This window comes from Rattus norvegicus, chromosome X (genome assembly GCF_021556685.1).
Source record: "Rattus norvegicus strain SHRSP/BbbUtx chromosome X, alternate assembly SHRSP_T2T, whole genome shotgun sequence".
In the NCBI taxonomy this organism is placed as follows: domain Eukaryota; kingdom Metazoa; phylum Chordata; class Mammalia; order Rodentia; family Muridae; genus Rattus; species Rattus norvegicus.
The window spans coordinates 100,241,922-100,314,010 of record NC_141554.1 but is presented as its reverse complement, the minus strand read 5'-3'; positions in this window follow the sequence as shown (position 1 = coordinate 100,314,010).

Here is a 72,089-nt window from a genome sequence, read left to right as displayed (position 1 = left end):
ATTGGTCTATCTGTCTGTCTCTGTACCAATACCATGCAGTTTTTTATCACTATTGCTCTGTAATACTGCTTGAGTTCAGGGATAGTGATTCCCCCTGAAGTCCTTTTATTGTTGAGGATAGCTTTAGCTATCCTGGGTTTTTTGTTATTCCAGATGAATTTGCAAATTGTTCTGTCTAACTCTTTGAAGAATTGGATTGGTATTTTGATGGGGATTGCATTGAATCTGTAGATTGCTTTTGGTAAAATGGCCATTTTTACTATATTAATCCTGCCAATCCATGAGCATGGGAGATCTTTCCATCTTCTGAGGTCTTGTTCAATTTCTTTCTTCAGTGTCTTGAAGTTCTTATTGTACAAATCTTTTACTTGCTTGGTTAAAGTCACACCGAGGTACTTTATATTATTTGGGTCTATTATGAAGGGTGTCGTTTCCCTAATTTCTTTCTCGGCTTGTTTCTCTTTTGTATAGAGGAAGGCAACTGATTTATTTGAGTTAATTTTATACCCAGCCACTTTGCTGAAGTTGTTTATCAGCTTTAGTAGTTATCTGGTGGAACTTTTGGGATCACTTAAGTATACTATCATGTCGCCTGCAAATAGTGATATTTTGACCTCTTCTTTTCCGATCTGTATCCCCTTGATCTCCTTTTGTTGTCTGATTGCTCTGGCTAGAACTTCAAGAACTATATTGAATAAGTAGGGAGAGAGTGGGCAGCCTTGTCCAGTCCCTGATTTTAGTGGGATTGCTTCAAGTTTCTCTCCATTTAGTTTAATGTTAGCAACTGGTTTGCTGTATATGGCTTTTACTATGTTTAGGTATGGGCCTTGAATTCCTATTCTTTCCAGGACTTTTATCATGAAGGGGTGTTGAATTTTGTCAAATGCTTTCTCAGCATCTAATGAAATGATCATGTGGTTCTGTTCTTTCAGTTTGTTTATATGATGGATCACGTTGATGGTTTTCCGTATATTAAAACATCCCTGCATGCCTGGGATGAAGCCTACTTGATCATGGTGGATGATTGTTTTGATGTGCTCTTGAATTCGGTTTGCCAGAATTTTATTGAGTATTTTTGCGTCGATATTCATAAGGGAAATCGGTCTGAAGTTCTCTTTCTTTGTTGGGTCTTTGTGTGGTTTAGGTATAAGAGTAATTGTGGCTTCGTAGAAGGAATTCGGTAGGGCTCCATCTGTTTCAATTTTGTGGAATATTTTGGATAATATTGGTATGAGGTCTTCTATGAAGGTTTGATAGAATTCTGCACTAAACCCATCTGGACCTGGGCTCTTTTTGGTTGGGAGACCTTTAATGACTGCTTCTATTTCCTTAGGAGTTATGGGGTTGTTTAACTGGTTTATCTGTTCCTGATTTAACTTCGATACCTGGTATCTGTCTAGGAAATTGTCCATTTCCTGAAGATTTTCAAGTTTTGTTGAATATAGGTTTTTATAGTAAGATCTGATGATTTTTTGAATTTCCTCTGAATCTGTAGTTATGTCTCCCTTTTCATTTCTGATTTCGTTAATTTGGACGCACTCTCTGTGTCCTCTCGTTAGTCTGGCTAAGGGTTTATCTATCTTGTTGATTTTCTCAAAGAACCAACGTTTGGTTCTGTTGATTCTTTCTATGGTCCTTTTTGTTTCTACTTGGTTGATTTCAGCTCTGAGTTTGATTATTTCCTGCCTTCCACTCCTCCTGGGTGTATTTGCTTCTTTTTGTTCTAGAGCTTTTAGGTGTGCTGTCAAGCTGCTGACATATGCTCTTTCCTGTTTCTTTCTGCAGGCACTCAGCGCTATGAGTTTTCCTCTTAGCACAGCTTTCATTGTGTCCCGTAAGTTTGGGTATGTTGTACCTTCATTTTAATTAAATTCTAAGAAGTTTTTAATTTCTTTCTTTATTTCTTCCTTGACCAGGTTATTATTGAGTAGAGCATTGTTCAATTTCCAGGTATATGTGGGCATTCTTCCCTTATTGTTATTGAAGACCAGTTTTAGGCCGTGGTGGTCCATAGCACGCATGGGATTATTTCTATCTTTCTGTACCTGTTGAGGCCGGTTTTTTGACCAATTATATGGTCAATTTTGGAGAAAGTACCATGAGGAGCTGAGAAGAAGTTATATCCTTTTGCTTTAGGATAGAATGTTCTATAAATATCCGTTAAGTCCATTTGGCTCATGACTTCTCTTAGTCTGTCTACATCTCTGTTTAATTTCTGTTTCCATGATCTGTCCATTGATGAGAGTGGGGTGTTGAAATCTCCCACTATTATTATTTGAGGTGCAATGTGTGTTTTGAGCTTTAGTAAGGTTTCTTTTACATATGTAGGTGCCCTTGTATTTGGGGCATAGATATTTAGGATTGAGAGTTCATCTTGATGGATTATTCCTTTGATGAATATGAAGTGTCCTTCCTTATCTTTTTTGATGACTTTTAGTTGAAAATTGATTTTATTTGATATTAGAATGGCTACTCCAGCTTGCTTCTTCTGACCATTTGCTCGGAAAATTGTTTTCCAGCCTTTCACTCTGAGGTAATGTCTGTCTTTGACTCTGAGGTGTGTTTCCTGTAGGCAGCAGAATGCAGGGTCCTCGTTGCGTATCCAGTTTATTAATCTATGTCTTTTTATTGGGGAGTTGAGGCCATTGATATTGAGAGATATTAAGGAATAGTGATTATTGCTTCCCGTTATATTCATATTTGGAAGTGAGGTTATGTTTGTGTGCTTTCATTTTCTTTGTTTTGTTGCCAAGATGATTAGTTTCTTGCTTCTTCTAGGGTATAGCTTGCCTCCTTATGTTGGGCTTTACCCTTTATTATCCTTTGTAGTGCTGGACTTGTAGAAAGATATTGTGTAAATTTGGTTTTGTCATGGAATATCTTGGTTTCTCAATCTATGTTAATTGAGAGTTTGGCAGGATACAGTAACCTGGGCTGACAATTGTGTTCTCTTAGGGTCTGTATGACATCTGTCCAGGATCTTCTGGCCTTCATAGTTTCTGGCGAAAAGTCTGGTGTGATTCTGATAGGTCTCCCTTTATATGTTACTTCACCTTTTTCCCTTACTGCTTTTAATAATCTTTCTTTATTTTGTGCGTTTGGTGTTTTGACAATTATGTGACGGGAGGTGTTTCTTTTCTGGTCCAATCTATTTGGAGTTCTGTAGGCTTCTTGTATGCCTATGGGTATCTCTTTTTTCAGGTTAGGGAAGTTTTCTTCTATGATTTTGTTGAAGATATTTACTGGTCCTTTGAGCTGGGAGTCTTCACTCTCTTCTATACCTATTATCCTTAGGTTTGATCTTCTCATTGAGTCCTGGATTTCCTGTATGTTTTGGACCAGTAGCTTTTTCTGCTTTAAATTATCTTTGACAGTTGAGTCAATGATTTCTATGGAATCTTCTGCTCCCGAGATTCTCTCTTCCATCTCTTGTATTCTGTTGGTGAAGCTTGTATCTACAGCTCCTTGTCTTTTCTTTTGATTTTCTATGTCCAGGGTTGTTTCTATGTGTTCTTTCTTGATTGCTTCTATTTCCATTTTTAATTCCTTCAACTGTTTGATTGTGTTTTCCTGGAATTCTTTCAGGGATTTTTGCGATTCCTCTGTGTAGGCTTCTACTTGTTCTCTAAGGGAGTTCTTTATGTCTTTCTTGAAGTCCTCCAGCATCATGATCAAATATGATTTTGAAACTAGGTCTTGCTTTTCTGGTGTGTTTGGATATTCCGTGTTTGCTTTGGTGGGAGAATTGGGCTCCGATGATGCCATGTAGTCTTGGTTTCTGTTGCTTGGCTTCCTGCGCTTGCCTCTCGCCATCAGATTATCTCTAGTGTTACTTTGTTCTGCTATTTCTGACAGTGGCTAGACTGTCCTATAACCTGTGTGTCAGGAGTGCTGTAGACTTGTTTTCCTGTTTTCTTTCAGCCAGTTATGGGGGCAGAGTGTTCTGCTTTCGGGCGTGTAGTTTTTCCTCTCTACAGGTCTTCAGGTGTTCCTGTGGGCCTGTGTCTTGAGTTCACCAGGCAGGTTTCTTGCAGGGGAAAAGTTGGTCCTACATGCAGTTCCAAGGCTCAAGTTTGCTCAGGTGTTTGCATCAGGTGTGTCAGGCGCAGGGGTCCTGCCGCTCCCGGGCCCTCCCCTACGGGAACCCAGAGGCCTTATACAGTTGCCTCTTGGGCCAGGGATGTTGGCAGGGGTGGGCAGTGTTGGTGGGCTCCTCCGCTCTGCAGCCTCAGGAGTGCCCACCTGATCAGGCGGTGAGGTCTCTCTCCCACGGGGTTTGAGAGCAGAGAGCTGCTGCGGGCCGGGATCCGCCGGTGTGGGACTTCCGGTATACACAGGAAGTGCCCGGTCTTAGAGGAATTTTGCCTTTGTGTGTCCTGAGTTCACCAGGCAGGTTTCTTGTAGGGGAAAAGTTGGTCCTACCTGCAGTTGCAAGGCTCAAGTTTGCTCGTGGGGTACTGCCTAAGTCCTCTCCGCTGTGTCAGCAACCGGGAAGATCTGCGCCGCTCTTTCCGGGAGCCTCCGTGCACCAGGGTTCCAGATGGCGTTTGGTGTTTTCCTCTGGCGTCTGGATGTGCACAGAGTGCAGTCTCTTCTGGTTTCCCAGGCGTGTCCGCCTCTCTGAAGGTTCAGCTCTCCCTCCCACGGGATTTGGGTGCAGAGAACTGTTTATCTGGTCTGTTTCCTTCAGGTTCCGGCGGTGTCTCAGGCGCAGGGGTCCTGCCGCTCCCGGGCCCTCCCCTACGGGAACCCAGAGGCCTTATACAGTTGCCTCTTGGGCCAGGGATGTGGGCAGGGGTGGGCAGTGTTGGTGGTCTCCTCCGCTCTGCAGTCTCAGGAGTGCCCACCTGATCAGGCGGTGAGGTCTCTCTCCCACGGGGTTTGGGAGCAGAGAGCCTTGAACATTTCTTTAGGTGTTTTTCAGCCATTTGGCATTACTCAGCTGTGCATTCTTTGTTTAGCTCTGAACCCCATTTTTTAATAGGGTTATTTGTCTCCCTGCAGTCTAACTTCTTGCGTTTTTTGTATATTTTGGATATAAGCCCTCTATCTGTTGTAGGATTGGTAAAGATCTTTTCCCAATCTGTTGGTTGTTGTTTTGTCCTAACAACAGTGTCCTTTGCCTTACAGAAGCTTTGCAATTTTATGAGATCTCATTTGTCGATTCTTGATCTTAGAGCATAGGCCATTGGTGTTTTGTTCAGGAAATTTTCTCCAGTGCCCATGTGTTCGAGATGCTTCCCCACCTTTTCTTCTATTAGTTTGAGTGTATCTGGTTTGATGACGAGGCCCTTGATCAACTTGGAATTAAGCTTTGTACAGGGTGATAAGCATGGATCGATGTGCATTCTTCTACATGTTGACCTCCAGTTGAACCAGCACCATTTGCTGAAAATGATATCTTTTTTCCATTGGTTGGTTTTGTCTCCTTTGTCAAAAATCAAGTGACCATAGTTGTGTGGGTTTATTTCTGGGTGTTCAATTCTATTCCACTGGTCTATCTGTCTGTCTCTGTATCAATAACATGCAATTTTTATCACTATTTCTCTGTAATACTGCTTGAGTTCCGGGATAGTGATTCCCCCAGAAGTCCCTTTATTGTTGAGGATAATTTTAGCTATCCTGGGTTTTTTGTTATTCCAGATGAATTTGCAAATTGTTCTAACTCTCTGAAGAATTGGATTGGTATTTTGATGGGGATTGCATTGATATTTATGTATCATAATTTTTAAAAAATTATTATTTCAGAAAAAGATGAAATTTGGTAGAGATGCATACTAATACTTTGTGGACTATAGAGATCCAATTTGTTTTTAACCAGCAGGGCAATATGTGTATGTATGGGCAAGTAGATGTAGGTGAGAAGACCATTCTCTGGTGTCATTTCTCTCCTTCCACTTTTATGTGGCTAGTAATTTTCTCTGTTGAGCTACATTGTTGGGAAAGAGATAAAATTTTATAAATTCAAATGTTAGTAAAAGAAATTCAGCATATTAGAGCTATGTTCTGATTGTTATTTTACAAATCTCTTTCTATCTCATCATGTAATTATTGGTAAGAATTTTCACTATCTATATCAGCCATGGCTACACACTGCATAAACATTACAAATTATAGCTCTTTTGAGAGACTAGAATACCACATATTTAAAGTATCATATGTAACTTTCATATCAATATATTGCAGTGAGAATAAAAGTGAGACCAAGTAAAGCCAGCGTATTGGGAAAGCAAATTTCAAAGGCAATGACATAGTAAGCCCTGGTATATTTAAGTACACCAAATGGCATGCCAAAGTTAAGGCTAAATATATTACTCATTATGATAAATGTGAATGGATTAAATTCTCAAGACACAAGACTAATATTCTAAGACTAGGTTAAAGAAAGGTTAAAACTAAAGTAAAGAACAAAGCTATCCCAGGCAAATGCAAATGGGAAAAAAGAAAAGGTCACCATTTCAACACCAGGCAAAGTAGAATGAAATTTAAAAAAGCATACAAGTACATTGAGAAATCTGTCTTTTATTGATAAAGCAACATTTAGGAATTAGATAACGCAAAACTGTTCGAACATAAGGAAAGTTAGCAAACTCAGAGCCATAAGGAGAGTTTTAATACAACCCTAAGTGTAGATGAATAAGGGAATAGAACAAGGCGGGAGATCAATCTATTAGTGTTATCAGTTGGACAATTCATTAATAGTACAGCAAAAACAGTTATGTCTTTTCAAATATTGATAGATACTTAACAAAAATTAACAAAATATTTTTAATTCACTAAATGATTTTACTCCATTCATTACACAAGCGGCATCAGCCTCATTTTTAGCAAGAAAGCAGCTATTATTGCAAGGTTGTAACTAGGAAAGAAACCTTAAGCAACAAGACACTCCTGAAATAACTGTGAGATCCAAGAGAACATAAAGCTTAGCTTGAATCTGTATTTAGAAAAGCCTGCAAACACAGAAAGTATTATCAAAACATGGGGTCTGCCAGGTATTGTAGCCCTTCTGAGGGAGAGGTTGGTGAATCTCTGAATTTGAGGCCAGCTTGCATCTATATAAGCTCCAGGCTAGCCAGGGCTACATAATGACAGCCTGCCTCAAAAATATTTTTGTAATTATGAAACCTGAACTGCACCTAAAGAAAACTTGCTAGTTTGGAGAGTATTATCATAAAAATTATCTAATGCTAATTTTAAAAATTAATGTCAAAGGTCTAAAGGTCAAATTACAAAATTGAATATAGTAATATATTTAAAGACTTTTATACTGGAAATTTGAGTAACCTAGTATAATAATTTGTAATAACAGGTCAAAGAAAACATATGCTTCACTTGATGCTTTAGTATTTTCTTTGAACCAGTTTTCATTCAAATTTTTGTAGAAACAGCACAGGACACCTAACATCAGCATACAGTTTTTCAGTGTAGAGGCAAGTCACACCAGTTTGGCTGTCCTCATATTGGGGGGGTGGGAGAAGGAGAGAGAGAGAGAGAGAGAGAGAGAGAGAGAGAGAGAGAGAGAGAGAGAGAGAGAGAGAGAGAGAGATTTACTACTTGGCTTTCCCAAAAGTCTAAGCACTTTTGGATATCAAGCTGGAGTTCGAGCTGGAACAAGAGCTGAACTCTAAAACTGAGCAAGCCCCATTGGCCTTGATTTAAGCCTAGCCCTTAGGTTGGTACAAACACTGACTTCCTTGATGGCTTTTGTACACACATTTGTTTCCTGCTGTCACATTGCTTGTCTGCCTTCTTATCCAGGCTCTTCGTGTGCTTCTTGGCAAAAACGCTACTCGGGAACTTTGGTTGAACCCTTTAAGACATATCTTTGTGAGCCAGGGTTTCTTGTTGGCCCTTTCCAGGCCATTTTCAGGCCTCCCTATGTGGTGTGTCACTGTTGGTCTTGTCTGCATGGTAATGACAGCTTAGTTCTGTACATTTTTGAGAGAGAAACATTCAACAGATGTCACTATAAGAAACCTTTAAAATTGAGTTTTAAAGATAATCTCTAAAGGATCCTAATCTGACTCTTGATAACTTCTTCGTATTAAAGGATAAATTTAAGTCAACATTAGCATCATACATTATGAGGAAACACTAGAAAAATTCTCACTAAGATTCAGAAAAATAGAGTCGTCTACCCTATTTTTATAAGATATAAGTATATAAATCAATCATAAACTAGGGTGTGGCACAGTACTGTTATCTCACCAGTTGACTTTGGCAGTCAGTAACCCACTGCCCCCATGTAGGCCATACCTCCTAAAGGCTCGACAGTTTCTCTGAATAGCTCAGCTGCTGAGGAACAAGCACTCAAACCCTGAGCCTGTTGGGGAAAGTTCAAATTCAAAGTGTAACATTCATAATGATAATGTAAGAACAACAGGTATTAAAATGAACAAAATTATGGACTTTGAAAATGTAAAACAAAAGATGTATAAATGACAGAGAATGCTGTAGGAAGTGTATCTATCCATGTGATGCATGCTTAAGCACATCACATCACGCCACAGTTTACATATTTCCACATCTACTTAGCATCTGTATGTATAGAGGGGGATATGATGTGACCAGGACACTTTACAGTTCATCTGGAAAAACAAATATGAGAATATTCACATAAGTTTGGATAAAGATGAGTATCCAACATAGAGGAACACAACCTGTCTACCAGATTTAACAACATAATTTAGAACTACAAGATAGAAACAGGAAAGATGCTAGTGCTCAAAATGAAAGATGAATGAAACAGATATATAGGGCATTTTAAATCAGTGGAGAAGGTACCATTCATTATACAATAGACAACTCTGAACAACAAGAGCACCAACTACACAAGAATAAATTGTAGATAAACTGAAGGGTAAAATGTATCGACTAATAAACCTCAGCACATATCGTATGCTAATATATAAAAAGATGGTGTTTCAAATTAAGTGAGAAAGGTTTAGAATATTTAATATATGGTTTTGAGACAATTGGCTATCCATGTGGAAGAATATAAATTAGGATCCTAATACATATCATATAGTAAACAACACGAAAAGAAAAAAGATGATAGAAAGATACTAGGCATAAACAAATAAAAATTAAAACCCAGGAGAGGTGGACAAAGGATAAGAAAAGAGATTTGCAAAGCAAGGGGACCAGAAATTATTTTTGAAAAAATTAAACATATTTATCTATATAAAATAAAATAAAATCAAATAAAATAAAATATTTGCTATGACAAAAGATGCAAAAAATCAATGGTAAGCTATAAACTTGGATAAATATTCATGTAAAAGATGCTAAAGACGTGACTTGATTGTATGTATATGAATTGTCACAAAGGGGTAAGAAAAAGAAAGTTACAAGTGAAAAATTGCAGAAGAGCACATTTTTGTTTTTTTGTTTTTGTTTTTGTTTTTTGGGTTTTTTTTTTTTTTGCAAAGGTCTCTAGTAGTTCTGGTATCTTGTTAACTACAGCTGATTTTTTTCAGCCCTAGCTAACCAAAACCACAGAATCTTTTTATTTTATTTCATTTATTGGATATTTTATGTATTTACATTTCAAATTTTATCCCCTTCCTCCCCTCCTCTTCCTACTTCCCCATTCCCCTGTTTATACGAAGATGTTCTCACTCCCACACACCCATTTCCAACCACCAACTCCCACCCACACACTCCCACTGCAACACCCTGGGATTCCCCTACACTGGGGGCAACCCACTGACATTCCTCTACTCTGGGAAATTGAGCCTTCACCAGACTAAGAACTTTTCCTCCTATTGATGCCAGACAATGCCATCCTCTGCTACATATGTTGCTGGAGCCATGGGTCCCTCCGTGTCTACTCTTTCGTTGGTTGTTTAGTCCCTGGGAGCTCTGGGGAATCTGCTTGGTTGATATTGTTGTTAGAAGAGCACATTCTTAAAAACTACGTGAAGATTCAAGTTAAGTGAAAATAATTTTTAAGTCCAAGAAATGAAACAGCATGCTTGTTAATTCACAGGTATTTTCCTTCTCATTTGTTTTGTTGCCTTCCTAATACTGCAACATGCTTTAGAATCAATCTGCATTTTACAATCACCTTGTCATCATTTCATCCATTGAACATGTGAGAACATATAGTTGTTGCTTCTGCAATCACAGCTGGCAAATTGCAACCTGTTTCTTACTGAGTTAATTCGTAGGAGTAAAGAATACGAGTATCAATTATTTTCTGAATTTTTATATCGACATTGTCACACATGATCAAGGATGTTCCCATAAAACAAGATTTGGTCCTTTGCTATAGCTAAACAAAATTCTCTGTTAACATACATAACACCTATTTTAAGTGAGACAAGATTTCACCATGTAGTTTAGTATGGCCTCTGTTAGCTTATGACATTCTGTGGTGTGTGACATGAGGCCTCAGTTTACCGATTCTAAGAACTGAGGAGAAGGGGACGTGGCAATGCAGACAGGGATTTGTAAGGGTGGGACTGGGAATAGAAGAAGGAGGGGGTCTGTGATAGGAACATAAATTAAATAGACAGACAGACAGACAGACAGACAGACAGATAGATTAAAAACTCTGAAGATTCCCATTGCAGGGAACTTCAGTTGTTTTTTTATCTAGATACTTGTGAATAATGCTGCAGTAAGCAAAGGGGTGAAAATATGCATTTGACACTTGTTTCATTTTCTTTGGGAAAAGAATGACTTCCTGTCACTTTATGTAGCATAGATGAAATTCGAGAACATTTTATTAATGGAAATAGGCCAAGCACAGGAAGATAAACAGCACACAATCTCCCATATCCACAGACACTAAAAATACTGATTTCATAGAGAGTAGAATAGAAATATAAGAGCTTAGAGAAGGTAGAGGACAGAGATTGATAAGGGATAGTTCAAAGTAAACACAATTTCTATGGTGCTATTAAGCAGTCTTTTGAATGACTATATCTACCAATAGTGTACATTAGGAGCTTATCTGTACTGTTGGGTAGAATATGATAATAAATAGTGCCTGAATAAGTAAAAAGAAAAAAGCAAAAAAGAAGACATTCAATGTTATAACTCCAAAAATTGGTATGTATTTAAGGTAATGTGTGTGTGTGTGTGTGTGTGTGTGTGTGTGTGTGTGTGTGTGTGTGTGTGTGTGACGTTAAATCCTTTTGTGGGTACAGGGAATCAAACTCCAGTCCTCTCTGTAAGAGCAGCACATGCTGTCTTAACTGCTGAAGCCATTCTCCCCTATGTATTCAAGTTTTCCCCTTCATTACTGCTCTTTCAATTGTGCTTTTAGGGGAAGAGACAAATTAAAGTCTGGTTAAATGAATCAAAGTTAATTCACTGTGTATTCTACTTTCTTATTATAAAATGGATATATATTCATCAGTCACATGCATACACATGAGTACACAAAATATGATGTCAAAGAGTGCTCATAAGCCAGCATAACCAGAAAGAATGAGAGCTATTGACACTTAGGAGTATATCTTTCAGATCCTTCTGCCTGGTGCCCTATTTTACAATCATTTTCTCTATAAGAATGTGACACTATGCTTGTTATTTCATGGTCTTTTGTACTTCATGGGAGTGATCACCCATTTTACTACAGGTTCTAATGCTTTTCTCTTTATCAGTCTTGTCCAGATTTGTGTGTCTAAGATTTTTCTCTCATGTCCCCCCTGGTGTCCCTCCAGCCTTCACCACAAACTACTATAAAGCATTAAGAATATCTTACAAAAAATCCATGATGCTGTTCCTCCAAATTTCTATCAAGGCTCCTCCTGTACCTGTCTAAGTACAACCTGGTTTGCCACTTTTTGTACAGTAAACTTTACTATATTTCCTTGGAATTTCTATACATACTTAGTTTGGATTGACCTTCTCTTCCCCGTCTATACTCTTCATGCTTAAGATATTTTTTTCTCTTCCCATTGATCTCTTCTAGTTTCCTAAGCTCTATATATACCTATTCCCACATAAATAATAACATATGAATACTAGAAGCTAAGCTCAACATGTATCTTTTGTCTTTCTGTAGCTCCCTTGTCTTTTTGTAGTAATTACCATAATTCATTATTGATGTTTGTTTAATGATCTATCTTGCTATACTATATACTTCCTGATTATCTAGCTTGATGACTATATTTTCAACCATCAGTATTGTAGCTGGTCTACAGTTGACATCTAACCTGCTTTTTGTCTCACATATTCATGTTGGTATGATCAGATAAGGTATGTGAAAAAGGCAAATGTATATAAAATACTTCCATAAATACAAGGCTTTGAACAGTTTGTATATAACCTTGTGCAAGGTTAATAAATCTTAATAGTTCAGCAAACAGTAATCTGATTTTAATGGGCAAATGTTAATGTGCATTCTCCACCAATATTTAGTAATTATATAAAAAAGTAGAAGACATTTATAGCAGCCAAGATCTTTATAGTGTATTTGAATACATGATAAATTCATGAACAGTTCTTATCTCCTTGAACAGTTGTATATCTTAAGAACTCATCATCATAAGCATTCTCTGGATTTTCACAGAATTAATCCTGAATAATTAATGAATCTAAAGGAGTTAGACAAGTACTGCAGCATGCTAATCATTTCTTTCAATGTCAATTAGGAAAAATCGTCTCTTTGGCCTGCTATCTTGGAATACATATTATACAGTTAACTTTGACTTTACAAATATGAAATGTTTCTAATTATTAAATGAATATATTGAGATACATATCAGTGTCACTAGTGAAAGTTGAAGCTTGAAGAATAAATGAAAGTGCTTTGATTTAGCAGAATTATTAAGTATATTGGGACTCTTTGCAAATATGTTTGACTTGTAGATCTGTATTTACACAATATTTACATATTTCCACAAATGGTATTATACCATAAACACTAATGGCACTGAGTACAGTTTAGGCACATTGATATAATGGGACTCCCTTATAGTTTTCAAAGTAAGGCAGTAAGGAAAGACATTGTATTTGTGTGTGTGTGTGTGTGTGTGTGTGTGTGTGTGTGTGTGTGTTCAATTAGCTGTTGCCAAAAGTAACCTTTAAATATTCAGTTAAGAATGTTACATGATCCCCCTTCATGTTAGAACCAGTGCTCTGAGCAGACACTGGGCACTGACTCCACACCCATTCCCACAACACCCAGAGAAAGCCCAATTACCAGATGATCTAACACACCCAGGATCAGAGGTGAGGAAACCACAACAACTGCCACAAAACTGGGAGTAACTGTCACCCCGGGATCCAGGGACACAGGACCATCCCCCAATCCTGCCAGCCAGTGGCACAGGGCATTTCTGGTCTGAACCACCACCGTAGCAGACCTTGGGTACTGGCTCTGCACCCATTCCTACAACACCCAGAGGAAGCCTAGGGCCCAGGTGCTCTGAAACACCCATATTCTGAAACACCCAAGATCAGAGGAGAGGGCCCAACACCCAGAGTAACTATGTCCCTCATGATCCAGGGACAGAGGAACCTCCACCCAGCCAGGGACATGGGTCCCTTCTAGTTTGAATCAGAGCCATGAGCAAACCTTGAGTGCTGGCTCTGCACCCAGTCCCACAACACCTAACGAAAGCCCAACTCCTAGGTGCTTTAACACGCCAAAGATCAGAGGTGCTCTGAAACACCCAGGATATCAACATCACAGAGGCAGCTGGACTCTCACACACACAACCAGGATCATAGGAGGGACAGGCTGTAGTCAGAAACAGCAAAGAAAGGTAAGACTAGAGATAACCAAATGGCAAGAGGCAAGCACAAGAGCATAAGCAACAGAAACCAAGGCTGCTTGGCATCATCAGAACCCGGTTTTCCCACTACAGCCAGTCCTAGATACACCATCACACTGGAAAAGCAAGATTGGAACTTAAAATCATATCTCACGATGATGACAGAGGAGTTTAGGAAGGGCAAAAATAACTCCTTTAAATAAATACAGGAGAACACAGGTAAACAGATAGAAGCCCTTAAAGAGGAAACACAAAAATCTCTTAATGAATTGCAAGAAAACACAAACAAACAGGTGAAGTAATAGAACAAAACCATCCAGGATCTAAAAATGGAAATAGAAACAATAAAGAAAACACAAAGTGAGACAGTCTTAGATACAGAAAACCTAGGAAACAGATCAAGAATCATAGATGCAAGCATTACCAACAGAATACAAGAGATAGAAGAGAGAATCCCAGGTGTAGAAGATACCATAAAAATCATTGACACAACAAAGAAAATGCAAAAAACCAAAAAACCCAAAACAAACAAACAAACAAACAAAAAACCTAACTCAAAATATCCAGAAAATCCAGGATGAAATGAGAAGACCATACTTAATGATAATAGGTATAGAAGAGAGCAAAGATTCCTAAATTAAAGGGCCAGAAATATGTTCAACAAAATTATAGAAGAAAAATTCTCTATCCTAAAGAAAAAGATTCCCATAAACATAATAGAGGCCCAGAAAACTCCAAATAGACTGCATCAGGAAAGGAAAATAAATCTACTTCTGTCACATAATAATCAAAACACCAAATGCACAAAACAGAAAGAATATTAAAAGCAATAAGGAAAAGAGGTCAAGTAACATACAAAGGCAGACCTATCAGAATTACACCAGACTTCCTGCCAGAGACTGAAAGCCAGAGGATTCTGGGCAGATGACATACAGACCCTAAGAGAACACAAATGCCAGCCCAAGCTAATTGATAACAAAACTCTCAATTAACATAGATGGAGACAACAAGATGTTCCATGACAAAACCAAATTTATGCAATTTCTTCACACAAATCCAGCCCTATAAAAGATAATAGATGGAAAACTCAAACACCAGGAGGGAAATTACCTGCCAGAAAAAACAAGAAATACTTTTCTTTCAACAAGCCCAAGAGAGGATAGCCACACAAACATAATTCCACCTCTAACGACAAAAATAAAAAAGGAACAATCACTTTTCTTTAATATCTCTTAACATCAATGCACTCAATTCCCCCAATAAAAAGACATAAACTTTACTGTATATGTAAACAGGAATTTTTTTGGACAAGACAGGACACTTTGATGCATACAGGAATCACACACCAGTGACAAAGACAGACACTATCTCAGAATAAAAGGTTGGAAATTTTTTTCCAAGCAAATGGTCTCAAGAAACAAACTGGAGTAGCCATTCAAATATAGAATAAAATCGACTTTCAACCAAAAGTTATCAAAAAAGACAAAGAAGAATACTTAATACTTGTCAAAGAAAAATCTACCAAGATGAACTTTAAATTCGGAACATCTACGCTCTAAATGCAAGGGCATGAACGTTCATAAAAGAAACTTTACTAAAGCTCAAAGCACACAAAGCACCTCACACAATAATAGTGGGAGACTTCAATACTGCATTGTCTGAGATGATAGATCATGGAAAGAGAAACTAAAGGGAGACACGTTGAAATTAACCCGCTATGAATCAAATGGATTTAATACATATCTATAGAACATTTCATCATAAAACAAAAGTATATACCTTCTTCTCAGCACTTCATGGTGCCTTCTCCAACATTGACCATATAATTGGTAACAAAACAGGACTCAAGATATAAAAGAAGATTAAAATATTACCTTGCATCCTATCAGATCACCATAGACTAAGGCTGGTCTTCAATGACAACAAAAACAACAGAAAGCTGACATACACATAGAAGCTGAACAACACTCTAGTGTTGTTCAATGAAAACTTAGTCAAGGAAGAAATAAAAAAAAGAAATTATTAGAATTTAATGAAAATGAAGGCAAAACATACCAAAAATTATGGGTCTAAATGAAAGCAGTGCTAAGAGAAAAACTCATAGCTCTGAGTGCCTCCAAAAGAAAGGAAAAGCATACAGCAGCAACTTGAGAGTACACCTGAAAGCTCTAGAAGAAAAAGAAGCAAATACACTGAAGAGTAGTAGACGACAGGAAATAATCAAACTCAGGACTGAAATAAACCATGTAGAAACAAGAAGAAATGTAGAAAGAATCTAAAAATACAGGAGTTGGTTCTTTGAGAAAATCAACATGTATCATCTTTGAGAAGATACACTCTTATCCAGACTAACTAGAGGGCACAAAAAGAATATACAGATTTAAAAATCAGAAATGAAAAGGGAGATATAACAATAGGGGAATGCCAGGATGAGGAAACAGGAGGGAGTGTGTGGATGGGTGGGGGAGCACCTTCATGGAGGCAAGAGCTGGGGTAATGGGGACTTTCCTGAGTGGAAACTCACAAAGGGGATAACATTTGAAATATAAATAAAGAAAATATCCAATAAAAGAAAAAAAAAGAATGTTATGTGATCAATAGGGATCTTTCCTAATTTGCCATTACTGGGGGTCTGTGTGGAAAAGAAATATCTAGAGAAAGTCATTTTATTTGTAGAAACTAAAATCATTACTAGAATTATCACATATCAACATAAATGGAGAGGCTAAGAAAATTGCATGGCCATGGTTAAGAGTAGTTGATTTGATATTTGACAAAAATGTCCTGAAACACCTTGGCTAATTCTGTGAATTACTATTAGAAAAACAACTTCTAGATTAAAGAATCAAAATTAAATATTATTTTTTACACAGGTTGGGATTTGTTTAAATCTTGCCGAATTTATAACCCAGGAGAAAATAATCTTGACATATTAAACTTGACATATATTTTTTAAAAAGTTGAAAGATTATTTATGTATAATATTTTTTAGACATTGAAAGAGTGTTCATGTCTATAATTATAGAATTTTCAATATATAAGCCTAAATTGAAAGTTCAAGAACCTTGTCTTTACTCTGAGAACTAATAGAAATGATTCCTTAACTACTAATATACATATATATATATATATATATATATATATATATATATATATACTTATATTGTGAATATAGTGAAAAAGCACCGAACTTAAATGTCAGATATGTGATATTCATTAGTTGTATGATATTTTTAGGAAATCCTTTACTCACTTAAGAACTTTGGATTTGGATTAGAGATATGGTCCAGTGGTTAAGAATACTTGAGTTTAGTTCCAAATATTTAGTTTGGCAGTTCACAGCTACCTGTAACTCTAGTTCCAGTAGCATTAAATATCTTCTTTTGGCCTCCATAAGGAACACATGCACAAATGCATACAAATAAATTTTAAAAAATTATATCTTTTAGAAAAAAGAAAGCTGGGTATGTTTTTTTTTTTAACTGCAAAATGATGAAATGCTTACCTCTAAGAATTGTTGAACAAATTAAAAAATGTTGGTTATATAATTGGTCTACAGGTTATAGAATAACCTTGACAGGTGAAATATGTCATATGTAAATACTTTATAGAGTATTGCAACTTTATTTCACTGAAACAGTGCTATTATAGTTTGTTCGTGCATAAATAAGTTTTGCTCCTTATTTCAGCATTTTTATTTCTGAAGACACTAACATAATTTTAGTAGATGAATTAATTTTAAAAACATACTAGGAATTCTGCTGGGAGTAGAGACTCTGTTCTGGATCCCACCCTGTTTATCCCACATCCCACTTGCAGCTATACTCCCCAGGGGATCTGACTAATCCAGGATCACAGGATCAAAGGGTCACAGGATCACAAGCTCATAAGAGGGACAGGCGCCAGTCATCGATATCAAGGCCAATTAATACCAGAGATAACCAAATGGCAAGAGGACATAAGAGACAGAAACCAATACTAGTTGGCAACAGCAGAACCCAGGTTTTCTACCACAAAAAGCCGTATATATACCTACACACCTATAAAGCAAGATTTAGATCTAACTTCTCATCTCATGAAGATGATAGGGGACTTTAAAAAGGACATAAATAACTCCCTTAAAGAAATGTAAGAGAACACAGGAAAACAAGTAGAAACCCTGAAAAAAGAAACACATAAATCCCTTAAAGAAATACAGGAGAACACAATCAAACAGATAAAGGAATTGAACAAAACTGTCCAAGACATAAAAATGGAAATAGAAACACTAAAGAAAGCACAAAGGGAGACAATCCTGGAGATGGAAAACCTAGGAAAGAGTTCAGGAGTCATAGATGTAAGCATCTCCAACAGAAAATAAATAGAAGAGACAATATGGGGTTTAGAAGATACCATAGAAGACATCTACATTACAGTCAAGAAAAATACAAAAAGCAAAAAAAATCTCCTAACTCAAAACATTCAAGAAAGCAAGGACACAATGAAAGACTAATCCTGATAATAATAGTTATAGAAAAGAGTGAAAATTCCCAGGTCAAAGGGCCAGCAAACTTCTTCAACAAAATTATAGAAGAAAACAACCCTAATCTAAAGGAAGAGATGCCCATAAACACACAAGAAGCCTACAGAACACCAAACAGATGCGACCGGAAAAGAAATTCCTCCTGCCACATTATAATTAAAAAACCAAATCATAGAACAAAGAAAGACTATCGAAAACAGTAAGGGAAAAAGGACAAGTAACTTATGAAGGTGGACCTATCAGAATTACACCAGATTTCTTTTTTTTTTAATCTTTATTAACTTGAGTATTTCTTATTTACATTTCGTTTGTTATTCCCCTTCCCGATTTCTGGGCCAACATCTCCCTAACCCCTACTCCTCCCCTTCTATATGGGTGTTCCCCTCCTCATCCTCCCCCCATTACCACCGTCCCCCCAACAATCACGTTCACTAGGTGTTCAGTCTTGGCAGGAACAAAGGCTTCCCCTTCCACTGGTGCTCTTACTCATTGCTACCTATGAGTTTGGAGACCAGGGTCAGTCCATGTATAGTCTTTGGGTAGTGGCTTAGTCCCTGGAAGCTCTGGTTGGTTGGCATTGTTGTTCATATGGGGTCTCAAGCCCCTTCAATCTCTTTCAGTCATTTCTCTGATTCCTTCAACAGGGGTACCGTTCTCAGTTCAGTGGTTTGCTGCTGGCATTCGCCTATGTATTTGCTGTATTCTGGCTGTGTCTCTCAGGAGAGATCTACATCCGGTTCCTGTAGGCCTGCACTTCTTTGCTTCATCCATCTTATCTAATTGGACGACTGTATATGTATGGACCACATGTGGGGCAGGCTTTGAATGGGTGTTCCTTCTGCCTCTGTTCTAAACTTTGCCTCCCTATTCCCTGCCAAGTGTATTCTTGTTCCCCTTTTAAAGAAGGAGTGAAGCATTCACATTTTGATCATCCTTCTTGAGTTTCATGTGTTCTGTGGATCTGGGGTAATTCAAGCATTTGGGCTAATAGCCACTTATCAATGAGTGCATACCATGTGTGTTTTTCTGTGACTGGGTTACCTCACTCAGGGTGATATTTTCCAGTTCCGACCATTTGCCTACGAATTTCATAAAGTCATTGTTTTTGATAGCTGAGTAATATTCCATTGTGTAGATGTACCACATTTTCTGTATCCATTCCTCTGTTGAAGGGCATCTGGGTTCTTTCCAGCTTCTGGCTATTATAAATAAGGCTGTGATGAACATAGTGGAACACGTGTCTTTTTTTTTTTTTAAATTTATTTTATTTATATGAGTAGACTGTGGTTGTCAGACACACCAGAAGAGGGCATCAGATCCCATTACAGATGGTTGTGAGCCACCATGTGGTTGCTGGGAATTGAACTCAGGACCTCTGGAAGAACAGTCAGTGCTCTTAACCGCTGAGCCATCCCTCCAGCCCGCACGTGTCTTTTTTATATGTTGGGGCATCTTTTGGGTATATGCCCAAGAGAGGTATAGCTGGATCCTCAGGCAGTTCAATGTCCAATTTTCTGAGGAACCTCCAGACTGATTTCCAGAATGGTTGTACCAGTCTGCAATCCCATCAACAATGGAGGAGTGTTCCTCTTTCTTCGCATCCTCGCCAGCATCTGCTGTCACCTGAGTTTTTGATCTTAGCCATTCTCACTGGTGTGAGGTGAAATCTCAGGGTTGTTTTGATTTGCATTATGACTAAAGATGTTGAACATTTCTTTAGGTGTTTCTCAGCCATTCGGCATTACTCAGCTGTGAATTCTTTGTTTAGTTCTGAACCCCATTTTTTAATAGGGTTATTTGTCTCCCTGCGGTTTAACTTCTTGCGTTCTTTGTATATTTTGGATATGAACCCTCCCTCAGTTGTAGGATTGGTAAAGATCTTTTCTCAATCTGTTGGTTGCCATTTTGTCCTAACCACAGTGTCCTTTGCCTTACAGAAGCTTTGCAGTTTTATGAGATCACATTGGTCGATTCTTGATCTTAGAGCATAAGCCATTGGTGTTTTGTTCAGGAAATTTTCTCCAGTGCCCACGTGTTCGAGATGCTTCCCCACTTTTTCTTCTATTAATGTGAGTGTATCTGGTTTGATGTGGAGGCCCTGATCCACTTGGACTTAAGTTTTGTACAGGGAGATAAGCATGGATCGATCTGCATTCTTCTACATACTGACCTCCAGTTGAACCAGCACCATTTGCTGAAAACGCTATCTTTTTTCCATTGGATGGTTTTGTCTCCTTTGTCAAAAATCAAATGACCATAGGTGTGTGGGTTCATTTCTGGGTCTTCAATTCTGTTCCATTGGTCTATCTGTCTCTCTCTGTACCAATACTATGCAGTTTTTATCACTATTGCTCTGTAATACTGCTTGACTTCAGGGATAGTTATTGGCTAATTTTTTAAAAAAAGATTCATTTATTTATTATACATAAGTACACTATAGCTGTCTTCAGACACATCAGAAGAGGACATCAGTTCTCAATACAGATGATTGTGAGCCATCCTGTGGTTGCTGGTATTTGAACTCAGGACTTTGGAAGAGCAGTCAGTGCCATCTCTCCAGCTCTCCATTTGTTAATTTCTAAAGAATACATTTTCGTGGGAGGTATGCAGAAAGTTTGCTGGGAAACGTGAAGCAGTGGACGCAAATTGGAGAAAATTAATTAACATTTTTATTTAATATTTAACAATAAAATGATTTATACATTTAAAAAAAGAATACATTTCGTATTTGAATTTGTTAAATATTGATAATTTATATAAGTTTTAAGTGAATTTTAAGAGGACATTTTTCCCTTGTGGGAACAAATTTTTTTCCACCTTTATTAAATTGGGTATTATTCTTTAAGAGGACTTTTAATTCTCATTTTGTATGTATAATAGTTGTAGGTTTATTTCCCCTCCTCCTATAAAATTAACCCATGCAAATTATTTTTCACTATAATATTACATTGACAGCTATGATACTTGGAACTACTGACTTTTCCTTTAGGGGTCCTGCTTATGATGTGTACTGCATGCTCATTTCATTTTGATAGCAATCTCTTGGTTTAGATTTGGGAAATTTTCTATGATTTTTTTTGATTTTGAGAGAATATTATAATGGAGTTTCTGTTTAATTGAAGACACATGTAGTCTTGATTGTTGTCTTAGTTAGGCTTTCTGTTCCTGCACAAAAGTCACCAGCAATAAGCAAATTGGGGAGGAAAATGTTTATTCATCTTATACTTCTCAGGTTGCTTTTCATCACCTAAGAAAGTGAGGATTAGAACTCAAGCAAGGCAGGAAACAGGAGCTGATGAAGAAAGCTTGGAGGGATGTTACTTATGGGCTTGCTTTCCCTGGCTTGCTCAGCTTGCTTTCTTATAGAACTCAAGACTACCAGACTAAGGTTGGCACCACCTACAATGGGCCCTCCCACCCTTGATCACTAATTGAGAAATTGCCTTACAGCTAGATCTCATGAAGACATTCCCTTAAGAGAGGCTCCTTTCTCAGTGATAACTCCAGCTTGTGTCATGTTGACACACAAAACCAGGCAGTACAAGTAATTCATTATGATTATGTTTTTATGATGTGTTCTAGGCATCTGGACTTTACCCTTTTGTGATTTTTTTGAATTATATAGTACTGTCTTTGTTGGGTGAGTCCTTGGATCTTTGTTTTGCTGTTATATCAACTTGTTAGGCTATGCATAAGATGAATAATGTTCAGTTTTCAGACTTCAGACCATTCTGGAATTCCAGGTTCAGTATTCATGTGGTTCCAGGTAGGTGTGGTAGGTAAGATGAGTGATATATGAGGAGGTGGGGGAAGTGGAAGTGCTCTGGATGTTCTTAACCAGAGTTTTTTCTTTAGTTCCATTCAGTCTTGGGCTCAGTTGTGGCTGGGGTGGCTGACATCCCAAAGCCTAACAATTCCTGAGCGGCTCACATTGAACAGGAATGTGAACTAGCTCTAGGAGTTCTATCTGAAGTTTTATTTGGACTCTGGGCTTATATTCCCGGCTGTCCAAGATGAAAGGATGAATAGGGTGATTTGTTCTTTTAGGAATCAAATTGGTTATTTTGACTAGTTAAGTATTATGTCAGGAATAGCACTGTTGTGCTGAGTAGTTTTATGCCATGCTAACATTTTACACAAGTTAGCATTGTATAGGATTCAGGAGCTATAACTAAGAAAATAACTCTCAAAGATTGTTCTATCAACAAGTCTTGATTAATGATTGATGTTGGAGGGCCCATTTCATACCAGATGGTGCCACCTCTGGACAGGTGGTCCTGAGGTGTATATAAAGTGAAAAAGCAATGGGGAGCAAACCAGTGAGTAGTGCTCCCCTGCGACTTCTGCATCAGCTCTTCTTCCAGGTTCCTGCCCATTTTAAATTCCTCAGCAATATACTGTGATAGTAAATTGCAAGTCAAAATAAACCCTTTCCTTCCCAAGTTGATTTTGGTCATGTTGTTTTATCACAGCAATAATATTCCTAACCAAGGCAGCTATTAGAAAAGTCAATCAGACATGAATAATTTAAATTATATTAATTGAATATTATGAAAAAAATCAGTGAATTCACTATAAGTTTTTTCCTTAACCCATAAATGTTGTAATGATGGTTATATTTTTCATTGTAACATATTAAGTTGAAATAAATAGTTTTGACAATAATATATTATATAAATAGTTGTACATTCTATATTTTTTAGTGGCATGTTGGAGTTTTGTTACTGAACATCTTATGCTTAATTATATGGAGCAAGGATCTGCTTTACTACAATGCCTATTATTAATAAAATAGATATGAGGATGGATATGTAAACATATATTTTCAAAAATAGTCATACAAAATCATTTCCTGAATTGTCTTTGTGTTCCATGATATTTAGAAAATAGTAAACGATAATCTATTTTTTCATGTTTTAAAACTCAATGGAGCTAGACTAGAAAATAAAACCAAACAATTAAAATCACAATAATGAAGTCTTCACTCAAATCAAAAGTGGTTACTATAGCAACTTAAAGTTGCAGCATTACCATAAAAGTAGAATGAGAAGACACCTTCAGATGCTATATTAGTCTTTTTAATATGGGAAGAGGAGTTGCTGTTTGATATCAGAAAGAGACTTGCTTGCTATTAAACCTCTAAGATGACTGATTTTGTGTTGTCTCTTCTCTTCATAATAAAAAATGGACGTGGAAGTAACTGACTGCAGGCATTAACTACACCAGAGGGGAAGTGGTACTTTTGCTCATATTGATCTCCATAAGACTGATGACTATCACTTTATTCAAGCAATTCATAATTACCCATGGGAACAGAGGACAATGAAGCAATGCATTTATAAATGACTTAACATGTCCTACTTAGATATTTGTTTTTCTACTTTTTCCATTTCCAAAATAGAGGTGCAGAATTCTACACAAAAGCTCAATTCTGTGAGCCTTTGGTAAATAGGAAAGGAGACAATACCTAGGAGATTAGGATGATTATAGAACTACTTCTTTAAGAAGACATACTATAGAAGACTATACATGGACTGACCCTGGGCTTCAACCGCATAGGTAGCAATGAATAGTCTAGTAAGAGCACCAGTGGAAGGGGAAGCCCTTGGCCCTGCCAAGACTGAACCCCCAGTGAATGTGATTGTTGGGGGGAGGGAGATAATGCGGGGAGGATGGGGAGGGGAACAACCATATAGAAGGAGAGGGAGAGGGGTTAGGGGGATGTTGGTCCAGAAACAGGGAAAGGGAATAACAATCGAAATGTAAATAAGAAATACCCAAGTTAATAAAGATGGAAAAAAAAGACATCTATTAAAATCACACATGCCGTAATCTGTTGAGATCATTATCAACTTAATGGCAGAGGTACTGTCCTCAGAAAGTGGTTGTGTTTAATCCATTTCCTTGGGTTTGCAAATTGTAGACACCTGTTCTTATTCAGAAAAGGAGTAATAGAGAAGCTAGGGACACCAATGAATGGAAAAACCTTAAATGTCAATATTTCTCTGAGGTCTTTTGACTCCTATAAATTTTCCTACATCTCTTCTTTTTTCTTTCCCATAATTCTTCCACATCTTTCTACCTCCATGTCTGTTCCTCTTCTTCTCTGACTCCCTCTTCTCTTCAGCCATGTCTTTCATTTCCTAGTTTCTTCTCCTTTTTTCATATGCGTGCACTCACCAACTTTACTGTCTTGGGAACTATGCTTTCAGAGGGCACAGAATGAGCAGTATTGGTGTAATCTTACCTTCATAGAACTTCACAGATAATCAATTACAATTGAAATGAGTACTAAAATGGAAACATATAGAATAAACTTAGAATATCACAGGAAGAAAACTTAATCTGAGGGACCAGGGACAGTTTTTCTGAGGAAGCAGCAATCATACTGATTACAATATGTAAATTGGACATAGCTAATTGATGAATGCAAGGACAAAGACATTACCAATGAGAAACGACATCATAAAGGCCTTAAAATATAGGTAAAGAGAAGGTCAATGTGCAAAAAGAGAAAAATAGATCAGTAAAACAGGATAGAAGACCTAAACATAAACACAGCTAAATGATAATTCACAAAGGTGCCAAAATTACACACACTGGAAGAAAAGAACATCTTCAACAAATTGATCCTGGAAAACTACATGTCCAAGTGAAATTAAAACAGTATCTGTTGTCCTGTACAAAACTCAATTCCAAAATGGATCAATGACTTGAATGTGAAGCCTGAAATACTGAAACATCTAGAAAAAAAATATAGGTAGTGCTCTATGAGATATAAGTGTAAGAAATTACTTTTTGAATAGGACACCATTTGCCTAGAAACTGAGGTGACAATTGATAAATATAACCCCATAAAACTAAAATGCTTTGGTACAGCTAATGGAACAAGCCAGTAAAGAGGAAGTCCACAGAGTTAGAAGAAAATCTTTGAAATAGAAATATCTTGAATATACAAAGAGCTCAAAACAAACCCCCCAAAACAAGGGAAACACATGACTTATTAAAAAATTAGATGTGAATCTGATACAGAGTTCATAATAGAAGAAGTAAAAATGGCTAATGGTAATAATGGTTCATCATTCTTAACAATTAAGAAAATACAAATTGCCCTTCTGGGTTGCACCATCTGCCAGGGCAGATCACCACCTGTCAGCTCCTCTGAAGATACCACAGTCTGATGGCCTCCCCGGAGATCTGCTGCACACAGGGCAACAGGTAAGAGATCTTCCCTAACTGCCAGAGCCACAGGGAATCCCAAGTAGTACAGTGGACTAAGGAGCAATCACCCCCTGAACTCTCCATCTCTCAAATTCCACACCCATTTTGGCCAGCACCTTTCACCAGGGTAGTTCACCAGCTTGACTGCTCCTCTCTGAAGACTCAGCAGTCTGATGGCTTCCCAGGAGATCAGCTGTAGCCAGAGCAACAGATCAGCAGCTTGTCTGGTATTTTGAAGACCCCACAATCTAAAGGACTCCCAGAAGAGACACTGCAGCCAGTACAAGAGGTCACCAGCACACATTCCTCTCTGAAGAGTCCACAGTGTGAAGGCCTCTTAGGAAGTCTGCTGTATCAAGGGCCACAGGCCTACAAGGAGACTTGTAGAAATCCAGGGATGCAAGAGGCAGGCACCAGTCAGAGACACCCAGACCAGGCAACACCAGGGATAACCAGATAGTGAGAGGCAAGCACAAGACCATGAACAACAGAAGCAAGTATACTTTGACATCACCAGACCCAAGTTCTCCCACCACAGCAAGCCCTGGATACACCTACACACCTGAAAATCAGGAAGCTGACCTAAAATCCTATTTCAAGAAGGTAATAGAATCCATTAAAGAGGATATAAATAACTCACTGAAAGAAATACAGGAAAACATAGCTAAACAGGTAGAAGCCCTTAAGTAGGAAACAAATAAATTCCTTAAAAAATACATGAAATTCTTAGGCAAATGGATGGAGTTAGAAAATATGATCCTGTATGAGGTAACCCAGTCATAAAAGAACACATTTGGTATGTGCTCGCTGATAAGTAGATATTAGTTCAAAAGCTCAGATTACGCAAGATATAATTCACAGACCACATGAAGCTGAAGAAGAAGAAAGACCAAACTGTCCTTCTTAGAAAGGGGGACAAAATACACAAGGAGGAAATAAGGAGACATAAGTGTAGAACAGCAACTGAAGGAAAGACTATCCAGAGACTGCTCTACCTGGGGATCCATCCCATATACTGACACCAAAGCCAGCCACTATAGAGGATGCCAAGAAGTGTTTGCTGACAGGAGCCTGATATACCTATCTCTTGAGAATCTCTGCCAGAGACTGAAAAATACAGAGGCAGATGCTCACAGCCAACCACTGGATTAAGCATGGGGTCCACGAAAAAGGAGTTAGAGAAAGGACTGGAGGAGCTGAAGAGGTTTGCATCCCCCTAGGACGAACAAAAATATCAACCAAGCAGACCCTCCAGAGCTCCCAAGGACTAAACTACCAACCAAAGTGCACACATGAAGGGACCCATGGCTCCAGCCACATAGGTAGCAGAGGATGTTCATCAAGGCCATCAATGAAAGGAAAGGCCCTTGGTTCTATGAAGACTCAATAACACAGCACAGGGGAATGCCAGGGTGGGAGTGGGTGGGTAGGTGGGGCAACACCCTCATAGAAGCATGGGGATGGGGGATAGGATAGGGGGTTTCTGGAGGGGAAACAAAGAAAGGGGATACCATTTTAAATGTAAATAAAGAAAATATCTAATAAAAAAGAAATTCAGGAAAACACAATTGAACAGGTGAAAGAATGGAACAAAGTGACCCAAGACCTAAAAATGGAAGTAGAAACAATAAAAACACAAATGGAGGCAACCCTTGAAATGGAAAACCTAGGAAAGAGATCAGGTGTCATAGATGCAATCATCAGAACAGAATATAAGATAGAAGAAAGAATCTCATGTGTAGAAGATACCTTAGAAATGATTGATACAACTGTCAAAAAATTCAAAACAAAATATTCCTAACCCAAAACATTCAAGGAAATCCAGGACACAGGAAAAAGGCCAAATCTGAGAATAACAGGAATAAAGGAGAGTGAAGAGTCCCAGCTCAAAGGACCCTAAAACATCTTCAACAAAATAATAGAAGAAACTTCTCCAACCTAAAGAAAGAGATAACCATAAATGTGCAAGAAGCCTACAGAGTACCAAATAGATTGAGCCACAGAAACCTCTCATCACATAATAATTGCAGCAAGTATTCCTGGGTGTCAACTTGACTGTATCTGGGATGAACTACAACCCAGAATTGGAAGACTCACCTTTGATCCTGATCTTGAGGCTAGGAGATACAAGTTTCTGACCTGGATCTTGGCATGGAGATCTTGAGGCATAGTGGCTATGAATCCAAGGGTACCAAGGCAAGGAGATCTCTGAGTTCAAGGTCGGTTCAGACAAAAACAAGTCCCAGATCCAGGCATGGTTGTATGCACCTTTAATATAGGACACACCTCCTGCTGGAAACCTACTTAAGGACATTAGAAGAAGGAAAATCCTTTCTCTCTGATTGTTTGGCTTGTGGGACTGAACAACTACTACTTCCTTGGACTTCCATTCACAGTTGCTGCTGACCATTGTTGAAGAGTTGGATTACAGAGTAAGTCCTCTACAAATTTCCTTAATATATAGAGACTACCCATAAGTTCTGTGACTCTAGAGCACCCTAACTAATACAACAATCAAAACACGAAATGCACAGAACAAAGAAAGAATATTAAAAACTTTAATGGACTATGCCAAGTAAAATGTAAGGACAGACCTATCCGAATTATATCAGACTTCTCCACAGAGACACTAACAATATCTATCAATCCAGCCATATGGAGGATTCTAGAAGGAAAACTCAAACATAAGGAGGGTACCTCCACCAAAGGAAAAAAAAATGATATTAATTATCTCCTAACAAAGCCAAAAGGAGAGAGCCATATACACATAATGCTACCTACGAAACCAAACATAACAGGAACTGACAATCATCTGTCTTTACTATCTCTCAATATCAATGGACTCAGTTTTCCTATAAAAAGACATAAGTTAACAGATTGGACAAGCAAATATGAACCAGCATTTTGCTGCATACAAGAAAAACACTTCAATAACAAAGACAGACACTACCTCAGAATAAAAACCTAGAAAAAAGTCTTCCAAGCAAATGGTCCCAAGAAACAAGACAGAGTTGCCATCCTTATATTCAATAAAGTAGATTTTCAACCAAAAGTTATCAAAGGAGATGAGGAAGGAAAAATTCATATTCATTAAAGAAAAATCTACCAAGAAAAGGTCTCAATTCTGAACATCTATGCCCCAAATGCAAGGGTATCCACATTCATAAAAGAAACTTTACTAAAACTCAAAACATACATTGAACCCCACACAATAAAAGAGGAAAACTTCAACACCCCACTCTGACTAATGGACAGGTCATTGAAACAGAAACTAAACAGAGACACAGTGAAACTAATAGAGGTTATGAACCAAATGGTTTTAACAGATATCTATAGAACATTTGGCCCTAAACAAAAGTATATACCTTTTCAGCATCTCATGGTGCCTTCTCCAAAATTGACCATATAATCAGTCACAAAACAGGCCTCAACAGATACAAAAAGACTGAAATAATCCCATGCATTCTATCACATCACCACGGATTAAGGCTGGTCTTTAATAACAATAAAAACAACAGAAAACACACATTTGCATAGAAACTGAACAACTCTCTATTCAATGATAACTTGGTCAGGGAAGAAATAAAGAAAAAATTAAAGACTTTTTAGAATTTAATGAAAATGAAGGTGCAACATACCCAAACTTATGGGGCACAATGAAAACAATGCTAAGAGGAAAATTCATAGCATTAAGGGTCCTCATAAAGAAATAGGAAAGATCCTATACTAGCAACTTAACAACACACCTGACAGCTCATAGAACATAAAGAAGCAAACACACCCAAGAGGAGAAGACTACAGGAAATACGCAAACTCAGGTCTGAAATAAACCAAATATATACAAAAAGAACAATACAAAGATTCAGTAAAACCCAAAGATGTTTTATTTTGTTTTGTTTTTGGAGAAAATCAACAAGAATTTCAACCCCTAGTCAAGAGACTGGCCCAGAGACAGTATCCAAATTAAAAAAAAAAAAAAACACATCAGAAATGAAAAGGGAGACATAACAACAGAAATGGAGGAAATTCAAAACATTATCAGATCCTACTACAAAAGCCTGTACTCAATATAACTGGAAAATCTAGATGAAATGGATGATTTTCTAGAAAGATGACACATATCAAAGTTAAATCAATATCAGGTAAACTTTCTAAACAGATCCATATCCCTTAAGGAAATAGAAGATATCATTTAAAAACCTCCCAATAAAAGAAGCCCTTGACCAGATAACTTTAGTACAGAATTCTACCAGACCTTCAAAGAAGACCTAATACAAATATTCCTCAAATTATTCCATAAAATAGAAACAGAAGGAATACTACTTAATACATTTTGTATAGCCATAATTACTCTGAAACCTAAACCACACAAGGACCCAACAAAAAAAAGAGAACTTCAGACCAAATTCACTTATGAATATCGATGCAAAAATACTCAATAAAATTCTTGCAAACTGAGTCCAAGAACACATCAAAACCATCGTTCATCACAATCGAGTAGGCTTCATCCCAGGGATGTAAGGTTGGTTCAATATATGAAAATTCCTTAATGTAATCCACTATATAAACAAACTCAAAGAAAAATATAACATGATCATTTGTGTAGAAGCATTTGACAAAATACAATACCCGTTCATGTTAAAATACTTGGAGAGAACAGGAATGTAAGGCCCATACCTAAACACAATAAAAGCAAAATACAGCAAAACAACAATCAATATCAAATTAAATGGAGAGATACTTGAAGTAATTTCACTAAAATTAGGAACAAGACAAGGATGTTCATTCTCCCCATATCTATTCAATATAGTACTCAAGGTCATAGCTAAAGCAACAGGAGAACAAAAGGAGACAAAGTATATAGAAATTAACAGAGAAGTAGTATCAATATTTGCAGATGATATGATAGAATATGTAAGCAACCCTAAAATTCTGCCAGAAAAATTCTACAGGTGATAAACAGCTTCAGCAAAGTAGCTAGGTATAAAATTAACTCAAATAAATCAGTAACCTTTGTTTATACAAATGATAAACAGGATGAGAAGAAATTAGAGAAACAACACCCTTCACAATAGTAAAAAATAACATATAATATTTTGGGGTAACTCTAACTAAACAAGTGAAAGATCTATAACAGAAGTTCAAGTCTCTCAAGAAAGAAATAAGTAAGACCACATAAAATGGAGAGATCTCCCATGCTCATGGATTGGCAGAATTAACATAGTAAAAATGGCCATCCTACCTAGAACAATGTTCAGTTTCAACACAATCCCCATTAAAATCATAACACAGTTCTCCAAAAGAAAGACAAATGGAAAGACCAATTCTCAAATTCATCTGGAAAGACAAAAAACCCAGAATAGCAAAAACAATTCTTAACAATAAAACAACTTGTGGGGGAATCACTAGTCCTGACCTCCAGCTATATTACAGAGCAATAGTGAGAAAAGCTGCATGCATGGTATTGGTACAGAGACAGAAAGGTTGATTAATGAAATTGAATTGAAGAACCAGAAAGAAAACCAAACACTTATGGAAACTTGATCATTACTAAAGAAGCCAAAAATATACAATGAAACAAGAAAGTATCTTCAATATAGGGTGCTGGTTTAACTGGCTGTCTGTACATAGACAAATGAAAATAGATCCATATTTGTCACCTTGCACAACGCTTAAGTCCAAGTAGATTGAGGACCTCAACATAAACCCAGATACACTGAATCTAAAAGAGAAAGGGTGGGAAAGAGCCTTGAACTCATTGACACAGGGGGAAATTCCCTAGACAGAACTCCAATGGCTCAGACTCTAAGATCAATAATTCATAAATGGGACCTCATGGAATTGGAAAGCTTTTGTAAGGCAAAGAACCTGGTTAATAAGAGAAATGGAAAACTACAGATTGGAAAAAATCTTCACTAACCCTGCACACAATAGAGAGGTACAATAAAAATATATAAGAACTCGAGAAGCTGACCACCTAAAAACCAAAACAACACAATCAAAAAAAAAATCAAGAAGATAGACAAACTCTTAGCCAGACTAACCAGAGGGCACAGAGAGTGTATCTAAGTTAACAAAATCAGAAATGAAAAGGGAGGCATAACAACAGAATCTGAGGAAATTTAAAAATCATCAGCCTATGTTCAAAAAATTGGAAATCTGGAGGAAATGGAAAATTTTCTAGGCAAATACCAGGTACCAAAGTTAAATCAAGAACAGATGAACAACCTAAACAACCCCATAACTCCTAAAGAAATAAAAGCAGTTATTAAAATCTCCCAATCAAAAAGAGCCCAGGACCAGATGGGTTTAGTGCAGAATTCTATCAGACCTTCATAAAAGAGCTCAAACCAATACTGTCCAAACTGTTCCACAAAATAGAAACAGACGGAACACTACCAAATTCCTTCTATGAAGCCACGATTATGCTTATACCTAAACCACACAAAGACTCAACAAAGAAAGAGAACTTCAAACCAATTTCCCTCATGAGTATCAATGCAAAGATACTCAATAAAACTCTCACAAACCAGATCCAAGAACACATCAGAACAATCATCCATCATGATCAAGTAGGCTTCATCCCAGGGGTGCAGGGATGGTTCAGTATATGGAAATCCACCAACATAATCCACTATATAAACAAACTCAAAGGAAAAAAACTCACATGATCATTTCATTAGATACTGAGAAAGCATTAGACAAAATCCAACACCTCTTCATGATAAGAGTCCTAGAAAAATCAGGAATTCAATGCCCATATCTAAATATAGTAAAAGCAATATACAGCAAACCAGTAGGTAACATTAATCTAAATGGAGAGAAACTTGAAGCAATCCCACAAAAAACAGGAACTAGACAAGGTTACCCACTATCTCCCTACTTATTCAATATAGTACTCAAAGACCTAGCCAAAGCAGTCAGACAACAAAATGCAGTCAAAGGGATAAAAATTGGAAAGGAAGAAGTCAAAGCATCACTATTTACAGATGATATGATAGTATATTTTAGTGACTCCAAAAGTTCCACCAGAGAGCTACTAAGCCTGATGAACAACTTTAGCAAAGTTGCTGGGTATGAAATTAACTCAAACAAATCAGTAGCTTTCCTCTGCTCAAAGGATAAACAGGCTGAGAAAGAAATTAGGGAAATGAAACCCTTCACAATAGTCAAAATATTATAAAATACTCTGGTGTGACTTTAAGCAAGCAAGTGAAAGATCTGTATGACAAGAACTTCAAGTCTCTAAAGAAAGAAATTGAAGATCTCAGAAGATGGAAAGACCTCCCATGCTCATGGATTGGCAAGATTAATATAGTAAAAATGGCCATTTTGCCAAAAGCAATCTACAGATTCCATACAATCCCCCTCAAAATTCCAACTCATTTCTTCATAGAGTTAGAAAGAGCAGTTTGCAAATTCATTTGGAATAACAAAAAACATAGGATATTGAAAAATATCCACAACAATAAAATAACTTCTGGGCCAATCACCATCCCTGACCTCAAGCAGTATTATAGATCAATAGTGATAAAATCTGTATGGTATTGGTACAGAGACAGGCAGGTAGATTCCTGGAATAGAATTGAAGATCCAGAAATGAACCCACACACCTATGGTCACTTGATCTTTGACAAAGGGGCTAAAACCATCCAATGGAAAAAAAGAGCATTTTTAACAAATGGTGCTGGTTTAACTGGAGGTCAGCATGTAGAAGAATTCAGGTCACACCATTCTCATTGCCCTGTACAAAGCTTAAATCCAAGTGGATCAAGGACCTCCACATCAAACCAGATACACTCAAACTAATAAAAGAAAAAGTGTACATGTCTCTCGATCTCATGAGCACTGGAGAAAATTTCCTGAACAAAACACCAATGGCTTATGCTCTAAGATCAAGAATTGACAAATGGGACCTCATCAAACTGCCAAGCTTCTGTAAGGCAAAGGACACTGTCATTAGAAAAAATGGCAACCAACAGACTGGGAAAAGTTCTTTACCAATCCTACATCTGATAGAGGGCTAATATTCAAAATATACAGAGAACTCAAGAAATTAGACTCCAGAGAGCCAAATAATCCTATTAAAATGGGGTTCAGAGCTAAATAAAGAATTCTCAGCTGAAGAATATCAAATGGCTGAGAAGCACCTAAAGAAATGTTCAACATTCTCAGTCATCAGGGAAATGCAAATCAAAACAACCCTGAGATTCTACCCAAAGACTATACATGGACTGATACATGACTCCAACTGCATATATAGCAGAGGAAGGCCTTCTTGGGCACCAATGGAAGGAAAAGCCCTTGGTCCTGCCAATGTTGAACTCCCAGTGTAGGGGAATGTCTGGAGTGAAGGGGGGGATGGATGTGGAGGGAACACTCTTATATAAGAAGGGGATGGGCATGGGATAAGGGACTTATGTCTGGGGAACCAGGAAATGTAATAATATTTGAAATGTAAATTTAAAATAAATCCAATAAAAAATGTGTTGTAGAACTAAACAGAATTCATGGCACAGGAATTTCAAATGGCTGAGAAGCACTTAAAAATATGTTCACAGTCCTTAGTGATCAGAGAAGTGCAAATTAAAATGACCCTGATATTTCACCTTACACCAATCAGAATGACTAAAAGCAAAAACTCAGGTGACAGAACAGGCTGGCAAGCATATGAAGAAAGAGGAACACTTTTTCACTGCTGGTAGGATTGCCACTAGTACAACCACTCCAGAAATCAATCTGGAGTTTCCTCAGAATATTTGAAATAGATTACTAAATGTCCCAGCTATCCTATTCTTGGGCATATACCCAAAGATGCCCCCCATGCCACAGGGACACATGTTCCACTATGTTCATAGTGGGTTTATTTGTGATATCCAGAAGCTAGAAACAACCCAGATGTTCCACAACAGAAAAATGGATATAGAAATTGTGGTTCATTTACACAATAGAATACTAATCAGTTAAGAACTAGGACATCTTGAGTTTTGCAGGCAAATGGATGGAACTAGAAAATATTGTCTAGAGCGAGGCAACTCAGACCCAAAAGGACATGCCTGGTATGTACTCACTAATAAGTAGATATTAGTCAAAATAGAAAAGTACAGAATATACAGAGGCGAATGCCAGCAGCAAACCACTGAACTGAGAATAGGACCTCCGTTGAAGGAATCAGAGAAAGAACTGGAAGATCTTGAAGGGGCTCGAGACCCCATATGTACAACAATGCTAAGCAACCAGAGCTTCCAGGGACTAAGCCACTACCTAAAGACTATACATGGACTGACCCTGGACTCTGACCTCATAGGTAGCAATGAATATCCTAGTAAGAGCACCAGTGGAAGGAGAAGCCCTGGGTCCTGCTAAGACTGAAACCCCAGTGAACTAGACTTTTGGGGGGAGGGCGGCAATGGGGGGAGGGTTGGGAGGGGAACACCCATAAGGAAGGGAAGGGGGGAGGGGGATGTTTGCCCGGATACCGGGAAAGGGAATAACACTGGAAATGTATATAAGAAATACTCAAGTTAATAAAAAAAAAAAAAAGAAAAGTACAGAATACCCAAGATCTATTCCACAGAATTCAAAATGTTCAACAAGCTAAAGGATCCAAGTGAGGATGCCTTGGTCCTATTTGGGAGGGAAAAGAAAGTAACCACATGCAGAGAGGGAAGGAGGGACCTGGAAGGGAAAGAGGAAGGACAGGACAGAGAAGGGAACATGATCTGGTATTGGGTGGGAAAAAGAACTGAAGCCCTGAGGGCCAGCAGAAAGAATTGAAACAGGCAATCTAAGGAGGTAGGAGGTTGGAAGGACCCTCCAGAAAAAGCAGAGACCTGGGAGGTGAAAGACTCTCAGGACTCAAAGGGAGGGACCCTAGATGAAGTGCTCTATGATGGAATGGGAGAACTTGTAGAGTCTACTTCCAGCAGAGGGACAGGACATCAAGTGTAGGGATGGGGTTCCATCCCTTAGTCAAAAACTCTGACCCTGAATTGTTCCTGTCTGAATGAAATTTAGGGACATAAATGGAGAAAAGCCTGAGAGAAAGGAGGTCAAATGACTGCCCCAAGTTGGGATCCAGCTCAAAGGGAGGCCCAGGGCCCTGATACTATTACTTATGCTGTGGTTTGCTTGCAGACAGGACCCTAGTATGGCTGCCCTCTGAGAGGTCCAACAAGCAGCTCAAAGAGTCAGGTGCAGATAGTAGCACCCGACCAGTGGACTGAAGTCAGGACCCCTGTGGTTGCATTAGGGAAAGGCTGGAAGAAGCTGAGGAGGAGGGTGACCCTATAGCAAGACCAACAGTCTCCATTAACCTAGACCCCCGAGTTCTCTCAGACACTGAGCTGCAATTACCAGCTGATACAGCAATCACCAACTGTTATCAGGGTCTTGACACACACACAGAAGAGGACTACCAGGTCTGGTCTCAGAGAAAGGAGATGCACCTAACCCTCAAGAGGCTTGAAGTCCCAGGGAGTGGGGGAGGTCTGGTGGGGTGGAGTGGAGAGTCGGGACAACCTCTTGGACATGGGGTTGGGGGAGAGGCATGAGATGAGAGAGGGAGTGGTTGGAGGGCAGACTGAGAGAGGCCTGAAGACTGTATAAAAGGATTAAAGAATAATTTTTAAAAAAAGAAAATTCAAATTAAAACAGCTCTAAGAATTCATCTCACAGTAGCCAGATGGGCTGAACTCAAGAAATCTGATAATAAATTCTGTTGAGGTTGTTGAGAAAAAGGAACCCTTCTTTCAGTGTTGGTGGGATTACAAACTGTTGTAGCAAATATGGAAATAAGTGTGGAGAATTCTCAAGAAGCTAAAAATAGATCTACTATATGACCTAGCTATATCACTATATACCAAATGGTTTCAATATTGTATGACAGAGGTGCTTGCCATATAAATAGCTGTTGTAGCCACTATAGCTAAGATATGGAATTAGACTGACTGCCCTTTATCTGATGAATGGATAATGAAATGTGCTATACATACACACTGTAATTCCGTTCAGTTGTAAAGAAACACAAAATCATGAAATTTTTGTGTAAATGGTTGAAACTAAAAATTATTATATGGAAAGAATAACTTCAAAGCAGAAAAACAGTTACATGTTTCCTCTTCATTGTGGACCCTAGCTCCACGTGTTTAGATATGAATATATAACCTGGAATTACATTAGCAATCAGCAAAGAAAAAGAAAGTTCCAATAGGACTTGAGAGGGTGGGTGGGAGAAGTGGCTATAGAGGGGTAAGGTGGTAGGACACAGGTGGTATGAGGGGGAAAATGGGAAAAACCATCTGGAAGATGGGATCAAGTGTAATACATAGATGGAAGATAAATAAATAACTCTGAGGTTGTTTGAAAAGTCACAGGGAAACATTATTTTACAAGTACTTACTTAAAAATAATGTCTCTGTTTCTCTGTCTGTTTCTTTTTGTCTCAGTCTTTGTCTTCCCCCATCCCTCTAGTAAATGCACACACTTAACGGATTTACCCCACACAGGCAAGCAATAGACTATTAAAATTTCCAGTGCTAAGCAGAGAAATCTCCTTTGGGATATTGTTCCCGGGTGTCCAAGAAACTCCTAAATTAATATACTCTAATCCCATGGTCTTTCACTACTGCATGCATGCACATGTGTCTCTATTTTTTAATGGATATTTTATGTATTTACATTTCAAATGCTATCCTCTTTTCCCAGTTCTCCCTTCTCCCATCTCCCCTCTTCTGGCTTCTATGAGGATGCTCCCACTCCCATGCACGCACTCCCTCCAACCGACTTCCACCTCTACATCCTGGACTTCTCCTACAGTGGGGAAAAAAAAAACTTCTACAGGACCAAGGGCTTCTCCTATTGATGCCAGACAATGCCATCCTCTGTTACATATCCAGCTGGAGCCATGCGTCCCTCCGTGTTTACTCTTTCATTGGTGGTTTATTCCCTGGGAGTTCTGGGGGTGTGTGGTTGGTTGATATTGTGGTTTTTCCTATGGGGTTACAAATTCCTTCAGCTCCTTCAGTCCTTTCTCTAACTCCTCCATTGGGGACCCAGTTCTCAGTCCAATGGCTGGCTGCGAGCATCCACCAATGTATTTGTCAGCTCTGGCAGAGCCTCTCAGGAAACAGTTGTGTCAAGCTCCTGTCAGCATGTGCTTCTTGGCATCTGCACTAGTGAGTGGGTTGGGTGGTTGCATATGAGATGGATTCCTAGGTGCAGCAGTCTCTCGGTGGCCTTTCCTTCAGTATCTGCTGCACTCTTTGTCCCTGTATTTCCTCCTGTGAGTATTTTGTTCCTCCTTTTAAGAGGGATTGAAGTATTCACATTTTGGTCTTCCTTTTTCTTGAGATTCATATGATCTGTGAATTTTATCTTGGGTATTCCAAGCTTTTGGGCTAATATCCACTTATCAGTGAGTGCATACCATGTGTGTTCTTTTGTGACTGGGTTACCTCACTGAGGATAATATTTCCTAGTTCCATCCATTTGTCAAGTATTTCATGATGTAATTGTTTTTAACAGCTGGGTAGAACTCTATTGTGTAAATGTACCACATTTTCTGTATCCATTCCACTGTTGAAGGTCATCTGGTTTGTTTCCATATTCTGGCTATTGTAAATAAGGCAGCTATGAACAAAGTGGAACATGTGTCTTTGTTATATGTTGGATAATCTTTTTCGTATAGCATAGAAAGTGGGGGAAAGCCTCAAACTCATAGGCACAGGGGAAATTTTCCTGAACAGAATACCAACGGCATATGCTCTAAGATCAAGAATTGACAAATGTCACCTCATAAAATTGCAAAACTTCTGTAACACATAGGACACTGTCAATAAGACAAAACGGTAACCAACCAATTGGGAAAAGATCTTTACCAATCCTACATGTGATAGAGGACTAATATCCAATATATGCAAAGAACTCAAAAAGTTAGATTCCAGAGAATCAAATAACCCTATTAAAAGTGGGGTCAAGAGCTAAACAAAGAATCTTTAACTGTAGAATATCAAATGGCAGTGAAGCACCTAAAGAAATGTTCAACATGCTTAGAGTCATCAGAGAAATGGAAATCAAAACAACCCTGAGATTCCACTTCACACCATTCAGAATGGCTAAGATCAAAAACTCTGGTGACAGAAGATGCTGGTGTGGATGTGTTTATGTTTACCAGCAATTAATTAGAGGTCAAGGGTGTTGATGGTGGAACACAAAGAAGGAGTTCAAAGTTAGAGAGGGTATGCTGGAAATTCTGGTATTTATACATGAAATTCTCAAAACACTTAAAATATTTTAGTTAATAAAAAGAGAATTCCAATAAAAAAAGATGCTGACAAATATGACAATGAAAGTATATAAGAGTCGCAAGCCAAGTAAGACTTTGCAAGTTTTTATTGTGCTAATGTTATCCTACTGTAATTATCAATATAAATTATCCCAGAAACATTCCCCATTTCTGTTTATTTTATGAATATCTACTATAGTGTTTGACACATATTAAGTGCCCAGTAAATGCTTGTTAATTTAAATATTAAAAATGACTTCCCTAAAATTAGAAGGTCATTAAAGTAAACAGAACAGGTCAGCATGTATATAGTTATTACTTTTCTTATCATATCATGTCATAAATACACTAAATTTATCTAGAATTACAGATTTTTCTATAAGATGCTAGAATGGTGCTTTTTAGTGAATCTGAATTCCTGAAAATTACTAAGAGGGAACCAATTTTTCAAGGCAAATATACTTTGTTTGTACAGTTAAATTTCATACCACAGAGAAAAAACCTTGAATGTCAAGGGATCTCTGTGAACTTTTGAAACAGAAATAAGTAAAACTTAATTATTCTTGCTCTTAAGAAATTAAGGTCAATCATATGATATTTTGATATTCTGATTTTTATATACTTTGTTGCAATTGTATTTTAATATGGTAATACACAATTATATATTTTGAAAATCTTGGAAAATACTATAATTAAATCAATTAATTAACCACCTCCAGGGTTTTGAAGCAATAATTGATTAGCTATTGTCTATGTATATAGTTGTGTGACTATAATTTCAGCAAAATTGCACAGCTTTACAAGTACCTTCAGAAAATTTAGTCTTGTAAGCTGTATCTTAATCACTCTTCTATTGATGTGAAAAGACACTATGAACAAGACAGCTCTTACAAAAGGAAGCATTTAAATGGGGAGTTGTTTATAGTTTCATAGCCCATTATCATCATGGTGGAGGGAGCATGATGGCATTGATGGCATGTAGGCAGTCATTGGACCAGTAGCTGAGAATTATATCCAGATCTTCAAGTAGCAAGGAGAGAGAGAGAGAGAGAGAGAGAGAGAGAGAGAGAGAGAGAGAGAAAGAGAGAGAGAGAGAGAGAGAGAAAGAGAGAGAGAGAGAGTTTGATGTCTCAAAGTCCACTCCCAGTGACATACACCTACAATTTTCCAATCCTTATAATCCATTCAAATAGTTATACTTCCTAGTATTTAAATATTCAAATATATGAGAATATGTGATCTATTTTATTCAATTCACCATATAGTCATAGGGAAACAGATGAATCTCAGACCTTTGTACGAACTTCTTTAACTGTTATTATGAGTGCACTCATGAGACACAGTAGCGCTGCCCTATCTTGACCATTTTGTATGTGTGACTCGCACCTCTTCAACCTGAAAAGAAGTCCTTTAAGAAAAGGGTCTGAGACTTTCTATCCTTGGCAATTCTTCATGATAGTACTAATTTAGAATTTTACTTGAGATGTATAATTTCCAGATTTTATTTAAAGTAATGGAATTCTTTTAAGACCTGCCAATAGACACCCGCGGATCCCGGCCCGCAGCAGCTCTCTGCTCCCAAACCCCATGGGAGAGAGACCTCACTGCCTGGTCAGGTGGGCACTCCTGAGGCTGCAGAGCGGAGGAGACCACCAACACTGCCCACCCGTGCCCACATCCCTGGCCCAAGAGGAAACTGTATAAGGCCTCTGAGTTCCCGTAGGGGAGGGCCCAGGAGCGACAGGACCCCTGCGCCTGAGACACCGCCAGAACCTGAAGGAAACAGACCAGATAAACAGTTCTCTGCACCCAAATCCCGTGGGAGGGAGAGCTAAACCTACAGAGAGGCAGACACGCCTGGGAAACCAGAAGAGACTGCACTCTGCGCACATCCAGATGCCAGAGGAAAACACCAAACGCCATCTGGAACCCTGGTGCACGGAGGCTCCCGGAAAGAGCGGCGCAGATCTTCTCGGTTGCTGCCGCCTCAGAGAGGACTTAGGCAGTACCCCACGAGCACACTTAAGCCTCGGGACCACAGGTAGGACCAACTTTTCCCCTGCAAGAAACCTGCCTGGTGAACTCAAGACACAGGCCCACAGGAACAGCTGAAGACCTGTAGAGAGGAAAAACTACACGCCCAAAAGCAGAACACCCTGTCCCCATAACTGGCTGAAAGAAAACAGGAAAACGGGTCTACAGCACTCCTGACACACAGGCTTATAGGACAGTCTAGCCACTGTGAGAAATAGCATAACAAAGCAACACTAGAGATAATCTGATGGTGAGAGGCAAGCGCATGAACCCAAGCAACAGAAACCAAGACTACATGGCATCATCGGACCCAATTCTCCCACCAAAAAAAACATGGAATATCCAAACACACCAGAAAAGCAAGATCTAGTTTCAAAATCATATTTGATCGTGATGCTGGAGGACTTCAAGATAGACGTGAAGAACTCCCTTAGAGAACAAGTAGAAGCCTACATAGAGGAATCGCAAAAATGCCTGAAAGAATTCCAGGAAAACATAAATAAACAAGTAGAAACCCATGGAGAGGAGACACAAAAATCCCTGAAAGAATTCCAGGAAAACACAAGCAGTTGAAGGAATTAAAAATGGAAATAGAAGCAATCAAGAAAGAACACATGGAAACAACCCTGGATATAGAAAATCAAAAGAAGAGACAAGGAGCTGTAGATACAAGCTTCACCAACGGAATACAAGAGATGGAAGAGAGAATCTCGGGAGCAGAAGATTCCCTAGAAATCATTGACTCAACTGTCAAAGATAACGTAAAGCAGAAAAAGCTACTGGTCCAAAACATACAGGAAATCCAGGACTCAATGAGAAGATCAAACCTAAGGATAATAGGTATAGAAGAGAGTGAAGACTCCCACCTCAAAGGACCAGTAAATATCTTCAACAAAATCATAGAAGAAAACTTCCCTAACCTAAAAAAAGAGATACCCATAGGCATACAAGAAGCCTACAGAACTCCAAATAGATTGGACCAGAAAAGAAACACCTCCCTTCACATAATAGTCAAAACACCAAATGCACAAAATAAAAAAAGAATATTAAAAGCAGTAAGGGAAAAAGGTCAAGTAACATATAAAGGCAGACCTACCAGAATCACACCAGACTTTTCGCCAGAAACTATGAAGGCCAGAAGATCCTGGACAGATGTCATACAGACCCTAAGAGAACACAAGTGCCAGCCCAGGTTACTGTATCCTGCCAAACTCTCAATTAACATAGATGGAGAAACCAAGATATTCCATGACAAAACCAAATTTACACAATATCTTTCTACAAATCCAGCACTACAAAGGATAATAAAGGGTAAAGCCCAACATAAGGAGGCAAGCTATACCCTAGAAGAAGCAAGAAACTAATCGTCTTGGCAACAAAACAAAGAGAAGAAAAGCACACAAACATAACCTCACTTCCAAATATGACTATAACAGGAAGCAATAATCACTATTGCTTAATATCTCCCAACATCAATGGCCTCAACTCCCCAATAAAAAGACATAGATTAACAAACTGGATACGCAACGAGGACCCTGCATTCTGCTGCCTACAGGAAACACACCTCAGAGACAAAGACAGACACTACCTCAGAGTGAAAGGCTGAAAAACAACTTTCCAAGCAAATGGTCAGAAGAAGCAAGATGGAGTAGCCATTCTAATATCAAGTAAAATCAATTTTCAATTAAAAGTCATCAAAAAAGATAAGGAAGGACACTACATATTCATCAAAGGAAAAATCCACCAAGATGAACTCTCAATCCTAAATATCTATGCCCCAAATACAAGGGCACCTACATACATAAAAGAAACCTTACTAAAGCTCAAAACACACATTGCACCTCACACAATGATAGTGGGAGATTTCAACACCCCACTCACATCAATGGACAAATCATGGAAACAGAAATTAAACAGAGATGTAGACAGACTAAGAGAAGTCATGAGCCAAATGGACTTAACAGATATTTATAGAACATTCTATCCTAAAGCAAAAGGATATACCTTCTTCTCAGCTCCTCATGGTACTTTCTCCAAAATTGACCATATAGTTGGTCAAAAAACGGGCCTCAACAGGTACAGAAAGATAGAAATAATCCCATGCGTGCTATCAGACCACCACGGACTAAAACTGGTCTTCAATAACAATAAGGGAAGAATGCCCACATATATGTGGAAATTGAACAATGCTCTACTCAATGATAACCTAGTCAAGGAAGAAATAAAGAAAGAAATTAAAAACTTTTTAGAATTTAATGAAAATGAAGGTACAACATACCCAAACTTATGGGACACAATGAAAGCTGTGCTACAAGGAAAACTCATAGCGCTGAGTGCCTGCAGAAAGAAACAGGAAAGAGCATATGTCAGCAGCTTGACAGCACACCTAAAAGCTCTAGAACAAAAAGAAGCAAATACACCCAGGAGGAGTAGAAGGCAGGAAATAATCAAACTCAGAGCTGACATCAACCAAGTAGAAACAAATAGGACCATAGAAAGAATCAACAGAACCAAACGTTGGTTCTTTGAGAAAATCAACAAGATAGATAAACCCTTAGCCAGACTAATGAGAGGACACAGAGAGTGTGTTTAAATTAACAAAATCAGAAATGAAAAGGGAGACATAACTGCAGATTCAGAGGAAATTCAAAAAATCATCAGATCTTACTATAAAAGCCTATATTCAACAAAACTTGAAAATCTACAGGAAATGGACAATTTCCTAGACAGATACCAGGTACCGAAGTTAAATCAGGAACAGATAAACCAGTTAAACAACCCCATAACTCCTAAGGAAATAGAAGCAGTCATTAAAGGTCTCACAACCAAAAAGAGCCCAGGTCCAGATGGGTTTAGTGCAGAATTCTACAAACCTTCCTAGAAGACCTCATACCAATATTATCCAAACTATTCCACAAAATTGAAACAGGTGGATCACTCCCGAATTCCTTCTATGAAGCCACAATTACTCTTATACCTAAACCACACAAAGACCCAATAAAGAAAGAGAACTTCAGACCGATTTCCCTTATGAATATCGACGCAAAAATACTCAATAAAATTCTGGCAAACCGAATTCAAGAGCACATCAAAACAATCATCCACCATGATCAAGTAGGCTTCATCCCAGGTATGCAGGGGTGGTTTAATATACGGAAAACCATCAACGTGATCCATCATATAAACAAACTGAAAGAACAGAACCACATGATCATTTCATTAGATGCTGAGAAAGCATTTGACAAAATTCAACACCCCTTCATGATAAAAGTCCTGGAAAGAATAGGAATTCATGGCCCATACCTAAACATAGTAAAAGCCATATACAGCAAACCAGTTGCTAACATTAAACTAAATGGAGAGAAACTTGAAGCAATCCCACTAAAATCAGGGACTAGACAAGGCTGCCCACTCTCTCCCTACTTACTCAATATAGTTCTTGAAGTTCTAGCCAGAGCAATCAGACAACAAAAGGAGATCAAGGGGATACAGATCGGAAAAGAAGAGGTCAAAATATCACTATTTGCAGACGACATGATAGTATATTTAAGTGATCCCAAAAGTTCCACCAGAGAACTACTAAAGCTGATAAACAACTTCAGCAAAGTGGCTGGGTATAAAATTAACTCAAATAAATCAGTTGCCTTCCTCTATACAAAAGAGAAACAAGCCGAGAAAGAAATTAGGGAAATGACACCCTTCATAATAGACCCAAATAATATAAAGTACCTCGGTGTGACTTTAACCAGGCAAGTAAAAGATCTGTACAATAAGAACTTCAAGACACTGAGGAAAGAAATTGAAGAAGACCTCAGAAGATGGAAAGATCTCCCATGCTCATGGATTGGCAGGATTAATATAGTAAAAATGGCCATTTTACCAAAAGCAATCTACAGATTCAATGCAATCCCCATCAAAATACCAATCCAGTTCTTCAAAGAGTTAGACAGAACAATTTGCAAATTCATCTGGAATAACAAAAAACCCAGGATAGCTAAAGCTATCCTCAACAATAAAAGGACTTCAGGGGGAATCACTATCACTGAACTCAAGCAGTATTACAGAGCAATTGTGATAAAAACTGCATGGTATTGGTACAGAGAGAGACAGATAGACCAATGGAATAGAATTGAAGACCCAGAAATGAACCCACACACCTATGGTCACTTGATTTTTGACAAAGGAGCCAAAATCATCCAATGGAAAAAAGATAGCATTTTCAACAAATGGTGCTGGTTCAACTGGAGGGCAACATGTAGAAGAATGCAGATCGATCCATCCTTATCACCCTGTACAAAGCTTAAGTCCAAGTGGATCAAGGACCTCCACATCAAACCAGACACACTCAAACTAATAGAAGAAAAACTAGGGAAGCATCTGGAACACATGGGCACTGCAAAAAATTTCCTGAACAAAACACCAATGGCTTATGCTCTAAGATCAAGAATCGACAAATGGGATCTCATGAAACTGCAAAGCTTCTGTAAGGCAAAGGACACTGTCGTTAGGACAAAACGGCAACCAACAGATTGGGAAAAGATCTTTACCAATCCTACAACAGATAGAGCCCTTATATCCAAAATATACAAAGAACTCAAGAAGTTAGACCGCAGGGAGACAAATAACCCTATTAAAAATTGGGGTTCAGAGCTAAACAAAGAATTCACAGCTGAGGAATGCAGAATGGCTGAGAAACACATAAAGAAATGTTCAACATCTTTAGTCATAAGGGAAATGCAAATCAAAACAACCCTGAGATTTCACCTCACACCAGTGAGAATGGCTAAGATCAAAAACTCAGGTGACAGCAGATGCTGGCGAGGATGTGGAGAAAGAGGAACACTCCTCCATTGTTGGTGGGATTGCAGACTGGTACAACCATTCTGGAAATCAGTCTGGAGATTCCTCAGAAAATTGGACATTGAACTGCCTGAGGATCCAGCTATACCTCTCTTGGGCATATACCCAAAAGATGTCCCAACATATAAAAAAGACACGTGCTCCACTATGTTTATTGCAGCCTTATTCATAATAGCCAGAAGCTGGAAAGAACACAGACGCCCTTCAACAGAGGAATGGATACAGAAAATGTGGTACATCTACACAATGGAATATTACTCAGCTATCAAAAACAATGACTTTATGAAATTCGTAGGCAAATGTTTGGAACTGGAAAATATCATCCTGAGTGAGCTAACCCAATCACAGAAAGACATACATGGTATGCACTCACTGATAAGTGGCTATTAGCCCAAATGCTTGAATTACCCTAGATGCCTAGAACAAATGAAACTCAAGACGGATGATCAAAATGTGAATGCTTCACTCCTTCTCTAAAAGGGGAACAAGAATACCCTCTGCAGGGAAGAGAGAGGCAAAGATTAAAACAGAGACTGAAGGAACTCCCATTCAGAGCCTGCCCCACATGTGGCCCATACATATACAGCCACCCAATTAGACAAGATGGATGAAGCAAAGAAGTGCAGACCGACAGGAGCCGGATGTAGATCGCTCCTGAGAGACACAGCCAGAATACAGCAAATACAGAGGCGAATGCCAGCAGCAAACCACTGAACTGAGAATAGGACCCCCGTTGAAGGAATCAGAGAAAGAACTGGAAGAGCTTGAATGGGTTCGAGACCCCATATGAAAAACAATGCCAACCAACCAGAGCTTCCAGGGACTAAGCCACTACCTAAAGACTATACATGGACTGACCCTGGACTCTGACCTCATAGGTAGCAATGAATATCCTAGTAAGAGCACCAGTGGAAGCGGAAGCCCTGGGTCCTGCTAAGACTGAACCCCTAGTGAACTAGACTGTTGGGGGGAGGGCGGCAATTGGGGGAAGGCTGGGAGGGGAACACCCATAAGGAAAGGGAGGGGGGAGGGGGATGTTTGCCCCGAAACCAAAGAATTATTATTAAGTATTAAATAAATAAAAAAAATAAAAAAATAAAATTGTAACCTACAACAACAACAAAAAAAAACTAGTCAATATTTTAGGTTTTTAACTAGCTACATTCAGTAGCAGTTAGGTAGCTGAGAGAGAGAGAGATGAATGCTAGTATTCAGTTCATTTTCTACTCTTTATTCAGTCCAGAAAACCATGTCATAAGATGATGCTCCCCAAATTTTCCAATCTCTAATCTTTCTCATTGTTGTGACTAGTTTTAATGTCAAATAAATAAGAATCCCTCCAGATTTTCCTAACCATGGGCAGGACCTATAGATGCATTCTTGGAAAAAAAAAAGACATTGCAGAATTAAGAACAAGTTTTCTCTTGTTAACTTTGTTTTACTTTTCTTGCATAGGTAATTTACTATGTTGTTCTTGCTGACTTTTCATTCATTGGTGTCTATCTAGAATTTATAGGCTTCCATTATGGAAGTATCAGTGGTCTTCAGGAAAACTCTCAGGTTTTTGGTGCCAGATAGGGGCTGCTGAGATAACATATAACTACCTGGGTTAGGTGCGATTTGTATTTTAAATTAGACTGACCATATTTTGTATACATTGTTTACTCTATATGTTCATCCTACTGTTTTTGTTCATCTAAGGAACTCTAGTATACTTATAGACATGGCTAGAGACTTGGCTTTTTTCTGATTATGTCAAGTTGGCAACGAATATAAATCAGATGAGTGTTCATGAATTCGCCTCCAAGAAAAAAAAAAAAAAGACCTGCCAATAGGAAGAAGGCTTAGGTAATATTATTCTATAAACCAGAGAATAGTTTAAAACTAAATAGACTGAAAATGAAACATTAGTGGTTACTTTCATTTGGCATAGAACTTTTTTCACTGTTTAATTTTAATAATAACATGGTTTTCATAATCTCACAACAAAGAAGCTACACATAATGCATATGCCTTCATATGTAAGACTTCTTGAAGGCTTTTTTTACTCCTGTTGCCACGGTTTTCATTTATAGTCTTTGAAGTACTGCCACAGTCAAATTGAATTGGAAGAGAAAAGCCATAGAAATGTTTCATTTTAATCTGTTTACAGAATTGAGGAGTTGCTCTTGCTATCCCTCTCCCCTCTGCAATTTTCAAAGAAATCACATTTAGTAGTGTAGTCAGTGCTTGCTGTAGGTTATTTAAACATAGCAATGCAGTCTTATTTTTCTACACAATGCGAATTTGAATGTAGAAATCCTGATAAGTTATGTCAATTGCCTATTTAGGACACCGTAAAAGAATCAGCAAAAGTAACAACAACAACAACAACAACAACAACAACATCAACAAAACCAAACAAAACCAAAATCAAACACTTAAAAAAAAACCCAGTAATATCTACTCTATGGACTTTATCAGGACATGTAGATGGCAAACTGTGTGATGCAATAACAATTAAATATGGACACCCAGAACTGCCCTTTTTATCTCCCTTTATGTGAATGAAGTGATAAATACCAGACTATCTGAACCACAAGGATTCACAGAGAAAACTTTCTGCCTTCATTTTATTTCAAATTACTAGACAATTGTATTAATGAAAGTAACACCTCTAAGCTGCTGACCAATTTTCAAACTCTCTTCGTCTTCAAAATCTTAAGAGATTTTTAACTGCTCTAAATTTACATGACAAAGCAGATGTTATAAATAAGCAAGATGTTTATTGAGCTTTAGAGGTTCCTAATAGCTGTGTAATTATCTCTTAAATGGGAGGAGGGAGTAGATGGCATCTTTGATTCCTTACAATTATAGTGTTTTAATTATTTCAACACTTCTGAGAACTAGTTGATCTACTCTCAGTGTTGTGCTCACATATCAGGATTCTCTCTAAGTGTGTACATATGCAGCTATACAAAAGGAAAACACATGGTGCACACAAACTGATTCTCATGCTAACTTCAGGGAGCATCTTCATCTTTGTACATCCCATCTGCTCTAATAGGATATACCCTTCAGATCCTTGCTCAGTATAGTAAATATCTTGCATTTCCTTTAAGGCAATAGTAAAAGATAGCTTCTACTTTAAGGTCATTTGAGTAAATACAGAAGGATTAAGTACTTTATCTATGTTTTCCATTTCTCCAGACCTCCATAGAATGTGGATATCTTGTAAATAGCAATACCACAGATCACTTGCTTTTGTTCCCATCTGTATGGTACATGACTAAAGGTTTTCGTAAAGATTCTTTCCCCAGGTACTTCTGGAAGTTATCATGTATTTGAGCATGTGTATTCCTAAGTAGCAGCCCTCACTAACCTACTTGTTACTTTTTCTTGTTTGCATCAGTCTCTAATATCATTCTATGTTGATAAATGGGGCCATACAATTATGCTTTAATCAGGTTTATTTGTCACAATACTAGATGTGTCTCTTCTTTTCTGAATAATCTATTAAACTCATGTAATTTTATTTTCAAGTGACACGAAGCATTTTTAAGATGCATTGGTGTAAGAGTCTAGAGAGATGGCTCAGTGGTTAAGAGCACTGAATGCTCAACCAGAGGTCCTGAGTTCAACTCCCAGCAACCACATGGTGGCTCACAACCATCTATAATGAGATCTGATGCACTATCCTGGTGTGTCTGAAGACAGTGACAGTGTACTGATCTACATAAATAGATAAATCATTTAAAAAACATGCTTTGGTGTAAAATCTGTCAGGTGGAAAAGCCAACTGAAGGGGGGGCAGCATTTTTTGCATTCAGTTTCCTCGTCTTTGTATTTTTGACTGTCTTAGGTTGCATGCACTGACTTTCCCATCCTCCCCATACCCCACGTCTTGAACTAACTGATGCCATTAAAGCTCCTAGAAATTATTTCTTAAAATCCTGTCCTTGACTCATGGAAGAGATAGTGATCTCTTCTCAACCTGTCTATCCAATTTCTATTTTACTATGTATAATTAAATTTGTTGCTGTGATAAAACATAGTGATCAAAGGTGGATTATGAAAGAAAGAGGGTGTTTTTGGCTTGCATGCTAGAAGTTCTATCACAGGGATGCAGAAGTTGTGGTAGCAGGTAGCCAGAGCAGGAAGCTCAGGGACCACATCTTCCATAGAAAACAAAGAAGAGAGTAAACTGATGGTGAAGCAATGCTTTAGGCTCTCAAAGCCCATCCCTAGCATCATATTTTCCAGCGTGGCTCCACTTTCTAAAGGTTCCATAACCTTCCAAAAGGTTGCCACAAGCCAGAAACCAACTGTTCAAAAACCTTCATATTCAGTGTACAACTTATTTTACTCCATTATAATTACTCAATACTGTATCAAGAGCAAATAATGTTTGTAATGATGATTTTCAGGTATTATTTTTACGACCAATTTTTCCAGGCCTCTACTTAGCTTCTTTGCTCTCTGCATTAAGATGGTAGGCACAAGCAAATTTGCAATTATCAGAGAAATTACCATTAAACATTGTGTTTCTTTGTACTGGCAAGATGACTCAGTGAATAAAAGTACTTATAGTTCAAACCTGATGACCTTTATTTAACCTGAAGAACTCATGTAAAGATAGAAGCTGAGAATCCACTCCTCTGACCTCTACATGTTTCATGCAAGAGCTTAAACATACCTCTCTGTATCACACACACATTAGTAAATAAAATAAAACTTTAAAATATTAGTTTTTGAGTGACATTAAATTAATATGTGAATAAATATAAATTTTAATATTTATATTTTCTAAGAAATTATGTTTTCCTATTTTATAGTTTTATTAAAATGCCATTTACATATATATTTCTTTATTTAAAGCATAATATATTAGCAGGTTGCCATATTAACAGATATGTATATTTAATCTCTGTAATAAATTTTATGATTTCTAAAACTAAATATAATGCCCACCCTATACCTTTTAACTACTATTTTCATAAATTAACCATAATCAACCACTAATTTAATATCTCTATAATTTTGTCTCTACTAGACATTTACTGTAAATAAAACTATACAATATGTGATTTTCTTTTTGTCCCTAGTTTTTCTCATCTAGCATAAAGTTTCCAAGGGTTGTCTATGTGGCAACACATAACCCTTCATTGCTTTCTATGACTTGATCATATTTTATTCTATGTCATGACAAAATTTGGTCATCCGTTCATGCATTGCTGGACATTTCTTTCTGTTAGGACATTTTTACTGCTGTGAGTGATACTATGATAAGGGCATGAACACTTTGTTGTTTAACAGTTTCCACTGAGATTGAAGCATGATAGACTTCAGGGAAATTAACAGCTAATTTAAGCACTTCAAAATAACTCCAGGAAATCACTGAAACTGGCCAGAATCATTAGGCCCATTCATATTAGAGTACATAGAAAAGGTGCTAAGAGTTACTCTTGAACAAGGCAAGTTGCAAAGGACTCTCAGACAAGCCAACCTGCAACGACTCTGCGCACAGACCCAGAAGAAGCAAACGCTAGTCTAACTGTTTGGAAGAGGTTTAACTTAACTGTAGCACCTGGAAAGGACAGCTGACATGTGTGTAACATGTCTTACTTGTTGACATATGTGTAAGCTGTGCAGTATGCTCCAGGTTCCCAACTTTGTAAGCTAATCAACCATTCTAGGATGGGCTCTAGTAATACAGCTGTCTTTGAGTCATTTCTGTTCCTGTAAGTGTCCTCTCATCCATACTCTTGAAATAACTCCAGTAAAATGCACTGGATCACCAACTTAGTATTTGATGATATTGAAATTTTTATCTTTTGAGGGTTTCCTATCTTGGATGAGTAGACATGTATGTAACATCTCCCAAAGGAAAAAATTAACATACAACACATATGTACTTGTTTGAACATCTGTCTATAAACTTTTGAGTACATGTCTGAGGGTGGTATTTTGGGATCTAATGGAATTTCTATCTTTAGTATTATGAGAGAGCCACAGAAACTTTTGTAGTGACATTGGACCATTTTTCATGCCTACTGGTAATGTGTGATGAATATAATTTCTCCACATAGGCTTAGGTTTCTAAAAATATTTGTCTAAGCTCGGAACTGTTTAGGATGGTTATAGAATCTTTAGGAGGTGGATTCATAGTGCAAAAAGTGAGCAACTGATATTATGTCAAGCCTCACTTTCTGTTTTCTTTCTGCTTCCTGATTACAAATTAAATGTGAACAATGGGATTTCCCCTTCTGCTATGATGTATTCACAACCATATTGGAATGAAGCTCTTTGAACTGCAAGTCAGAACAAACATTTTCTTGTTATTTGATCAAAGCAATGAACAAAGTAACTAATAGAGTAGATAAATATGAATATTAATAATGCTATCATACTGATGAATTAAAAATATTTCTATACCTATCCACTTTTTTATTTCTTTCACAATATTTTGTAGATTTTAAAGTGTAAGTTCTGCATTGATTTAATTTTTTGTTAGATTTACTGACATATATTTTAACTTTTAAATTTTAATTTAAATGGATAAATAATAGTAATATATATTTATGGGCCAAAGTGTGGTTCTTTGATACAAATACATGTTATAAAATCAAGAAGTCAAAGTAAGTATTTTTTTTATTAAAAGTGTATCAATTGTATCTTTTGGTCGGAAGTCGATTTTATTCTATATTAGAAAGGCTGCTTCAGCATGTTTGTTTTGTGAACATTTATTTGGAAAATTGTTTTCCAGCCTTTTACTCAGAGGTAGTGTCTGTCTTTGTCACTGAGGTGTGTTTCCTGTATGCAGCAAAATGCTGGGTTTTCTTTTAATATAGTCTGTTAGTCTATGTCTTGTATATTAGGGGAATTGAGTCCATTGATGTTAAGGATATTAAGGAATAGTGATTGTTGTTTCCTGTCATTTTTGTTGTTGGAGGTGGAATTATCTTTGTGTGGCTTTCTGGTTTTGGGTGTGTTGCAAGAAGATTACATTCCTGTTTTACTTCCTTATTTCTTATTACTTACTTCCTTATCAAAAAATATAAGGAATCTTTCATATTCATCAAAGGAAAAAATCCACCAAGATGAACTGTCAATACTGAACATCTATGCTCCAAATGCAAGGGCACCTATATTAATAAAAGAAACCATGGGGGGAGAGCTGAACTCCCAGAAGTGCGGAGAATCCTGAGACATCAGGGGAGACTGCCACTTCTGCCCACTTCTGCTCCCATTCCTGTCCCAAGAGGAAACTAGATTATAGCCTCTGGATACAGGAGCAGTCAACAGCAGGAACCTGCTGGATTCTGCCTGTGCCCAGAACTGAACTGAATTGGTCCTACAGCTTCCTGTACCCAAATCCCATGGGAGAGAAAGCTGGACCTTCAGAAGTGCGGAAAATCTTGAGAACTCAGAGGAAACAATTATTATCTGTCCACATTCCTGACCCAAGCGGAAATCGCCTAGTGCCATCTGTGTCCTCTAGGCAGAGGGACATAGGAACAGTCAGGGGCAGGGCACTTTGGGTTTCTATCTGTACGGAGAGCTGAAAGAAAGGCGCCAGGAGCACCTACACACTCGAGAGCAGAGGTAAGACCAACTCTTCTGTGCCAAGCAACCCTCCTGGAGACTTCAGGTCACACAAACCCAGGAGCAGCTCTCTGTTCCCAGATGTGGCTGAAAGAAAACAGGTCTACAGGAGTGCTGACACACAGGCCTACAGAAGGGTCAAGCTCTTAGAGACAGCAAGACAAGCTAACAACAGAGACAACCTGATGGCCAGAGGCAGGCACAGAGACCAAGACTACTTGGCATCATCAGAGCCCAGTTTTCCCAGCAAAGCAAATACTAGATATCCAAAAACTCCAGAAAAGCAAGATTCAGATTTAAAATCACATTTTATGGTGATGATGGAGGACTTTAAAAAGGACATAAATAAATTCCTTAAAGAAATACAGGACAACACAAATAAACATGTAGAAGTCTTTAAACAGGAAACACAAAAATTACTTAAAGAATTATAGAAAAACACGGAAACAGGTGAAGGGATTGAAGAAAACCATCCAGGATTTATAGAAACAATAAAGAAAGCACAAAGGGAGACAACACTGGAGACAGAAAACCTAGGAAGAAATTAGGAATCATAGATGTAAGCATCACCAACAGAATAGAAGAGATAGAAGAGAGAATCTCAGGGGCAAAAGATACCATAGAAAACATTGACACCAACATAAAAGATGATGCAGAACACAAAAAGCCCTAAACATCCAGGACATCCAGGATACCATGAGAAGATCAAACCTAAGGATAATAGGTAGAGAAGAGAGTGAAGACTCCCAATTTAAAGGGCCAGTAAATACTGTCAACAAAATTATAGAAGAAAACTTCACTAACCTAAAAAAAAAAAGATGCCCATAAACATATAAGAAGCCTGCAGCACTCCAAATAGATTGGACCAGAAAATAAATTTGTCCTGTCCCATAATAGTCAAAACACCAAGTGTACAAAACAAAGAAAGAATATTAAAAGCAGTAAGAGAAAAAGTCAAGTAACATATGAAGGCAGACATAACAGAATTATAGCAGACTTCTCACCAGAGTCTATGAAAGCCAGAAGATCCTGGGCAGATTCATATAGACCCTAAGAGAACACAAATGTCAGCCAAGGCTACTATATTCAGCAAAATGCTCAATTAACGTAGATGGAGAAACCAAGATATCCCATGACAAAAACATTTACACAATACCTTTACACAAATACAGCCCTCCAAAGATAATAGACAGAAAACTCCAAAACATGGAGAGGAACTACAACCTAGAAAAACAAGAAAGTAATCTTGCAATGAAACCAAAGGAACAGAGACACACAAACATAATTCCACCTCTAGCAACAAAAATATCAGAAAGAAACACTAACTATTCCTTAATATCTCTTAACATCAATGGACTCAATTAACCAGTAAAAAGACATAGATTAACAGACTGGATAGGTAAAAGGGACCCAGCATTTTGCTGCATACAGAAAACACACCTTAGAGACAAAAACAGACACTAACTCAGAGTAAAAGGCTGGAAAACAAATTTCTAAACAAATGGTCTGAAGGAACAAGCAGGAGTAGCCATTCCAATATCGAATAAAATTGACTTTCATTCAAATGTTATCAAAAAAGATAAGGAAGGACACTTCATGTTCATCAAAGGAAAAATTCACCAGAATGAACTCTCAATCCTAAATATATGTGTTCCAAATGCAAGGGCATTTACATTCATAAGAGAAACCTTACTAAAGCTCAAAGGACACATTATACCTCACACAATAATAATAGAAGGTTTCAACATAAACCTCTTATCAATAGACATATCATGAAAACAGAAATTAATCAAAGACCTAGAGAAACTAACAGAAGTTATGAACCAACTGGTTTTAACGGATATTGATAGAACATTTCATTCTGAAACAAAACAATATAACTTCTTCTCAACACCTCATGGTACCTTCTTGAAAATTGGCCACATAATTGGTCACAAAGCAGGTCAAGAAGATTGAAATAATCCCATGGAACATAACAGATCACCAAGGACTAAGACTGATCTTCAATAACAACAAAAACTGCAAAAAGCCCACATATATATAGAACTTGAACAACACTCTACTCAATGATAACTTGGTCAAAGAAGAAATGAAGAAATAAATTAAAGACTTTAGAATTTAAGAAAATGTAGATACAACATACCCAAACTTATGGGATATAATGAAAGTAGTACTAAGAGGAAACTCATAGCTCTGAGTGCCTCCAAAAAGACAAAGGAGAAAGCATATATTAGCAGCTTGACAGCACACCTAAAATCTCTAGAACAAAAAGAAGCCAATACACCCAAGAGGAATAGAAGTCAGGAAATAATCAAACCAAAGGCTGAAATCAACCAAGTAGAAACCAAAAGGACTATACAAAGAAGCAACAAAACCAGGAGCTGTTTTCTTTTCTTTTCTTTCCTTTTCCTTTCTTTTCTTTTCTTTTCTTTTCTTTTTTTGAGAAAATCAACAAGATAGATAAAACCTTAGCTAGATTAACAAGAGGGCACAGAGATTATATCCAAATTAACAAAATCAGAAATGAAAAAAAGAGACATAACAAAGAATCTGAGGAAATTAAAAAATTATTAGTCCCTACTACAAAAGCCTATATACAAAAAACCCTGCACTATCTGGAAGAAACGGACAATTTTCTTGACAAACAGGTACCAAATTTAAATCAGGACCAGATAAAACATTTAAATAACCCCATAACTCCTAAAGAAATAGAAGCAGTTATTAAAAGTCTCCCAACCAGAAAGAGCCCAGGACAAGATGGGTTTAGTGTACATTTCTATTAGACCTTCATAGAAAAACCTCATACCAATACTGTGCAAACTATTGAACAAAATAGAAACAGAGAGAGAACTACCCAATTTCTTTTATGAAGCCACAATTTTTCTTATTTCTAAAGCACACAAAGACCCAAGAAAGAAAAAGAACTTCATTCCAATTTCCTTTATGATTATTGCTGCAAAAATAGTCAATAAAATTCTTACAAACTGAATCCAAGAACAGATCAAAATGATCATCCATCAGGATCAAGTAAGCTTCATCCCAGGCATGCAGGAAAGGTTCAATATATGGAAATCCATCATCTAATATATAAACAAACTCAAAGGAAAAAAAAACACATGCTCATTTCATTACATGCTGAGAAAGCATTTGACAAAATTCAATAGGCCTTCATGATAAAAGTCCTGGAAAGATCAGGAATTCAAGGCCCATACCTAAACATACTAAAAGCAATATACAACAAACCAGTAGCTAACATTAAACTAAATGGATAGAAACTGTAAACAATCCCACTAAAATCAGGGAATAGACAAGGCTGCCCATTCTCTACCTACTTATTCTATAGTACGTGAAGACTTAGCCAGAGCAATCAGAAAACAAATAGAGGTCAAAGGGATACAAATTGGAAAGGAATAAGTCAAAATATCACTATTTGCAGAGGATATGATAGTTACCCCAAAAGTTCCACCAGAGAAGCTTGAAAATTGATTTAAAAAAAACTTCAGGAAAGTGGTGGATATAAAATTCACTTAAACAAATTAGTAGACTTCCTCTACTCAAAGGATAAACAGGCTGAGAAAGAAATTAGGGAAAAGACACCATTCACAATAGTCCCAAATAACATAAAATATTTCGGTGTCACTCTAACCAAGTAAGTGAAATATCTGTGTCTCAAGAACTTCAAGTCTCTGAAGAAAGACATTAAAGAAGATCACAGAAGATGCTCACAGATTGGCAGGATTAATATATTAAAAATGACCATTTTGCCAAAAGCAATCTACAGATTCAATGCAATCCCCATCAAAATTCCAACTAATTTTCATAGAGATTGAAAAAGCAATTTGCAAATTTATTTGGAATAACAGAAAACCCAGGCTAGGAAAAACTATACTCACCAATAAAAGAACTTCTGAGAGAATCACCATCCCTGACCTCAAGCTGTATTACAGGGAAATATTGATAAAAACTCTGTGGTATTGGTACGGAGTCAGGCAGGTAGATCAGTGGAATAGAATTGAAGACCCAGAAATGAAACCACACACTTATGGTCTCTTGATTTTTGACAAAGGTACTAAAGTCATCCAATGGAAAAAAGATAGTATTTTCAACAAATGGTGTTGGTTCAACTGGAAGTCAGTATGTAGAAGAATGCAAATAGATTCATTATTATCACCCTGTACAAAGTTCCAATCCAAGAGGAATAATTACATCTACATCAAACCAGATACATTCAAACTAATAGAAGAAAAAGTGGAGAAAAGTCTCAATCACATGGACACTGGGGAAATTTTCTTGAACAAAACATCAATGGCTTATGCTCTAAGATCAAGAATTGAAAAATGGGACCTCATAAAACTGCAAAACTTCTGTAAGGCGAATGACACTGTCATTAGGATAAAATGGCAACAAACGGATTAGGAAAAGATATTTATCAAAACTGCATCTGATAGAGGGATAATATCCAAAATATACAAATAACTCAAGAAGGTAGACTCCAGAGAGCTAAATAACCCTATTAAAATGGTGTTCAGAGCAAAGAATTCTCAGCTAAGGAGTATCAAATGGTTGAGAAGTATCAAAATAAATGCTCAACATTATTAGTCATCAGGGAAATGCAAATTAAACAACCCTGAGATTCTACCTCACATCAGTCAAATGGCTAAGATAAAAAAACTCAGGTGACAATAGATACTGGCAAGGATGTGCAGAAAGAGGAACACTCCTCCATTTTTGGTGGGATTATAAACTTGTACAACCACTCTGAAATCTGTCTGGAAATTCCGCAGAAAATTGGATATTGCACTATCTGAGGACCCAGCTATATGTCTTCTGGGCATATACCCAAAAGATGCTCCAACATACAACAAGACACATGCTCCAGTATGTTCAAAGCAGCCTTATTTATAATAGCCAGAAGCTGGAAAGATCACAGATGCCCTTCAACAGAGGAATGGATACAGAAAATGTGGTATATCTACACAATGGAGTACTATTCAGCTATCAAAAACAATGACTTTATGAAATTCATAAGTAAATGGATTGAACTAGGAAATATCATGCTAAGTGAGGTAGCCCAATCACAGGAAGACACACATGGTATGCACTCAATGATAAGTGGATATTAGCCCAAAAGCCCGAATTACCCAAGATACAATCCACAGACCACATGAAGTTCAAGAAGAAGGATGATCAAAGTGTGGATGCCTCACACTTCTTAAAAGGGGGAACAAAAAGATTCACAGTAGGGGATATGAAAGCAATGCTTGGAGTAGAGACTGAAGGAAAGGCCATTCAGAGCTTGCCACACATTGGTATACATCCCATATATACACAGCCACAAAAACTAGATAAGATTGCTGAAGCTAAGAAGTGCATGCTGACAGGAGCTGGTTACAGATCTCTCCTGAGAGACACAGCCAGAGCATGACAAATACAGAGGCGAATGCTAGTAGCAAACCATTGAACTGAGAACAGGACCCCTTTTGGAGGAATTAGTGAAAGGATTGAAAGAGCTGAAGTGGCTTGCAACCCCATAAAAACAATGCAAAACAACTAGAGCTCCCAGGTACTAAACCACTACCCAGACTATACATGGAGTGACCCGTGGCTCCAGCTGCATATGTAGCAGAGGATGGCCTTCTTGGGCACCAATGGAAGAAGCCCTTATTCCTGAGAAGGGTGGACCTCCTCCAGTGTAGGGGAATATCAGTTGGGTTGGTGGTGGTGGGCGTGTGGCCTGGATGGGAAGGGGAACAACCTTATAAAAGAAGGTGAGGGGGATAGGATAGAGGACTTATGTCTGGGAGACCAGGAAAGGGAACAACATTTGAGATGTAAATAAAAAACATCCAGTAAAAGAAAAAATAATATAATAACAGATGGCAAAAAAATAAATAAAAAAGGACAGTATATGTTGTCACAATCAAATATTATAGACTTTACAACTTTGAAACTTATGGTGTAAATCTTCTCTATTATGTCAGTCATTATAAGAGTTAGTTAACATTTCAGTATTTGTTTTAGTTATTTATGGTTTTTGAATTATGAAGTAGCTTTATACAATGCAGTATCATAATAGAAATAAGAAAGCTGTCTGAGTATTTCCTCTGTTGCTAGCTTTGTTCTTCACTGATCAAACGCATTCTCATTGTAGTATAGGGTACATTCTTTGTCTTCTTAATTGCTCTGTAGCAAGGTGTGGACTGTTATATTAGATTGCTCTGACTGAGTGGTGTTTTGGGAATTGTGCAAAGAGTACAGATTTTATATACACATAAAATGATGTTTGTGAGTGTTGTATAAAAAAGGGTGGTTATGGATGGGGAACCAGGGAAGGGGATAACATTTGAAATGTAAATAAAATATATCCAATACAAGTGTGTCAATTATTTGTGGGTAGAATATTTTGAAGTTTTTATTTTAGCTATTATTAAACAAACAATGCATTATTAACTATAGTCACCTTGTTCTACCAGTAGCTATTACTTCTACTGAATTCTAACTCTATATCAAGGTTTTCTTTTACTCCATGAACTTTTTGATCTAAGGGTACTATAACTAAATGTGAGGTTATCTTTTTATTTTTTGTTTCCATATTTTTATTTTTTGTGGTCCAACATATTTGTAACATAATAAAGAATTTGTGTTTTTGTACCTGGCTTATTTCCCTTAACATCATGTCATCATTCCATCTTTTAAAAAATCATGGGATATCTTATATTGTTTTATTCTTTAAGGAAGACTAATTTTAAATTACTTCTATATACACATTGTCTAACCCTTCATTCATTAATGAACACTTAGGTTGCTTGTATTATATCACTAGTATGAAAGTATGAAAGCGGTGCTACTTCAGTATATTCATTTACTTTCATTAGAGTGTATCTTCCGCAGTAGGATTGTTGGATACACTTTAGATTTTTGAAGGAACTGCCTCATTGTCTTACAAAATAACATTTCTGGTTTACAATGGCACCAGAAAGAAGCAAGTATTCCATTTTCCCTGTACCCCTTCTCAACAATTATTTTCTTTATCTTTTTAATAGTTGACAGCATAGAAGGTATGAGTGCTATTTTCTAGTGGTTTTGATTTGCATTTCTCTGTGAATATTACTGGTGTTGAATATTTTTCATATAGTTATTCATGATTTATACAACTTTAGAGAAATGCTTGTTCAGATGCTTTGCCTGTTTGTAAATAAGTTTTATGCTATTTTTTGTGGAGTACTTTGTGCTTATTGTTGATTTTAGATGACATTCCTTTATCTGATATATGATTGACAAACAGCTTCTTTTATTTTGTTGGTAATCACTATGTTTCTTATGCTAAGAAGATGGCATTAGTCAATACAATTCTGTTTGTTTAGGTTTGACTTTATTTGATAGTATTTGGAGAATGATATTCAAGAGAGCTCTGCATTGGCCAACGTGACTCAAGATATTTATTATATGTAAGAACATGCTTATTTTTGGTAACTATATTTAAAATCTATTGTCTATAGAAGGGTTCTTTATGGGATCTGTGTACTGTTCTCTTGGTCCATGGGCCATATGTCAGTTTTTGTACCACCACTACAATGTCTTTCATTTTATTTTTGGTACTTGAAGGAACTGGATAGCACAGATTGGCCCAGAATTTGTGATCTTCTTGTGGGTTAGAACTACATGTATGTACAACTGTGCCCAGATTTTTGTCACACTATTTAGATTACGGATGCTTGGTAATATATAAGGGTTTATCCATCTTGTTGGTTTTCTCAAAAAAAAAAAAAACAGCTCCTGGTTTTGTTGATTCCTTGTATATTTCTTTTTCTTTCTACTTGGCTGGTTTCATTTCTGAGTTTGGTTATTTCCTTCCATCTACCCCTCTTGGGTGTATTTGCTTCTTTTGTTTTAGAGCTTTCAGGTGTGCTGTCAAGCTGTTAGTGTTGCTTTCTCCAATTTCTTTTTGCAAGCACTCAGAGGTATGAGTTTTCCTCTTAGCGCTGCTTTCATTGTATTTAATAAGTTTGAGTATGTTGTGCCTTATTTTCATTACATTCTACAGAGTCTTACTTTATTTCTTTTACTTCTTCCTTGATCAAGTTATCATTGAGTAGAGCATTGCTCAACTTCCGTGTGTATATGGACTTGCTGTCGTTTTGCTGTTATTGAAGACTATCCTTAGTCCGTGGTTATCTGACAGGATGCATGCGATTTTTCCAATCTTCTTGTATCTGTTGAGGCCTGTTTTGTGACTGATTATACAGTCAATTTTGAAGAAGGTACCATGAGGTACTGAGAGGAAGGTATATTCTTTTGTTTTAGGATGAAATGTTCTATAGTTGTCTGTTAAAACCATTTGAATCATAACTTTTGCTAGTTTCACTGTGTCAAGTAGTCTTGGTTTCTGTTGCTTAGGTTGTTGTGCTTACATCTGGTTTTCTCTGATATTAGTTGGTTTTGCTGTCTCTGACTGGAGCTGGTCCCTCCTTTGGGCATGTGATCCTGTGGTCTTAGGAGTGAGAGGACTCCTGGGAGACCAGCTCTGTTAGGGCAGGTTTTGGGTCTGTAGGGCTGTGGGACAGTCTAAGCTCTGAGCACATATGGAGAATGGAGGGGTCCTATATCAGGTTGCTCAGCAGTTCCTGTGCCCTTTGTGATCCTGTTGAGTCTCTCTTTTGACAATCAGTGGCATGAAAGTGGGGTCCCACTTGTGGGCTTAGGAGTGAGAGCGCTCCTGGCAGACCAGCTCTCTGCTGGAAGGTTTTCTGTCTGAGAGCTTCGGGGTAGCCCCAGCTTTGGATGCAGATGAAGACTAGAAGGGCTTATATGTTTTCCAATATTATGGATTAATATTCTCTTCTTTTAGCTTGGAAGAGTATTTAGTGGAGAAAATGTACTGGTGATAAACCCTCAGAGTGGTTTTTTTTTTCCTTTCAATTTGAGGTAAGTTTTTTTTTTTTCATATCATTCTTGAAAAAGGCATATATGATTCTTGGCTACTGTTTTTTTTGTTGTTGTTGTTTTGTTTTGTTTTGTTTTTTTTTTGTTGTTGTTGTTTTTTTTTTGTCTTTTCCTTTTAGGATACTGAGACTATCTTCTTACTCCATTCTGTTCTGCAAAATTTTTAATGAGAGATTCATCATGTCTCATTGTGTTTACCTTATATGTGACAATTTGCCTTCTCAGGCTGCTTTCAGGAATTTGTCTTCAAACTTGGACAATTTGGTTATAAAGTCTTGGTGTGAATTCACTTTTTTAATGTCATTTGTACTTTTTAAATATTCACCTGATTTTGGATGCTTTCTGCTATTGTGTCTTTGAGATATTTTGTTATTTCTTATTATATTGTAGGTTAAAATGCCTCATTTATTTTGTTTCAAAGTGTTTATTACAGGTGCATGGAAATGCCATTGGTTGTTATGTATTGGTCCCATAGTGTGTGTCCTTGATAATCTTATTTATTAGTTCTAGTGAAAATCCACTTTAGAGGGTTTTCTACAACAGAGATAATGCTATGTACAGGTGGAGATAATTTTCTTTTTTCTTTGTAACATGAATACATTTTATTATTTTTTTATTTTTTAAAAATCACATCTAGTACCTCTGGTGTTGGTCTGTGACAAATGGCATGATTTTGGAATATGTGCCATGCTCCTGGTCTTGAGGAAGGAGAAGCTTCTAGTGCTTCACTAAGTATAATATTTCTTGTAAGTTGTTCAGAAACTTGAACAGAAAGAAAATATTGAGGGATTCCATCTCTATAGTTTGTAAGGAATTTTATCATTTAAAGTAAAGCATCTGCAATTACATTTAGGTATTTGAAGTATATAATTTGTCCATTATTAATTTTTTTTGTCTTTTATCTTTTTTCTTGTTAGATTTCACAACATGATTAATGCATGAGGGCAGAACCAGAGAAAGTTAGAGTGGGGAGAAGGGTCTGAAAGTGTGACTCCACTACAGTCACTTCATCTTCCATTACTTCATATCGATAGCTCATGCATTTCCCTTCAACTGCAAACAAATAATGACTTTTAGATATTCATGTACCTAAATCACCATAGGCAGTGGTCATTCTTGAATAGTCCTTGTTTTCAGTTGATAATTGAGTACAGTTGTCTCTTTTATAAAGCCTAGTTGATTCTTGCATTATTAGGATTTAGATGTGTGTTGGTGCACTTGTTTCATCTTTTTAAAAAATCTTATTTTACACACACACACACATACACACACACACACACACACACACACACACACACACACAAACACACACAAATTTCCCAGCACACAAATCCCTCTAGTCATTTGTTTGTTTGTTTGTTTCTCCCCCTACCCCACAACCATCCAACATTTAACCTGTGGCTATACACTGGTTAAAAAGATTTTTGTGTTCCCAAATTTCTCATATTCTTCTGTGTATTTCCCATAACTTTCATTATATACAGACACACTCAAATATGAAGCATCATGATTAGCTATTTCAGTGAGCAGAAACTTAAAATAATAAATGACTTTATGACCTCTGAACTGTAAAATAGCACAGAACCAACACTGGTCCTATAATATATCCCCAGTTCAAATAATGCAGAAGCTAACATTTGTTTCTAGGTCTTTGCTTTTCCTTTCATTTGAACTATGTCATGTGCCTTTTATCTAAGGTCTCCATTGCCACACTTTTAAAAAAGTGTATTGTTTCTCTATTTCACTCTGCTATTTTGAGACATACTACTTTTCTAACTAGCCCAATGCAGCAATAATCAAAAGAAAGTTTTCAGAATACATTTATAAAATACGCTGATTTGTTGCTTAGTTGCCCACTCCAAGAGGCTAGAATTTTTTTTGTGGGATCTCACAGCAAGAGATAAGTGACTTTACTTTAAGACTTGACTGCTATCCTACTGTGTACTCAGCTTGCTTATTCAGCCTTCCTTTAAAAGAACAATGCAACAACTAAACTTACTTGCCTTGAGTTTCCTTTGTAATCATTTTACAAACTAAGCTGATACTTGTAGACCCTAAGTTATACACTCTTCTCTGCCTCAGACAAGAGCAATGGATCTGTGTTTGTATGTGTGTTATGTTAATCATTTACTGAAAAGAGCAAATATAGGTTGAAAATAATTTTATTAAATTAATATCTACCATAAATGATGAATTCATTTAGACATTGCTTGATTAAAAAAATGTTTATTATCTTGGTCACTCAAAATCAGTTCTTCAATCCTTCTAAAACCTCTTTACAAATTTCTGCAAAGTAGCATTTATTTATTCACTATGCGATGCTCTTTGTGCTGTTCAATAAACACAGAGCAAAAGCCCTTTATTACAGACAGACATATGAAGGCACAGAGAGTCAGGGACAGATTCACAAGAGAGCCTTTAGGCAGGCACAGATTCAGACTCACAGCAGACAGAGACAGCCAAAGACATAGGGAGCACAAAGGAGAGTATTCAAATCTGAGTTTCCTCTTGGTCAAATGACACCAAAGGGAAGTGCTTTATTGATTTCTGTCCTTAATTCGACAATGATGCATTATTGGTGACTATGAGTTTATTATTAATGTGTTCAAAATGGCACACTCAGTAACTTTAATAATTGAAGATTCATATTCCATAAATTGAATCTTGAGACATATTTCAAAGCTAGGTAGTTTGCTTGCAGTCCAAGGATTTCTTAACAATGTTTGAGAAATCTACAACATATAGCCTGCACATGCCAGGCAGAAAAATGCCATGGGATGTAGGGGAGTAAAAGCCCATGGCACTGCAAAAGAGAGTGAATTAATAAGATAACCACAAGACTTTTTTTCTCTAAGCAGAGGTGGAAGAGCATAGGTGTATCAAGGGACATTCTACAATTCATTCTATTGTGTGTATCAAGAATGCTTTTAGTAACAAATAACTGGAAACCTCTTTAGAGGTGGATTAAAGAAATGATTTGTTTGTCTCATGTAAGTCTCAGTATGATTCTCAAAGTATGAGTCCCTAAGAATCTTTTCACCATAATGACTATAATAATGATAAGATTATTTTTGCCTCTTCTACTCTGCTGATATTTATACCCTGGGTACACAGTAATGGAGTCTGCGAATACTGGCAATCAGAGCACAAGTCAAAGGAGTAGCCCCAAAATATGCTGGCAGCAGTCATAAAGACTTTTATAAAATGATCAATGACAATATTAACAAGTTGTGATTTTTTAAAAAAAATATTGTTTCATAAAACACACAGATTAGAAGTCTTCCAGAGCTCAATGAACTAGTGTTTTAAAAGAATTAATGACTGACTCAGTGCAGAATTATTAGTGGACCCAAGATTAAATCAAAATACAGTAAATATAAATGGATATTAATATGCTAGAGTATAAAAAACAAGTCAATATGATAACTGTTTCCACACAGTAACTGACCTTTTAAAAGTTACCACTTGCTTCATTTCAAAGTATGACTAAATAGGCTTATCTACAATTATCTGAATAAAGCATTAGCATACTCTTTTTAAACAAAATAGTAATGTACAACTAAATGGTCTTCATAAGACCAAGTCAGGGCAACATGTCCCAAGAGTTTGAATGCAGGTGATATCAATGCAATCGGTCATATCAGATATGGAACAGATTTGAACAAATGTGAAACATTGATATTGTCACCAAAATATTGTTGTTTTGGAAAATATAACTCTAATGAAAATATGCTACTTATGTTGTCAGGGAATAGGCATTATTAGTAGCATTTTAGTTATATTGGAGCTGGGATGCAGGGCCTTATAAGAAAGCACAATAAATAGTATAATATTTTAGTTAATAAATACAAACTTCCAAAATATTTCCCTTTTTTATTTATAATATAAAAATATTGATAGATATATTTCTTCGAAGTGAAGTTTTGAGAGGAGATCTTCAATAACGTTTTAACATTTTATTTTGAAATAAATTTTGACTTACAGAAATGTAAACTTACAAAAATGAAGAAAAATATAAAAAATTCCCCATATACCTTTTCTCCAGTTTCTATTAATGCAAACGTCATTTGTGACCACAAGACACTTTTCAAAGCTAAGAAATTACTATTTTGCAGTAATGCATACATGTGTTAATTTTCTAATACTAAGAAGTTTGGGATTTGGTTCTCAGGGAAATAGTTTCTACTGTTGGTGTGGATGCTCAATATTAACATCAAACACATAGACATTGGCTTTCATTATTTCAATTTTTCTTCATAACTGTCATATTATGTTTGTGAGATTGCTAAGAAGTCTAGGCTTCTTAGTCTAAGGCAGGAAGAAGAGTGGGTGGGGGGCTATCAATAAGTACCTAGTTCATCAATAAGTACCTAGTTCATGCCCTGATCCTTTTATTGGGAAGCAAAATTGTTCCTAGGAATAGTCCCCATATTCCCCCTTTAATTTTTTTTAGAATTTTGTAGGTCCAAATCTAGCTAAGTCTACTTAATGAGGAAACCAGAATCAAAATGACTATAGCATTCATCTCCTAGGACTAGATTATAGGTTTATTATTTACCTTTCTGTTTGCTTTTTTTTAAAGATTTATTTATTTAATGTATATGAGTACACTGTAGCTGTCTGTTTGCTTTTTAAAAATACTCTGACAAAAGCAACTCAAGGGAGAAGGGTTTCTTTTGGCTCAAGGTATTTCATAGTGAGAGCATCTTAGCAGCAAATGTTTAGGTATGTTATACACATAGTCACATTGTATTTGTAGTCGGAGGAAGAGGAATCTTGTGGTGAACTAGCTTTTTCCTTTTTATGCTGTTCAGGACCCCAGCCTTGGAGAATGGTGCTTTTCTTTTTTAGGATGAATTTTCCCACTTCAATTAATCTAATCAAGATAATCAGGCCTGCACAAGGGCTAACATAATCTATTCTCTTACAGATGTGTCTGTAGGTTGCCTGCCCTATGTAACTCTAGATTCTGTTAAATTGACAGCTCTAACAATCACAAGAATCTATCAACTCTGAAATAAAAAATATCTCTGCCTGATTCCTAAAACCAAAATCAGGTTCCATTATTCAGCAAGAACAAAGATAATGGCTCATATATAAGTAACTGGTGCTTTAAATCTTGAGCTTGGATTTTAAAAGGAAGCAATGGGAATTAAAAAGAGACATGACTACTGGAGATATCCTGTATGTGTACAGGGGTGGTGTCATTATTTGAGGCTGTATCTAATCACTTTAAACACTGGCATCTCATCAGGAAGTTGTGAATTGCTATTTACCAGCACCCACTCTACACAGCTCACAATAATTTCTAAGATGATAGGGGCAGATAAAAGAGCAACTCCCATTTGTAATTTGTTTCACTTGACAATCATTCCAGGCAATCCCAAAACATGAATCAAAATGACTTTCATTGGGAGACTTGCCAAGATGGGCTAGCACAATTAAGTGGAAGAGGATGTTAAGGGAGAGAACCTAGGTGTTTCTTTACTTGCATAAAATGTGGAGATAGTACAGAAGGAATAGCATGTTCTAAACTGAGTGGCTAAAGGCTATTCTGAGAATAACATAGGCAGAACATTTGTAGGAGATATTCACTCTTACATTTCTACTATGATGATGTCTGTAATTGCAGTAGTAAGAAATTTGACAATGTTCCAGTACTTTCAGATTAGTATGCTTTTAGTCGGCATATAGAGAATTTTCAGACCTCTAAACAGAAAGGATTCATTGGTAGGAAGCTGGTATCTCATCAGCTTACATATGTAAAAAACATCAAGTATCTGATTCTTGAGGTTAGCAAACTGTACATATGGAAGAGGAAGCAAAGCAAGTGATATGCAGTTTACTTTAAAATTGAACTTCAATGAATGTCATCTACTACAGACGAGGGACAGATGCAAGCCTGAAAGTCTTTTGCTTGTATCACCTTGATCTAGTCTTTTATTGCCTGGAATCTTCTTGCAAAGTTAATGTAGAATAAGGCTTCTCTTTAGTCCTCATGTATGCAAAGTGTACAGGTGTAGATTTTGTGACTAGAGCATCTTATAACAAAGGATAGCTCCATGGACTTCACCATTTTATAACATCAACTACATAGAGCAGCACTTCCTTTTCTTCAGCAGCAGAAAATACAGATTTATGAAAGAACCAGGAGGAACTGGTTACTTAACAGACGGTCACAACAGGCTTATCTTGAATCGAAATCTGAATACATCTGTTTTCTCAGAGGCTTATCTTGAATTGAAATCTGAATGCATCTGTTTTCTTGAATTGTACAGGGGGAATTACTTCCATAGATAGCTTACTCTATTTCCACTCATGAGCATTAACTGTGACTGCTTAAAAGTGGCCTATTACCACATATGGTGCCAATCTCCTGTCCTTCTTTATGCATCCCTGGCAAGCTCTCAAGTTAATTATGTCCCTGGCCACAGGAGCAACTGATTTTTGTTACAGAGTTCTGTGCTAACAAACTGATTTATTGATACTGGTGAGAGACACTTAGGCACAAAGGCTTGGTTTGTCATATTATACTATAATTGAAACGCTGCTTTCTTTTTAAATTTTTGTCATTATTCGATGTTCTCCCTAGTATACCCTACAGTGCTATTCATCTAAAACCACAGTGCACCTGTATTTCAGGGTGTTAGAGTATGCTCCCCAGCCTTGGAAGCAGAACATTTGAAAGGTAACAGGCAAGAATTAGGGAAATGTCTCTTAATTGTAGAATTTTATAAGATTTAACATCTTTTCCAATAAAATTTTTGGTAAAATTGTAAGGTTGAAGAGAAGTGTGGAGTATTCACATTTTGTTCTGAGGAAGGCATAAAGGATTTCAAAAAGCACTTATTTCAAGTTGGGCTGACCAATACTTAATGTGCTTATTTTAGCCACACTCCCATAAACCCTTCAACCAAGGTATATGTGGTTGTACTGAAAGAGGCAAATTTCTTAGGATGCTTAAATGAGTGATGGAGAGAATGGAGCATTGCCAGTCTTGTGGCTTCCTAAAGGTCAAGGAGGGAAGAATTAAAAGAAACAAGTATCAAGAACCTCAAGACAAAGCCGCTTGGAGGCTTCTTGCCATCCTCACAGTTTGCCAAAGGAGAAGGAGGGATTTGAGATGGCCATGAAATATCTTGTTAAAAATGTGAAGAGAAACACTATGCAATCTGTTTATGCTGCAAAAGAGACATAGGCAATAAAAATTTATAGGGACCTATGTTGGTATTGAACAATAGCTTTCTGTTGGATCCTATGAATAAGTAGACAGTCAGTCCCAATTTTTCTTTCCTTCTGCCTTGGGATGTAGAAGACTTGGTTTAGAGGCTGAGGAAATGGCTTAGTAGTTAAGGATGTGTACTGACCTTTCAGAGGAGCTGAGTGCAGTTCCCAACACCCACACTGGGAGATTTAAACGTGCCCATAACTCCAGTTCCAGGGTCATCTGGTATTCTGGTTTCCATAGGTCCTTGTACTTATATGCACATACCTACACACAGAAAAAAATATTTATTGGAAGAAGTGTCAATTTTCCCATCTTTCTAAGATGAGCATTCATTTTATTAGGTTCAGAGACAATGAAAACTGCATTCTCCTCTAATTCGAGTACTGAGTGATGGAGGCAAGAGAATTGGGTCAACAGCATCCTAATCCTTGGCTGTATAGCATGTCGAAGGACAGCTTTTGCTATCTCCAAATACACACACACACACACACACACACACACACACACCTGCCACACACACACATACACACACACACCTGCCACACACACACATACACACACACACCTGCCACACACACACATGCACACACACACACAAACACACACCTGCCACACACACACATACACAGGCGCACACACACATACACACACACACCTGCCACACACACATATACATGCACACACACAACACACACACATACACATGTACACACACACACACACACATTTCAGAGATATGCATTTATAAGAACATCAGGGACATTTAAAGAATTATTCCAGAGGATTAATGATAGTAGGAAAGGAAGGATCCACAAATTATTAAATTTACAACTATAATGAGGCTAAATACTCTTTAGGTCAAGAATCGTTGGTTTCAGATAAAAATGAACAAATTCAACTCTTAACAAAAACAATGATTGAGAGGCAGTGAAGAAATAGATTCTAAGAATGACATGACATGCGTCAGACTGTATATAAAAGACGATGGCCAATAAATAGTAAGCCTGAATCCTAAAGAATGAATCTAAAACTTTTAGATCCAAAGCATCAGTTATGGTGCCAACAGTTTTGATATTGTTTGGATACATTATCTTTAGTGCCATATTCATGAATTAATTTCTGTAGACTATCATATTCTATTGCCACAAACTTGGTACCTCTCCTACTTCTGGTGGTTTCAGACAGCTTTGGGTTTATGTAAGCTATCATATCTCCAATTTCTGCTTCTGTCTTCTTATTGCCTCCTGGGAAGACACTTGAGAGACCCCATTTGAAAAAATCACACTCTAGGATTCTAGGTGAGAATTAATTTGGGAGAACACTACTCAAATCCTTGCAATATCAGCATAGTTGCATGGCAAGCTATTGCAAAGAAGCATTAATTCACTACTTCTACCACTGCCTTGGTCCAGTAAGAATATGAGACACTGGTGTTATGGGTGAAGACAGAAGCATTCTAAAATCTTCTGTGAAGAGCGGCGGAGGGAAATAACTTGAAGATAACTCAACATAGAAAATAACTGAAAGGGTAAGATTGTCATAAAGGCCACACCTGGGTGGATTATTTCAAATAATCTCATTAAAATCTTGATTAACCAAGTGTGGTGGCATTTGCCTGTAATGCCAGGATGTGGGAAACAGAGGTGTAAGTCACAAGTCTGATACCATCCTGGATTACTGGATGAGTTTGGAGAGGAACAGTAGAGAGAATTTTGCTTTGCTGATTCTAGTATCTAATAGCTAGTAACCTGATCATATCAGAGAAAATAAAATAGGTCTGAGATTATGTGGGCACAGCGGCAAGGAGATTTGAAGAATGAAAAGGCAGATTAGATAGCATGCACCTGTAATCCCAGCAGAGGATAGAAACAGAAGAATTTCTGCTGCTGCCAGCCACCCAGCCTATATGAATAAGTGAGGCCTAGGGTCAGTCAGAGTCCCTGTCTCAAAGATAAACAGGAGAGAGATTGGTGAGGCACACAACATTGACCTCTGACCTCTGACCTCTACATGTACATACACATGCAAACACATACACACATGCACACACACACACACACACACACACACACACACACACAGAGAGAGAGAGAGAGAGGGGGCTGTAAAAATGAAAAAATTGGAAAGGGAAAGACTTGGGAGTGGCAAGAATGTTAATTACAGGAAATAAATTATACAAGAGATTTTAAATTTGCCTCAGATTTCCTCTGATTAGTGCCTGGAGTTCTAGTCAATACAACCCTTTAAAAGTTTAACATCACATATTGTTACTTTTATTAGTTATTTTTCTCATTTTAGTAACAAAATACTTGGCATAAGTCACTTGAGGAAAGACTGCTATGTTGGTTCACAATTTAAGGGTACAGTCAGTCCATCATGATGGGGAAGAAACTGGAGCAGGAGTGTGAGGTCATGTGGCTTCTGTAGTCAAGGAGAGAAGAGTTGAAAGTTCATTTCTCCTTTACATTTAGTCTAGGCTCCCAGCCCATGGAATGCTCCTGCCCACACTTAATATGGGTCATCCTACCTCATTTAAACTACTCTAGGTAATCACTCACAGATATGCACATAGGGCTGTCTTATAGGCGATTCTAGACATTATCAAGATGACAATATCAACTAGCACACCACTGGTTAACAGGAAGGTAGGGGAGAATGAACCAGTTAATAAGCATA